This window comes from Hemitrygon akajei, unplaced genomic scaffold (genome assembly GCF_048418815.1).
Source record: "Hemitrygon akajei unplaced genomic scaffold, sHemAka1.3 Scf000039, whole genome shotgun sequence".
Classification (NCBI taxonomy): domain Eukaryota; kingdom Metazoa; phylum Chordata; class Chondrichthyes; order Myliobatiformes; family Dasyatidae; genus Hemitrygon; species Hemitrygon akajei.
In genome coordinates this window covers 5742775-5814863 of record NW_027331925.1, presented here as the reverse complement: position 1 = coordinate 5814863, position 72089 = coordinate 5742775, and the positions used below count along the sequence as shown (strand labels likewise).

The 72089-nt window shown below is 43.1% G+C and overlaps 2 protein-coding genes across 2 annotated transcripts in view; both read left to right on the top strand.

Annotated features, from left to right (window-relative positions):
- Positions 1 to 1231, top strand: part of LOC140720264 (zinc-binding protein A33-like) — a 16480-nt gene extending 15249 nt beyond the window's left edge. Inside the window, exon 6 of the mRNA XM_073035135.1 lies at positions 1172 to 1231. Within this exon, the coding sequence (XP_072891236.1) occupies positions 1172 to 1231 (60 nt within the window). The remainder of the gene's footprint in view (positions 1 to 1171) is intronic.
- An 18980-nt stretch (positions 1232 to 20211) lies between these two features.
- On the top strand, positions 20212 to 36850 carry LOC140720280 (uncharacterized). Its single transcript, XM_073035149.1, has 2 exons — positions 20212 to 20245; positions 33488 to 36850. The coding sequence occupies exon 2, from the start codon at positions 34495 to 34497 to the stop codon at positions 36520 to 36522; it is 2028 nt and encodes a 675-aa protein (XP_072891250.1). The 5' UTR covers positions 20212 to 20245; positions 33488 to 34494; the 3' UTR covers positions 36523 to 36850.
- The last annotated feature ends 35239 nt before the right edge of the window (positions 36851 to 72089 follow it).

Here is a 72089-nt window from a genome sequence, read left to right as displayed (position 1 = left end):
AGCCTCACGAGATGGCGGAGATCTTAAACAGTTTTTTTGCATCAGTATTTACTCAGGAAACTGGCATAGTGCATATGGAAGAAAGGGAAACAAGCAGTAGTGTCATGGAACATTTGTAGATTAAAGGGGAGGAGGTGCTTGCTGCCTTACAGCGCATAAAGGTAGATAAATCCCCCGGGCCTGACTTGATATTTCCTCGGACCTTGAGAGAGACTAGAGTAGAAATTGCAGGGGCCCTGACAGAAATATTTAAAATGTCCTCAGCCACGGGTGCAGTGCCGGTGGATTGGAGGGTAGCTCTTGTTATTCCGTTGTTTAAAAAAGGCTCCAATAGTAAACCAGGTAATTACAGGCCAGTGAGCCTGACATCAGTAGTATGTAAATTATTGTAAGATGTTCAGAGAGATCGGATTTACAAGTATTTGGACAGCCAAGTGCTGATTAAGGATAGAATCTTGAAGAGTTTTCGAGGAGGTTACCAACAAAGTAGGTGAAGGAAAGGCTGTGGATGTTGTCTACATGAACTTTAGTAAGGCCTTTGACAAGGCCCCACATGGGAGGTTAGTTCAGAAAGTTCAGACATGAGGTATCCATGGAGAGGTTGGAGAGATTGAAAGAGTGCAGAGATTTACTAGGATGTTGCCAGGTCTTCAGGAGTTGAGTTACAGGGAAAGATTGAACAGGTTAGGACTTTATTCCTTGAAGCGTAGAAGAATGAGGGGAGATTTGATAGAGGTTTACAAAATTACGGGGGGTATAGACAGAAAATGCAAGTAGGTTCTTTCCATTTAGATTAGGACAGATAAATACGAGAGGACATGGCTTTAGGGTGAAAGGGGAAAGGTTTAGGGGGAACATGAGGAGGAACTTCTTCACTCAGAGAGTATTGGGAGTGTGGAACGAGCTGCCATCTGACGTGGTAAATGCAGGCTCACTCTTAAGTTTTAAGAATAAATTGGATAGATACATGGATGGGAGAGGTTTGGAGGGTTACGGACTGGGTGCAGGTCAATGGGACGAGCGGAATAAAGTTTCCGCACAGACTAGAAGCGCCAAATGGCCTGTTTTCTGTGCTGTGGTGTTCTATGGTTCTAGTGAGTGAAATAAACACGAGATGAGAATTATCGATCGATTAATTTTAACTCGTTCACCGCATCCGTCAACCGAACAGAAACACCGGGGATACAGCAGCAGCCGTGGGCGGCCGGTCCTGAGCTCCCCCGGGTCCTAAAGTCCACCCGTAATGAGACAGGTTAAATGGGACAAGTGGGGGCGGTGCTGACCGGAAAAGACAGTGAAGATTGTTCATTAAGTTCATCTGCCATTTCTTTGTCCCCCATTACTACTTCAGCAGCATCATTTTCCAGTGGTCCCGTATCAACTCTCATCTCCCTTTCACTCTTCATGTAACTGAAAACTAAACTTTTCCTATCCTGATTTATATTATTGGCCAGTTTGCCCTCATATTTCGTCTTGACCATTCTTGTGGCTTTTTTCGTTGCCTTTTGTTGGATTTTAAGAGCATCCCAATAATCCAACATCCCACTCACCTTTGCTACCCTATATGTCATTTCCTTAGGTTTAACACAATTATTACATGCTTTTTCCAGCTCAAACTATGAATTGATTTAAAGTCAGTCCCATAATTTAATAGTTTTTATCTGAAAACTATCTACCCTCGCAAAGGTTGTACTGAAGACTGCATTTGATTTTTCTTCAGCCTTGTACGCTTCACATTGAAATAGTATGTGTTTCGACAGTTTCATTATGACAAAATGTACACAACACAGAATTAAGTTTTCCAATTAGTTACAAGGCATAATTAAGCATAGTGTGGACATTTCTAAGTCGAGTCAATATCATTCCTTGCCTTGTTTTAAGCCCTTCTTCTATAAACCCAACGGGTTTATGTATTCTGTAAAGGTGTCTGTCCTTATGTCCATTATCCTACGTCTTGCCATAAGCCCCCAATTCTTAACACTACCAGCCCTTTAGCTTCTAATTTGCTAAGTGGAAGGTCTATATCCACAGCTTAACATTTAACAGCTTTTGGTGCTACACAGTCAACATCATCATTTCCCTCAACAGTGTGATGTGCAGGGCCCATAATGTGCAGACATATAAATCAAACTTTATATATGAAATACCGTTTGACAAGTTTCCAACAGTCAATCTGACCTACTGCCAGAATGACCTGTTTAAGACTCATCAAAACCGAAATGTATTCTGAGCAAATTATGAGGTCCAATTTCCTCTACCCACTGTAAGCCTATACTGTTGGGAAAGAATTCTGCTTCCTATGCTGATAAATGGCTATAAGTCATTTCTTTATCATTACCTGCAATTCAGGCACACAAAAACAGCCACACCAACATCCCCAGTTAACTTATCTTTTGATTCATCTGTAAAAATGATTACTGTATGATAATAACTTTCATTAATATACTGATGAACCAACAGACTCTCAGGCAGAACCGAATCCAATCGTGTAACCTAAAATCAACTGAAGTCATTGGAAAAAACAAGATGGAGTTACAGAGAAAGCTACAGTGGGACATATTGTATCATCAAATACACCCATATTCCCAGCATGGTAAGAACCCAGCCACCCAAAACAAAAAACACTCTTCTTGTGATGTCCCCAACCGTCCTCCAGCACACCTTTAATAGGATGATCATTTCTTTGCCCCCACAAATTAATCCAGTATGTTGACATCAACTTGAGCCTCTGTTACTTTGAGGGCAATTGTCCCATTGCACTCAGTAAAGCCAAAACAGGAGACAACATTACCGCACCAGAACACAATCTTAAAGTCTGTAATTGTATCACAAACAAACATTTTTAATTTAAAGATGAAGCTGATCCATAGGCCACAAAGACATAATCAAGAACAGATGAAATTAAACAAATATAATTGGTCAACAAAGATTTTCATGTTGCACCCAAGAATACCCACATAGATGTCTGAGGAGATTTAAAGCTCCTTTACATTTATCAATTATTTTACCGATAGGTGCTTTCACGTCAGCTTATTATCCATCCACATAATGAGAAATCTTACCACTGACACTTCCTCAAGATATTAATCATATAATTTAAAATCAAGTGCAAGTCTATTAATGCTGTTTGTAAACCATGCAGTGTGTTAACGACTGAAAGCTTAAAATCCTCATCAATCTGCCCACTGTTTTACCTATTCACTGTAAATTGAAAATTGCAATTAATACCTCTAATCTATAAAGCTGCGTCATCTGTATATTGTGATTTACCCAGGGTATCCCATTTTCCCATCTCAGAGAAAATATCATTAATCATAATATTAAATAATGAAGGGCTACAAATACTGCCTTGTGGGATCCCATTCTCCATCTCATAGAAACACAAACATAACATGCCGACCGGTACTTGCACAGTCTGTCCAAATAAAAAACCCAGAAAAATAATACAATGTCCCCCTCACTCCTAATTTAATCAAAAGTCCTTTCTTCCATATCATTTCCCTTTTCAGTATCAAGAAATACTGCTATTACAACATCTTTATTTAATTGTGCTTTCCGAATATCATCTTCCAAACCTAAAACTGAATCTAATGTCATTTCACCCTTCCAAAATCCACTCTAATAGATAGATAGATAGATAGATACTTTATTCATCCCCATGGGGAAATTCAACATTTTTTCCAATGTCCCATACACTTGTTGTAGCAAAAACTCATTACATACAATACTTAACTCAGTAATAATATGATATGCATCTGAAACACTAACTCAAAAAGCATTAATAATAGCTTTAAAAAAGTTCTTAAGTCCTGGCAGTTGAATTGTAAAGCCTAATGGCATTGGGGAGTAATGACCTCTTCATCCTGTCTGAGGAGCATTGCATCGACAGTAACCTGTCGCTGAAACTGCTTCTCTGTCTCTGGATGGTGCTATGTAGAGGATGTTCAGGGTTTTCCATAATTGACCGTAGCCTACTCAGCGCCCTTCGCTCAGCTACCGATGTTAAACTCTCCAGTACTTTGCCCACGACAGAGCCCGCCTTCCTTATCAGCTTATTAAGACGTGAGGCGTCCTTCTTCTTAATGCTTCCTCCCCAACACGCCACCACAAAGAAGAGGGCGCTCTCAACAACTGACCTATAGAACATCATCAGCATCTCACTGCAGACATTGAATGACGCCAACCTTCTAAGGAAGTACAGTCGACTCTGTGCCTTCCTGCACAAGGCATCTGTGTTGGCAGTCCAGTCTAGCTTCTCGTCCAACTGTACTCCCAGATACTTGTAGGTCTTAACCTGCTCCACACATTCTCCATTAATGATCACTGGCTCCATATGAGGCCTAGATCTCCTAAAGTCCACCACCATCTCCTTGGTCTTGGTGACATTGAGACGCAGGTAGTTTGAGTTGCACCATATCACAAAGTCCTGTATCAGTTTCCTATACTCCTCCTCCTGTCCATTCCTGACACACCCCACTATGGCCGTGTCATCAGCGAACTTCTGCACATGGCAGGACTCCGAGTTATATTGGAAGTCAGATGTGTACAGGGTGAACAGGACCGGAGAGAGTACGGTTCCCTGTGGCGCTCCTGTGCTGCTGACCACTGTATCAGACCTACAGTCTCCCAACCGCACATACTGAGGTCTATCTGTCAAGTAGTCCACTATCCAATCCACCATGTGAGAGTCTACTCCCATCTCCGTTAGTTTGTGCTTTAAGATCTTGGGTTGGATGGTGTTAAAGGCACTAGAGAAGTCAAGGAATGTAATCCTCACAGCACAACTGACCCCAGAATAAAACACTTCATCACCACTCTTTCTAAAATATAACTCAAGCGCTTGATTACCATACATTCCATAAGTTTGCATAAATGAGACATTCACGATATAGGCCCTGAACTAGAAGGATCAAATGGGGATCTGCCAGGTTTCAGAATTGGCACTACTATTTCCATTTTCCATGAGGAAAGTAGATGCACAATTCAAACATTTAATATTTTCACAAAAGCGAATTTTATACAATTACAATTTCAAATATCATTCTTTCCTAGGGACACCTGTCCTGCATTATTAATAGACTTCTTAAATTCATACAAAGAAATCTCTCCATCAGTGATACTATCATTGCTATAGCTGACTTCCAGCACATCAGGGTATTCACTGAAAAACATATCCCTACATTGTTTAACTTCTTCACTTAAATTATCCTGATTATGAATCTCAGCAAATGACCCAGCCAGTAACACAACCTTCCCTGTTTCAGTAACAATCATTTTGCCCTCATTAATCAACACTGGAATATTATGATCCCCACAAATCCCATTTTCTAAATCATGTCCCAAACAATTCCAAGTTTATATCCCTTCCAATATTATCTCCATATAACCTCCAGTAAATCACCTCCTTCCTCACCACGGCCTTTGCCCTTTTATTGTTAATAATGTAACACGGAGACTGATGCACCATCACATAAAAACTCACATTTCTCCCAATTTGCTTCCTGTCCCGTTATAAATCCAAATCCAAATCATAAAGACAGGAAGGCTGACTGACGTTCACATAAACTAATCACCCTCTGAGTTCCCATTTGAGCGGTATGCACTACAGCCAATGACAGCAGAAGTCAGTGTTAAGTCTGAGCTACGATAGGCTGGAGGAAATCGGCCCATGATCAGCCCCTCCTCTTCCGCTCCATCGCCATGGCGGAGATCAGCGCTTAGCTTCTGTCGGTGTCGCCGGCCTCGGCGCCCACAAGGACGGGTGTGATTCCCCTTCGCGCCTCGGTGGGTCTGTTTCGGTGACGTCTGTGGTGGCTGACGGAACATGCTTTGACAGGGAGCGAGCGAGGAAAATGACTACAACTCCCAGAAGGCCCCACTGATGACGTTGTGGTGGTGTTGACGGGTAAGGTATAAAAGCAAAATGGAGGAAAATGTAATGCATTACTTTTTCTGTACTGTGTCGTGCCTTCAATAAAAAAATTAAATTAAAAGAGAGATTCCAGCGAGAAATAGATAGAACACAGAGCAATACAGCACAGTACAGGCCCTTCGGCCCACAATGTTGTGTCGATCCTTAAACTCTGCCTCCCTAAGCTTAAATTCCTCCATATACCTGTCTGGTAGACTCTTAAACTTCACTAGTGTATCTGCCTCCACCACTGACTCGGGCAGTGCATTCCAGGCACCAACCACTCTCTGAGTATAAAATCTTCCTCTAATATCCCCCTTGAACTTCCCTCCCTACCTTAAAGCCATGTCCTGTTGTATTGAGCAGTGGTGCCCTGGGGAAGAGGCGCTGGCTATTTATCTATTCCCCTTAATATCAACTATATCTCTATCATTTGTCCTCTCATCCTCCTTCTCTCCAGAGAGTAAAGCCCTAGCTCCCATAATCTCTGATCATAATCCATACCCTCTAAACCAGGCATCATTCTGGTAAATCTCCTCTGTACCCTTTCCAATGCTTCCACATCCTTCCTATAGTGAGGCGACCAGAACTGGACAGAGTACTCCTTGTGTGGCCCAACCAGAGTTTTATAGAGCTGCATCATTACATCGCGACTCTTAAACTCTATCCCTCGACTTATGAAAGCTAACACCCCATAAGCTTTCTTAAATAATCTGTCTACCTGTGAGGCAAATTTCAGGGATCTGTGGTCATGTAGCCCCAGATCCCTCTGCTCCTCCACACTTCGAAGTATCCTGCCATTTACTTTGTACTCTGCCTTGGAGTTTGTCCTTCCAAAGTGTACCACCTCACACTTCTCCAGGTTGAACTCTATCTGCCACTTCTCAGCCCACTCCTGCATCCTATCAATGTCTCTCTGCAATCTTTGAAAATCCTCTGCACTATCCACAACACCACCAACCTTTGTGCCTTCTGCAATCTTGCCAACCCATCCTTCTATCCCCACATCCAGGTCGTTAATAAAAATCTCGAAAAGTAGGGGTCCCAGAACTGATCCTTGTGGGACACCACTAGTCACAACCCTCCAATCCAAATGTACTCCCTCCACCACAAATCTCTGCTTTCAGCAGGCAAGCCAATTCTGAATCCACCTGGTCAAACATCCCTGGATCCCATGCCTTCTGACTTTCTGATTAAGCCTACCGTGTGGAACCTTATCAAATGCATTACTAAAATCCATGTATATTACATCCACTGCACTACCCTCATCTATATGCCTGGTCACCTCCTAAAAGAACTCCATCAGGCTTGTTAGACATGATCTGCCCTTCAGAAAGCCACGCTGACTGTCACTGATCAGACCATGATTCTCTAAATGCCAATAGATCCTATCTTTGTGAATCTTTTCCAACAGCTTTCCCACCACAGATGTAAGGCTCAATGGTCTATAATTATCCAGACTATCCCTACTACCCTTTTTGAACAAGGGGACAACATTTGCCTCCCTCCAATCCTCCGGTACCATTCCCGTGGACAATGAGGACATAATGATCCTGGCCAGAGGCTGAGCAATCTATTTCTCGCCTCGGATGCAGAACTGGGAAGTGGCAGATGGAGTTCAACACAGATGAAGAGGTTCATTTCTGCAGGTCAAATTTAAACGCAGAATATAATATTAATGGTAAGACTCTTGGCAGTGTGGAGGGTCAGAGAGATCTTGGGGTCCATGTCCATACGATACTCAAAGCTGCTGTGGAAGTTGTCAGTGTTGTTAGGAAAATGTCTGGTGTGATGGCCTTCATCAACCGTGGGATTGAGTTCAAGAGCTGTGAGGTGATGTTGAAGCTATATTTCTCCTAACCTGTACATAAGTAATTGTAATAAGATGATGAGAGGCTTTGACCATGTGGATAACCAGAGGCATTTTCCCAGGCTTGAAGTGACTAACACGAGGGGACGTAGTTTTAAGCGGCTTGGAAGTCGGTACCGAGGGAATGTCAGGGGTAAGTTTCTTACACAGAGAGTGGTGGGTGCATGGAATGGGCTGCTGGCAACGGTGGTGGAGGTGGATACAATAGGATATTTTAAGAGGCTCTTAGATAGGTTCATGGAGCTTAGAAACATAGAGGGATATACGATCAGGAAATCCTAGGCAGTCTCTAGAGTAGGTTACATGGTCGGTACAACATTGTGGGCTGAAGAGCCTGTAATGTGCTGTAGATTTCTGTGTTCTGTGTCAAAGACAGGCAGAGGGATTAGTTTAAATGGACAGGAGGACAGCATGGAAAGGTTGGGCCGAAGGGCCTGTGTTAGTGCCGTAAGGGAGGGGTTCTGTCCCAACCATCGACTCTATTCCCCTCAACAGATGCTGCCTGACCTGACAACGTTCTTGAAAAGTTACATTCAGTTCCGCTTAGCATTCTGTACAAAGGATGTTTTGTGCTGGAAGAGTGCAGAGGAGATTCATTATGATTGAGGGGGCTTGTGTTCATAAGTCCATAAGGCATAGGAACAGAATTAGGCCATTCAGCCCATTGAGTCAGCCACATTTCCATCATGGCTGATCCCAGATCGCACTCAATTCCAGATATCTGACCTCCTGTCATATCCTTTGAAGCCCTGACCGATCAGGAAACGATCAACTTCTGCCTTGAATATACCCACACACTCGGCCTCCACCGCAGTCTGTGGCAGAGCATTCCACAGATCCAATACACCTTGGCTAATAAAAAAAATAAGCTGCTTAACTCTGTTTGAAAAGGTGGCCCCTCGACTTTGTGGCTGTGCCCCACCACAGGAAATACCTGCTCCACATCCACCTTATCCAGTCCTTTCAACATTCGGTAGGTTTCAATGAGATGCCCCCGCATTTTTCTGAGTTCCAGTGAGCACAGGGTCAAAGCTGCCAAGTGCTCCTCATATTTTAACCCCTTCATTCCCAAAATCATCTTTCTGAACTTCCTCTGGACTCTCTCCAATGACAACACATCCTGTCTGAGATGTGGGGCCCAACACTGTTGACAATACTCCAAGTGCGGCCTGACGAGTGTCTTACAAAGCCTCAGCATTATCTCTTTGCTGTTATATTCATGGGGCGAGATTGGACTGTGATGATCTACAGGGGGAACTTGGAATCCGAGTTCATAACTCCCAGATAGTGGATCCATTGTCAGGCAGTTATGTTGCAGTTGTATAAATCTCTAGTTTAACCACATCTGGAGAATTGCATTCGAATACAGGAATAATGCGGAGGTTTTGGATGGTGAGTGGAAGAGACTTAACAGGATGCTGCCTGGATAAAGTGAGACCGGACAATCTCGGGGAATTTTCTCCGGAGTGGCAGAGGCTGAGGGAGGTCTGACAGACGTTTACAGGAATGTGAGAGACACAGACAGAGTGGACAGCGGGATTTTTTCTGTTAAGGAGGAAATCTCTAATGCGAAAGGGCATGTACTTCAGGAGAAAGGGGGAACACATCCTCATTGGTCCTTTTTGCACTATTGAAGTATTTTGTAATTTAGTGCATTTTGTACCTTTTCTCTGCATAGCTGCTGTTGAAAAACAAAACAATTAGAAAAGACAATGATGTTAAAAACCTGACTCAGGATGTTTAAAAGAGATTTGCATTTCAAGTTAGTTTTTCATTCCCATAGTGGTGGGTGTCTGGAGTGAATATCGGGTAGTGGTGGAGGCAGATGCGAAAGAGGCTATTAGATACCACGTGAATGTGAGGAGAATGGAGGGATGTGTTCCTTGTGTAGGCAAAAGGGATTGGTTTAGTAAGGCATGAAGTGACCAGTTCAATTGGTTCAGAACAACACAGTGAGCAGAAGGGCCTGTTCAAGGACAAGTACAGCAAGCAGAGCAGGTAAACTGGATAAAGTGATCCCACTCAGAGAACAGACTGTGACGTCAGTGGATATATGCCGGCATCACAGTTCTCTCACCAAAGATACTTCACTGCTGGATAAAATGAAGTTTGTGATGTTTATAACCGATGTGGTGAATTGTACTGCTCAGACATCTCATCCTACTGAGGAAATTAAAATTATTGTGAAAGCTGCAGAAAGGTATCTCGGTGTAACTGGTGTTATGTGGGAAGCTGTAAATGAAGTTTTGTTGGCTGGGGTATCTGCATCCCAGTCTACTTGGGAACATACATAATAGGATTAAAATATTGCAATGAAATGCGAGAACTCTGATTTATAATGGTCAAGACTTTAAGAAGTTTATTTCTGATTTTCAGATTCTTCCGATGTCATATCTGTTTGGGAAACCTGCACATTTTAGGTTTTTATTCCTGTGCAAGATTATATTGTCGTTAGGCTTGACAGGTAAGTTGGTAGAGGGGTGATGTTGCCAGTTTTATAAGGAAAGGGGCAGGGTATAGAGTTGTGAATGGGAGTAAAATGTATGACGCACTTGTAGTAGAAATTCTTGATTCAACAGGTATGTATATAATTTTCTTGTGTGCAAATATTAACGTTTTGAATCATATTTGGAGGTTTGGCCATGCACTTTGCTCATGGAAAATGGTTGTTGTAGTACCCATTCTAATACCTGGAGCTCCCTGTCTGATCCTCCTTGTTATAGGTCAATATCATTGACGTCTCATTTATGTAAAGTTCTGGAATGTATGGTAATCAAGCATTTGAATTATATTTTCTATAAAAGAGGTGATCTCACATTTTATCAGATGGGAATTCAGAAGGGTTAAATAACATTTGAATCAGTTTTGGGTTTGGAAGATCATATTAGGAAAGTACCATTAAATAAAGACGCTGTAATGGCATTATTTTTTGATATTGAAGGATGGACTTTTGATTAATTTTTGGAAATGCAATTGAGGGGGTTATTGTGCAAATTTTTCTGACTGTTTTTATTTGGACGAGACGTAAAGGTATGGGTGGGCAAGTATGACATTGGATCAATTTTTATGTTTGGAAGATGATATTAGGAAAGCACAGTTAAATATAGATGTTGTAACAGCAGTACTTTTACTATTCAAAAAGGCAGATGGTATTTATAGAAGGAAAGAATTTTTAAGAAATTGTGGAAATGAGGATGGAGGGGGTGATTTTCGAACTTTCCCTGAGATTTTTTTTTAATTGGACGTATTGTGTCAGTATGAGTGTGCAAGTTATAGTCAGGTCGTTATGAGATAGAGATTTGGATCCCACGTGGCAGTATTTATTCCTGCATATTATAAGTAATGATACTTTTTCTGAAATAGGTTTTGGAGTGTGTTAATCACTAGGTGCAGATGATGGTTTATGGATTAGAGATAGAAATTTTGTTTTTGCTGTCCTTGTATAAAGGATGTATTCTGTTATGTACATGTGGGTATCTTGTACTTGTGACAGTGGTGTTGAAGATATGCTGGACCTAAGGTAGTGGTCATGTGACGGTGGAGTGACGTCATTTTCCCGCCAGTAGAGGTCATGTGACAGTTTATTTTTTACGGGGTATAAAAGGAGGACCCCTCCCTGTGAGGAGGGTCAGTTCGTGGCTGTATTTGCCACTTTGATTCCATGCCACTGCGTGGTCCAATATTATGACACAGTTTGGTTGAAAGGTGGAGTTTTATTTAATGCCTAAAGTTTAAAAGGTCATTGCCGGAAGTTTCTTTATAATACTGCCAGTTAAAAATCAGTGGAGAGTAAAGATTGGAGTTCGGGAGCTAAAAGATTGAGGAAAGTCGATTTCAACGGTGAAACAGGTTCGACCGTGTTTGATCCTCATTTGGAAGGAATTCGTTGGCTGTGCCCGTGTTAACCCCTGCAAATAATAGCAAAAAGGGTTGGGTGACTGGAAATGATCTGGTCAAGCTCCTTAAAAGGTGTCGGTGGTAAGATTTCCAGGCATGTGGATGGATAATAAGCTGACATGGAAGCACCCGATCAGAAAATAATTGATAAATATAAAGAAACATTAAATATTCTCGGTTATCTCTGTGGGTATTCTGAGGTGTTACATGAAAATATTTGTTGACCAGTCTCGTTTGTTTAATTGGATCTGTTCTTGATTATAGTTGTGGTTTATAGATCAGCTTCAGCTTCAACTTTATAATGTTTGGGTGTGATACAAGCACAGGCTTTGAGATTGTGTTGTGGTGCAGTCAGGTCATCCCCTGTTTCAGCTTTACTGGTTTAAATTGTGTAGTTTAAATTTAATGTTAACATACTGGATTAATTTAAGGGGGAAGAAATGATTAATCTGTTCAAGGTGTGTTGGAGGACTGTTGGGAACTTCACAAGAAGAGTGTTTTTAGTTTTGTGTGCCTGGGTTTTTATCACGCTGGGAATATGGGTTGGTGCAGTATATATTGAGGAAGTTACTGAGATAGTTTAACCACTTTTACAGAAGGATGAAAATGTAATTGAACTGGGAATGTTGGTGTTGCTGTGTTATTGCGTGAATTATAGGTAATGATAAAGAAACGACCTACCATCCATTTATCAGGATCTACAGCAGAACTGGTCGCCATCATTTCGTGCTTACAGTGGGTGCAGGGAATCTGTCCGTGTAAAGTTGTCATTTGTTCAGATTCCCTTTCGGTTTTCAAAAGTCTCAAAACAGGTCATGCTCACAGCAAGTCAGATTTACTCATCAAACATTATTTCACATACAAAGGATTGAACTCGGGGTTTGAGGGACTACAGAAGGACTTAGACAGCTTCGGAGACTGAGCAATGAAGTGGCAGATGGAACACACTGTCGGGAAATGTACGCTGATGCTCTTTGGTCTCAGAAATAAAAGGGTTGGTTATTTTCTAAATGGAGAAAAATGCAGAAACTGAGATGCAAAGGGAAGTGGGAGTCCGTGTGCAGGGTGAGTTTGCAGGAGTGGGGAAAGCAAATGTGATGTCACTATTCATTAGAAGAGGATGAGAATATAAAGACACAGATGTAATGCTGAGTCTTTATTATGCATTGGTGAGGCCTCACCTGGAGTATTGAAGCAGTGTTGGGCCCTTATCCTGGAAAGATGTGCTGAAACTGGAAAGGGTTCAATGGCTCATGAAAATGATTCCAGGATTAAACGGCTTGTAATGTGAAGAGCGTCTGATGGCTCTGGGCCAGTTTTCACTGGAATTCAGAAGACTGACGGGTAACCTAATTGAATGTTGAAAGACCCTGACAGAGTGGATGTGGAGAGGATGTTTTCTTTGGTGGGCGGGTCTAAGACCAGAGAACGTAGCCTCGGAATAGAGGGTTCTCCTTTTGGAACCGAAATGAGGAGGAATTTCTGTGGCAGAGAGGACTGAATCTGTGGAAATTGTTGCCCCAGGCAGCTACAGAGGCCAAGTCATTATGTATATTTAAGACAGAGGTTGATAAGACCCTTGATCGGTCAGGGCATGAAGGGATACGGGGCGGTGTGGAGGGGGTGCGGCAGGAGACTGCGAAAGAGGGGTAAAATGGATCAGCCATGATGAAATGACGGAGCAGGCGTGATCGGCAAAATGGTCCTGTGGGGTCTAATACAAGAATGATGAACTCCTCTGAAGTTATCCGGGGTCCTGGTGAGAGAGTACACAGGTCTGCTCCCCTCTCAGAGTCAGTCTGTGGGATAAAAGGAATGAAGAGGTTTCCCAGATTGATTCTGGGGTTGTGCTGGTGTCCTCAGAGAGATTACACTGACTGGGCCTGTCTCAAAATGAGAGAAATAAGAGGTGGTCAGACTGAGACAGACACAGTCTCATAGGGTACTGACAGGGTCGGGGCAGGAATGATGTTTCCCCTGGCTGGGGTGTGGAACCAGGGGTCACAGACTCAAAATCCGAGGCCAGCTCATCTAGATGAGGGGAATTTTTCTCACCCAGAGTGTGGTGAATCTTTGGAATTTTCTCCATGAATTCAAAGACAAATTTCGGGGCCCAGCGATTATGGGAACGTTGCAGGAAAGTGGAGCTGATGTCAAAGATCGGGCGTAATCGCAGGAAAGGACAGAACAAGCGTAAAGGGCCGAAAAGCCACACCTACTCCTGTTTCTTATTTTCTAAAGCACGGGTTTACCTTTGCGCTTTGTTCTCCTTTGTCCTTCAGCTATTCGGATTGCACAGATCCATCGGCAGCCGCTGCGGGGCAGATCCCGTCTCCCAGCAGGAAGGGACGGGTCTGGGAGACAACTCCAGACAACAGGCCCCGATCCTCGGCGGGGAAAGGCCGGGCGCCCTCCGTGTAGCTGAAACATCTCAGGGTCTCTTCACCTCTGCTATCGGAAGGATTCAAATCCCCGGCCGGTGTTCAGCCTTTACCCGAGATACAACTCGCGATCTGCCGCCTCTCCCCGGATCCACTCGCTCCCGGTTCCATGTTCGGCCCGCTCTGAGCTCAAAGTCCCGCCCACCTACACTCCTCCGCCAATCAGAACATGCGTATCCCAGAGCTCAGCGTCCCGCCCACCTACACTCCTCCGCCAATGAGAACATGCTTCTCCCAGAGCTCAGCGTCCCGCCCACCTACACTAGTCCGCCAATGAGAACATGCTTCTCCCAGAGCTCAGCGTCCCGCCCACCTACACTCCTCCGCCAACGAGAACATACGTGTCCCAGCGCTCAGCGTGCCGCCCACCTGCACGCCCCCGCCAATGAGAACATGCGTCTCCCAATTCTGTTCACTGATTGGCTGAGAGTGTGTCTGATGACGCTTTCGTGAGCTGGAGATATCAGTCTCCGTTTGTTTCCAGAATACTCAGAAAATCCATAGAATGGTGACTATAACAGCATCTGTGAAATATCAACCAGAAGACAGCAAACTGTGCAAATGCAAATATAAATAAATAGCAATAAATTACGGGAGATGAAATAACAAGATATAAATTCGCTAAAGTGCGATCATTGGTTGTGGGAGCATCTCAATGGATGGACAAGGCAGTGTAATTATCCTCTGTTGTTCACGATCCTGATCACTGGGGAAGGGATCTGTCCCTGGGGAAGGCAGCCGCTGTCCCTGAACCTGGTGGTGCGAGTTCTGAGGTTCTTGTACGGTCCATGTGATTGCAGCAGAGAGACAAGAGCTTGGACATCGATGTCACCACCACCGTCAGTCAGCTGGAGTGGGTGGGTCAGAGTAATTGGAAAGTCTCCGGGATTAGCCATGTAACATCACGGGCTCTTTGTGGCGCTGTGGAACATGGCCACTGATCTGGGCAGGAATCTTTCTGCATGGACTGAACACTGCACGGCACTTCCAATGAAAGGAAATTCCATCAGCGCCGCACCGACTGCGATCCGCGTGGGAGTGTTTCAGATACTGTGCAACCGCGCACACGGGCAGCACAGCGACAACAGGGAGTAACACCAATGAGAGAATGAAATTGTGGTACGTCATAGTCTGACGTTTACGGTCAGTCCAGAGGCCACAAATCCTACAGATCCGCGACGCTCTTGGTAAAGAAATTCCTCTCATCTCCTCTCTAAAACGACGTCGCTCTATTCTGAGCCTCTGTCCTCTGGGTCACCACAGGAAACATCCTCTCCACATCGATTCCATCGAGACATTTCAACACCTGATAGGTTTTCAATGAGGTCCCCCTCATTCTTCGGAATTCCAGTGAGTGGAGGCCCAGAGTTATCAAATGCCTCTGATGTGACAAATCGTTCATTCCCGGAATCATTTTTGTGAGCAACACACACAAAATGGCGGAGGTACTCAGCAGGCCAGGCAGCATCTATGGAGAAAAAGAACAGTCGACCTTTTGGGTCGAAACCCTTCGGCAGGACTGGAGATTTAAAAGAATCTCAGAGTAGATTTAAAAGGTCGGAGGAGCGGGGAGTGAAACAGCGTGATTGGTGAAATCGGGAGGGGCGCTGAGATTATTGGTGAAGGCATTAGAAGAAAAATCGGGAGTGGAACACCAGAGGGAGGCAAGGAGGTAACATGAGAGAGGGAAAAGGAATGGGAAATGGTGAATGAGGGACATCACCGGAACTTTGAGAAATCGTTGTTCATGCCACCAGGTTGCAGTCTGTCCAAACGGAATATAAGGCGTTGTTTCTCCAGTGTAAGTGTGGCGTGATTATGACAGTGGGGGAGGCCATGGATTGACGTATCAGAATGAGAATGGAAAGTGGAAATCAGGTCATCTTTTACTCGCTTAGCTATTCATAGTAACAGAATTTTTGAGCGGGGTGCCCAAACTTTTGCATGCCGCTGTAGGTAGGGAGAGACTGAACCGTGGGGGATTGGGGATAAGACAGAGTCGGGGTATGCTATGTGTTCATTGGGGAGGAACAAGCTGGAACAATGGGTCTACCTGGACACGGGGGTTTAGGATTTTGCGGAGGAGGCAGAAACAGGAGCTTCGGGGTCCGGGAAGTATTGTCAAGTCAAGTCAAGTCACTTTTATTGTCATTTCAACCATAACTGCTGTGTACAGTACATAGTAAAAATGAGACGCCGTTTTTCAGGACCATGGTGTTACTGTGTCATGTCACAAAAACTGGACTGAACTATGTAAAAAAACAACACAGAGAGAAAAAAGAAACAACTACACTAGACTACAGACCTACCCAGGACTGTATAAAGTGCACAGAAACAGTGCAGGCATTACAATAAATAATAAACAGGACTGTAGGGCAAGGTGTCAGTCCAGGCTCTGGCTATTGAGGAGTCTGATAGCTTGGGGGAAGAAACTGTTACATAGTCTGGTCGTGAGTGCCTGAATGCTTCGGAGCCTTTTCCCAGACAGCAGGAAGGATAAGAGTTTGTATGAGGGGTGCGTAGGGTCCTTCATAATGCTATTTGCTTTGCGGATGCAGCGTGTAGTATAAATGTCCGTAATGGCGGGAAGAGAGACACAGATAATCTTCTCAGCTGACCTCACTATCCGCTGCAGGGTCTTGCGATCCGAGATGGTGCAATTTCCGAACCAGGCAGTGATGCAGCTGCTCAGGATGCTCTCAATACAACCCCTGTAGAATGTAATGAGGATGGGGGGTGGGAGATGGACTTACCTCAGCATCCGCAGAAAGTAGAGACGCTGCTGGGCTTTCTTTGCTATGGAGCTGGTGTTGAGAGACCTGGTGAGATTCTCCGTCAGGTGCACACAAAGAAATTTGGTGCTCTTAAAGATCTCTACCGAAGAGCCGTCGATGTTCAGCAGGGAGTGGTCACTCCGTGCCCTCCTGAAGTCAACAACCATCTCTTTTGTTTTGTTCACATTCAGAGACAGGTTGTTGGCTCTGCACCTGTCCGTTAGCCGCTGCACTTCCTCTCTGTAAGCTGACTCGTCGTTCTTGCTGATGAGACCCACCACGGTCGTGTCATCGGTGAACTTGATTATGTGGTTTGAGCTGTGTGTTGCAGCACAGTCGTGGGTCAGCAAAGTGAACAGCAGTGGACTGAGCAAACAGCCCTGGGGAGCCCCCGTGCTCAGTGTGATGGTGTTGGAGATGCTGCCTCCCGATTCGGACTGACTGAGGTCTCCCAGTCAGGAAGTCTAGGATCCAGTTGCAGAGGGAGGTGTTCAGGCCCAGTAGGCTCAGCTACTGTATGAGGTTGGTGGTGGTGCTGGGAGATCCCCAGAGTCAAAATGGTTGGTGATGGTGTGGGAGACGATGTCCTGGTGTTCCTTACTGGGGTCCTGTTCGAGGGGTAAGTAAGAGGAGGTGTCGGAGAGTTGGCGATAGGCCTCAGCAAGGTAGGGGTCAGTCCGACAGATAACTACAACACCTCCGCTATCTGCGGGTTTGATGGTGAGGTTAGGATCAGCTCCCCTATCTGCGGGTTTGATGGTGAGGTTAGGATCAGTGCAACGGGAGTGCAGAGTCCAACGTTCGGAAGGAGTGAGGCTGGAATTGGAGAGAGGACTGTTAAAGTCCAGACGGTTAATGTCCCGTCAACAGACTTAGTGGGGTCCTGTTCAAATTCCTGTGGCTCCTTTGAGCCCCTTCCGAGGTCAGCACATCTTTTCTTGGATATGGGGCCGGAAACCGCTCACAATGCTCCAAGTGAGGCCTCTTTGTAAAGCCTCACCAATGCATCCTTGCTTTAACTCTCGAAGTGAATGCCAACATCACAGAAAACCTCCTCAACATCGACTCAACCTGCAAATTATCCTTCAGGGAAGCCTACACGAGGATTCAGAAGGCCCTTTAATTTTTAATGTTTTTTAAATATTTTTTCCAGTTACAAAACAGTCTGCCCTTTTATTTCTTCTACCAAAGTACACGACCATGCCGTCCCCGAAATTCAGTCCTTCATCCATTGATGTCTTCTGTAAATCTTTCTACAGGAAAGAAACAGCAATTTGTGTCCGGGAATTCTCAAACACAACACACCTCTGTCCGGATATTTAAGGAGTGACCAGATATTTCCATTGAAACACCGATATATCAGTTGTTGATCCTTGGGGATGAAGTAGTGTCTCATCTCAGCCGGAAACGTGACTGAAATATTTTCGATGTCACTCAGTGAAATCCACTGGAACCGGGCGCTGAGAACACAAGTAACAGAAGTAAGGCTGTTTACAAGAAGGGGATGAGCGGTCTCCATTTTCTAAGGAAGCCAAGATCCTTGAATGTGTCAGGCAGGATGCTGGAGATGTTTTACCAGTCTGTTGTAGCGACTGCAGTTTTCTTTGCCGCTTTACGTTGGGGGAGCAGCATCGATGCAAAATAAACTCATCAGAAAGGTTGGAACCGTCCTTGGCCACAACCGGGGCTCTTTGGAGTGAGTGGTGGAGAGGAGTGGTGTCACTAAACAAACGGACACCCATTACGGACAATCGGGCACATTCTCTCCATGAGCGACTGCACAGGCAGCGGAGCACCCTTTCGAACAGACTCACTCAGCACCGCTGTCACAAGGATCGTTACAGAAGCTCTTTCCTATCAGATGTAATAACCACATACAACAGTCCATCTGCTAACCGGCCACCCACAGCTCCAATCTCCTCATTAAATTTGCCGACAGCACCACATTGATTGGCCCAATCTCAAACAATAATGAGGTGGCCTGCAAGGAAGAAGTCATCTCTCTGAAACAATGGTGTCGAGAAAACAACCTCTCCTTCAATGTCGGAAAATCAAGGGAGCTGGTTGTGGATTACAGGAGGAATGGAGACGGGCTAACCCCTATTGACATCAATCGATCTGGGGTTGAGAAGGTAAACAGCTTTATGTTCCTCAGGATCCTCATCACCCAGGATCTCACGTGGTCTGTACACACAAGCTATGCGGTGGAAAAGGCACAACAGCGCCTCTTTCACCTCAGATGGTTGAGGAAGTTTGGTATGGGCCCCCAAATCCTAAGGACTTTCTACAGGGGCACAACTGAGAGCATCCGGACTGGCTGCATCACTGCCTGATATGGGAACTTTACCTACTTTAATCGAAGGATTCTGCAGAGAGTGGTGCGGACAGCCCAGCGCATCTGTAGTTGTGAACTTCCCATGATTCAGGAAATTTACAAAGACAGGTGTGTAAAAAGGGTCCGCAGGATCATGGGGCACCTGAGTCACTGTAATCATGATCTATTCCAGCTGCTACCATCGGGGCAACGCCACCGCAACAGAAAATCCAGGATCAACAGGCTCCGGGACAGCTTCTTCCACCAGGAATCAGACTGCTTAACTCACGCTGATTTGAGTGCATTTCTATGTTACCTTGACTGTTCTGTTTATTATAAATTACTATGAAATACTACGATTGCACATTGCACATTTAGACGGAGGCATAACGTAAACAGTTTTACTCCACATGTATGGGAAGGATGTAAAAATAAAGTCAATTCAATACATCTTTCTGCGACAGATCATAGTTCAATAGTCTCTGCAATATTGTTTCATACATTATTATTGCACATTGGTACAGTAATATTGTGTGTGTTATTATTCTCTATTTTTAGTAAAGCCTTCACACTGCTAAGTGCGATTTTAAATATTGCTGCTGTAACGAAAGAATTTCCCACTCGGGATCAATAAAGTATTTATTATTATTATTATTATTATTATTATTATTATTATTATTATTATTATTATTATTATTATCCAGCCCTATATCTCTTTCAGCGACTTCACCGCTCTTGACTTTACGCCTCCCCCTTTCCCGTTTTCACCTATCACCTCATGTCGCCCCACAATCTGACTCCCTCCCTTCCTTTCCAGTTCTGAAGAAGGGTCTCGGTCTGAAACGGCGACTGTTCACTCCTCTCCATAGTCGCCGCCTGCCCCCCTGAGTTCCTCCAGCATCTTGTCTGTGTTGCTTTGGGTTTCCGTATCTGCAGATTCTCGCCTGATAAATCATTGCGCATGCGTGGTCGGCGCCACCAATCCCGAGTATCGCGCATGCGCTGAGTGGCCCGGAGGCCGAAAACGAGCGGACAAAGGTAAGAGCGGGTTCGGGGCGGGTTCTAATTCACCGGCGTCTGAAACGCGACCGAAGGACAATTACTGTGATTTCCAGCAACACTGGTGCTGCACCCCACGGCGGTCCTGGTCCTCTTCCCTCTCTCTCAGCCCCACGATCCGTACCCGGCCCCAAAGCATGCTTACCGGCGCATGCGCATTCTCGGGCCTTTCGATGCGGCCAGGGAGGTTTCTCTCTCCCTCTCCCTCTTCCTCCCCCTCTCTCTCCCCTCTCCCTCTCCCTCTCCATCTCCATCTCCCCCTCTCCGTCCCCCTCTCTCTCCCCCTCCCTCTCCCCCTCCCTCTCTTGTTTTACAGCGGTTGGAACCCAGCTTAAAGGTGCATTACCGTCACTTTCTGCTCCGGAGTATGCGATGGACTCACATTCTAATTCCCTTCATCCAATCGAACACATACACATAACCTAACCTACACTTTATCCTCCCCATCCTAGTACCCTATTTCTGTTTATCCATCATATCCTATAAAAAACCCCTGTACCCCTTAAGAAAGCTAAAAATACCCTGACCTGTGTTCTCTCACCCATGCCCAGCAACCCTTTTAATGTGAATTCCTGCACTCCCAGTTCCCTTAGATTAATTCTCATCATCTCTCTCTGTATCCCATACTTCCTGCAACTCAGAACTACATGCTCTACTGACTTCTGTTCCTGACATTCCTCACACAGTCCTGCCTGGTGTTTCCCTATCAATTTCAGTGTTTGGTTTAGTGCACAGTGCCCCAGCCTTAACCTAGTCCACACAATTTCCTCTCTTCTGTATCTACTTCCTACCCTAGTACCTGCAACACTTTTTTGTATTTGATATAAATGCCTCCCTTTCCCCTCCCTGTCCCATCTTTCTTGCCACATTTGGTTAATTTTTTCCCCAGATTACACACTTAACCTCTGCTTTACTAATGCTAATGTGCATTTCTATATTTTCTTTCTTTATTGCCCTCTTTGCCAACTCATCCGCCCTTTCATTGCCCTTCACCCCTACATGAGCTGGAACGCATAGAAATTTAACCTGACCTCCCTGATTTGCAACTCTTGTCACTGACTGAAGGACTTCATGAAGTACATCTTGCCGGCTGTTTGAGTGAGAAGGCCTTAAACTTGCTAGTACTGAAGATGAATCTGAGCATATCAACGCTTTGACTAGTTTAGTTTTCTCCACCCAACGCAACGCAACCAACACTGCCATCATCTCCACTGTATACACCGCTAACTTATCAGATGCTCTTCTGCTGATTGCAATTGCTTTTGCCGGTATTGCCACCCCAAACCCTGTCACTCCTGTCTCAGGTTCCTTAGCACCATCTGTATAGACCTGAGTATAATCACTATACTTTTCCATCACATAACAGTTAAATGCACTTACCAAATCAGTTTTATACTTTCCTTTCCTTTTTACCTCTAACAAATTTTCTGAACTATGTATCTTTACAAATGACTTGGCCATGATCTCAGCCTTATCCCTGCTGGAGACCGCTGTTTCCTCCTCAGACATCATTACTGGATACTCCCAGTCCCTTCTATCTCCCCCCATCCTCTTAATCATTCCCCATACCTCTCCCACGGGCGTTGTTCTTCCTATTTTGTTGCAAAAACTCCTCCAACTTGCCCTTTTAGCTTGACGTATAGTTCTTCTCACCACTGCCTGTGCCTTCTTATATTGAATCAAATGCTGCATATTATGGGTTCTTTTAACTAGCCTGATTGCTCTATTTCTGTTTTTATACAGCCTGACAACATTCCTCTGACCACCATGGCACTATTTTTCTATTCATCCTATTTTTACTCCTGGGTATAGATCCTTCTGCTGCCATAATAATTGCTGAAGTCACCTGACTGTTTAATTCATCTATATCTCCAGAAATGTCAATCTTTGTCAATGCTTCTTCACTTAACTTCTGGAACTTACCCCAATCTGCTTTTCCAAACACCCACTTTGGGACTCCCCCACCTGGTCTTATTTCAACTCTTTTACCCACTGAACATAAAACTGGGTAGTGATCACTGCCTACTGTTGAAGCAGTCCAAACTCCCCAGTTACTGATGCCAGCCAAGACATTAGACACTAACATAATCTCTAATACCGACTCAATTCCTGTTGTTATGTTTATCCTTGTTCCTCTACCATCACTCATACATACCAAATCCCTTTCTTCCATCAAATCTTTAATTACCGTTCCATTTGAATCTGTAATCAGATCCCCCCATATTGTACTGTGAGCATTGAAATCTGAACACTACACTACTTTATGTCTATTTTGTCCTTGTATCCTTAGTAGGCTGTCCAAATCCAACCTTTTACATGGATTGTAGTAGTTAATTATAACCACTCCCTCCCCTCTCTCCCACATTTCCACCACTATGATTGTCTCCTTTTTCCAGTACTCTGTACAGTATAGCTTGTTTGATTAACATAGCACAACCTCCTCCTCCCCCTAGATTTCTATCTTTCCTTATCATTGTATACCCATATACCACAAAGTCTAAAGCTGGTTTCAACCAAGTTTCCTGAATACCCACTACATCCGGTTTTACAACCATTTCCTTAATAAATTCCTTAAATTCCTGGCCATTGGCCAGTAAACTCCTTGCATTCCATTGTAAAAGAATCACCATAATGAGTACTAACCAACCTATGACACTTCTTGGCTTGACTGATTAGTGAGGTTCTCCCTCACTTCTTCTCATGTCAGTCCTGCTAACCCTAAATGGTTTACTGCTGCTTTGACCACCAGCTGAATTTTGTCACTTTTTGACTTTACCTCTGCCGTACTAATAATGACTCCTGCAATGAATGTTATTACAGCTTTTTTTTCCACATAAATCCTGTCATTTACTCTTCGCTGCATCTCTTGCATCCCTATTGCTCTCTGATCATTAGGAGCATTATTCTGTTCTCTTGACATTCTTACAGCTTCTGCATAACGGATCTTTCTTTTCACTCTTATTTCTCGAATTTTATTCTCCCGTCTCATAACCTCACTCCCACTATACGCCACATTATGAGCTCCTCCACAATTACAGCATTTTGGTTGCACTCCTGTTCCGCACTTTCCATATTCATGATCATCCCCACATCTAGCACATCTCCTCTGCCTTTTACAGTTTTTAGCTATGTGTCCAAACCTTTGACAATTATAGCACCTCAATGGCTTTGGCACATACACCCTTACTGGGTAACTCATGAAACCCAGGAAAACTTTTCTTGGCACTCTTTCTTCTTCAAATTCAATCAATACTGTTTCACTTTCCTTTTTCATTCCCTCCTTTGTTGTTTTCAGTCTTAGAACATGAATTACTTTCCCCCCTTTGATATTCCTGTTCAACTCCTCCATGTTTATACTCATTGGTACCCCGTGATCACTCTTTTACAACCGCCATTTCATACTCCCACCCTCCCTGTATATTCCATCTTGCATTTTCCTATCTTTTTTAGCTTGAGTGCTTTCTTAAGTTGTTCCTCATTCGCACATCTTACCAATAGATTGCCATCATTAAGAACTTTTGCAAATACTATTTCCCCTATCTTATTTGCCAGAGTTGTTGTTAGCACAAACGGGTTAATTTTCTTCATGTGTCCTTGCGCCTTCTCATTAAACCGAATTATGACAACACCTCCTCTCTGAACTTGTTCATCTTCCTCACTTTCAGAACTCTCTCCACTGTCATTTCTTATTCTTTTATTCCCTTTGTCTCGGTTTTCATTCATCCATCCCCTATCTCCTTATTCCCTTTATTTCTCCCTTCACAATAATCCATTTCTCCCCAGCTGCCTACCTCTGATCCCAAATCCCTATCCCGCTCCTTCTCCACTCTCTTTCCCTCAGCCCCTCCTCTCACCTTGTCTGCCATTACCAGACCCAGGCAACCCCCTCCCAGCAATTCCCGCTCCTTCCCCACTCTCCCTCAACAAGTTCCAAACCACATTCACACATGCACCACCACCTTCCAAACTCTCAGCCCAGCCCACAACCAACCCAACAACACCGGGAGGTTTCTCTTCATGAGGGTTTCTGGGTAAAGAGGCAGCCATGGGTGGTATTGCCGGTGTTGTTCCGTTCAGTCGAAGGAAGTGCGAGCGGATGTATCTCCAAACATTGCCGAGCTCCACTATATAAATCCGAGGATTATGAATCCGAACGAAAATATAATTCCCAGTTAAGCTCGGTTGAAGAGTTTACCTTCCAGTCAGTGAAAATGTCAATTAGTGCTGTATGGAAATAAAACCTTCCGGCAGATTTAGTTCTCTCTGGGTCAATAACGATATGAAACACCTTTACCTCGATGACGTGACTTCTGGCTTTCAGATCACAAAGGTGCCGCACTCCAATGAGAATAACCACTGCCCTCCACGATATATTCATTGGCATTGCCATCGATGGGTTCATCACTGTCAATCAGCAGGTGGGGGGGTGATCCAAGTAATTAGTAAATCTCCAGGATCGTACATGCAGTAACCAGTGATCTTTGTAGTATTGTGGAACATGCCCAGAACTTGAAATAATCCCAAAGGAGAGAAACAAATTGAGCCAAGTCACAGGTTGATTGAAGTCAGAAACAGCCCATTCTCATAAAGACAGGGATATAGTCATATAATTTGATGGTCAGTCAGAATGTCTGATCCGTGCCTTGTTAGAAGATGAGTGCATATGGAAACATAGAAATCTACAATATAATACAGGCCCTTCGGCCCACAGTGTTGTGCCGTCCATGTAACCTATTCTAGAAACTGCCTCATATTTCCCAACTGCATTGCACTCTGTGTATTCTAAGCTCCATGAAATTATCTGAGTCTCTCAAAAGACTGTATGGTATCTGCCTGTACTGTCATTGCTGGCTGTGTATTCCATACACCTGCTACTCTCTGTGTGGGAAGCCTACCTCTGACATCCCCATCGACCCTACTTCCAGGCACCTTAAAACAATGCTCCTTGTGTTTCCCAATTAGATAGATAGATAGATAGATAGATACTTTATTCATTCCCATGGGGAAATTCAACATTTTTTCCAATGTCCCATACACTTGTTGTAGCAAAACTAATTACATACAATACTTAACTCAGTAAAAATATGATATGCATCTAAATCACTCTCTCCAAAAGCATTAATAATAGCTTTTAAAAAGTTCTTAAGTAGTTTACTTAAATACATTAAATACAATCAATCCCGGCACTTTAACATATCTTACTCCTGGCGGTTGAATTGTAAAGCCTAATGGCATTGGGGAGTATTGACCTCTTCATCCTGTCTGAGGAGCATTGCATCGATAGCAACCTGTCGCTGAAACTGCTTCTCTGTCTCTGGATGGTGCTATGTAGAGGATGTTCAGGGTTTTCCATAATTGACCGTAGCCTACTCAGCGCCCTTCGCTCAGCTACCGATGTTATACTCTCCAGTACTTTGCCCACGACAGAGCCCGCCTTCCTTACCAGCTTATTAAGACGTGAGGCGTCCCTCTTCTTAATGCTGCCTCCCCAACACGCCACCACAAAGAAGAGGGCGCTCTCCACAACTGACCTATAGAACATCTTCAGCATCTCACTGCAGACATTGAATGACACCAACCTTCTAAGGAAGTACAGTCCACTCTGTGCCTTCCTGCACAAGGCACAATTCAGCCCCAGGAAAAAGCCTCTGACTGTCCACATGATCAATGCCTCTCATCATCTTATACACATCTATCAGGTCACCTCTCATCCTCCGTCACTCTAAAGTTCACTCAACCTATTCTCTTTCTTTCTTTTTAAATCTTCTTATTAATTTAAAGAAAACCATGTGAAATATGAATACAAAATGTTTGAGAGTACATAATTAATAGTTTAAATAGACAATCAGATATGTAATAATCAATATATGCCTCCCAAACATAGTATTAATGTAAAAGAATCGAAAAAGAGAAAAAAAACCCCCAAAAAACTAAAAGAAAACTTTAAAAAAAACTAACTAACATGGGCAATTGCATAATGTTAAGTACATACAGTAGTGCTGATAACTCCGAACCTCCATCCAAATAATTAAGGATAATAACAGTAAGGTTTAGGATCAGACCATTTAACTCATATGAAAATGTTGAATAAATGGTCTCCAAGTTTCCTCAAATTTAACTTAAGAATCAAAAACCACGCTTCTAATTTTTTCTAAACTCAAACAAGAAGTAGTTTGAGAAAACCACTGAAATACAGTTGGAGGGTTAATTTCTTTCCAATTCAGTAAAATAGATCTTCTAGCCATTAATGTAACAAATGCAATCATTCGTTGAGATGAAGCGGATAGACAATTATTATCTATCATTGGTAAACCAAAAATTGCAGTAAAAGGATGCGGTTGGAAATTGATATTTAAAACTCTTGAAATAATATTAAAAATATCTTTCCAATAATTATGTAAACAAGGACAAGACCAAAACATATGAGTCAATGAAGCAACATCAGAATGACATCTGTCACAGGTTGAATTAACATAAGAATAAAATCGAGCAAGTTTATCTTTAGACATGTGAGCTCTATGTACAACCTTAAATTGTATTAGGGCATGTTTAGCACAAATAGAGGACGAATTTACCAATGATAAATTTTTTTCCCATTGCTCAGTAGATATAGGACAATGCAATTCCTCTTGCCATTCCTTCTTAATTTTTTTGATACATCTGGCTGTACACTCATAATCATATTATAAATGATAGCTACTAAACCCTTTTGACAAGGATTGAGGGCTAAAATTCTTTCTGTAATGTTCAATGGACATTCTTTCGAAAAAGACTTTAATTCATTATACAGAAAATTTCTGACTTGCAAATATCTAAAAAAAATGGGTTTTAGGTAAATTATATTTATTAGATAGCTGTTCAAAGGACATAATGTTATCATCCAAAAACAGATCACGAAAACATGTTATACCTTTTGTTTTCCATAAAAGAAAAGCTTGATCTATAGATGGAGGTCGAAAGAAGTAGTTAGATGTTTTAGGACATGACAGCATAAACTTATTCAAGCCAAGAAATTTACGAAATTGAAACCAAATTCGTAATGGATACTTGACTATGGGATTAGTTATCTGTTCATTCATTTTGAATAACGAAAAAGGAAGTGAAGATCCTAAGATTGAGATCAGTGAAAAATCTTGCACAGATTTACATTCCAAATTTACCCATTGTGGGCAAGCAGCTGTAGTCGATTCTGGTATCCAGAATATTAAATACCGTATATTAACTGCCCAATAGTAAAATCTTAAGTTTGGTAGAGCCAAGCCGCCCTCGTTCTTAGGCTTCTGTAAATATTTTTTGCCTAGTCTAGGATTTTTGTTCTGCCACAAATAAGAAGATATTTTAGAGTCAACCATATCAAAAAAAGATTTAGGAATAAAAATTGGTAATGCTTGAAATAAATATAAAAATTTAGGTAGTATCATCATCTTAATGGCATTAACTCTGCCTACCAAAGACAAACATAGAGGAGACCACCTATTAGCAAGTTGCTTAATTTGATCGATTAAAGGTAGAAAATTAATTTTAAATAAATCATTATGTTTTTTAGTAATTTTAATACCTAAATAAGTAAAATAATCTGTAACAATTCTATATGGTACATGATTATAAATTGGAACATGCATATTTAATGGAAATAGTTCACTCTTATTAAAATTCAATTTATAACCAGAAAAGTTACTAAATTGAGCGAGCAAAGAAGAAATAGCAGGAATAGATCTTTCAGGGTCATATATATTTAATAACAAGTCATCCGCATATAATGATACCATATACGTCATCTCCCCACGGGTAATACTGAAAATATTGGGTGATTCACGAATAGGTATAGCCAAGGGTTCTAAAGCAATGTCAAATAATAAAGGACTTAAAGGACAACCTTGCCTTGTACCACGAAATAGCTGAAAAAAAGGGGATCTTTGATTATTGGTAAAAACCAAAGCTAAGGGTTTATGGTATATTAATTTAATGCATGATATAAATTTTGAACTAAAATTAAAATGTTGCATTGTATTAAATAAATTTGGCCATTCGACTCTATCAAATGCTTTTTCGGCATCTAAAGAAATGACACATTCTGGTATTTTAGATGAAGAGGTATAAATAATATTAATTAATTTTCTAATATTAAAAGATGAATAGCGATTTTTAATAAATCCAGTCTGATCTTCAGAAATAATTCGAGGTAATATATTTTCTAATCTAATAGCCCAAATTTTACTAAAAACCTTAAAATCCGTATTCAACAAGGATATAGGCCGATAGGATGATGCGCATTCAGTAGGGTCTTTATCTTTTTTAAGAATTAAAGAAATAGAAGCTTCATAAAAAGATTGTGGTAGTTTGCCTATACTTAATGCATCTTTAAAAATTTTACAAAGCCAAGGAGAAAGTATGGAAGAAAAAGATTTTAAAAATTCTGTAGAAAAACCATCTGGACCAGAAGCTTTACCCGAATTCATTGAAAAAATACCCTTTTCTATTTCAGACTCCGTAATAGGTGTATCCAAATATACACTATCCTCAACAGTTACTTTTGGAATATTCAATTTCCTTAAAAATTCATTTATTATAGAAGAGTCCTTAGTACATTCTGATTGATATAAGGGATTATAAAAATCTTGAAAGGCTTTAGTTTTCTCTTTGTGATCGCTCATCAAAGTACCATCTTGTTTACGAATCCTAGTAATCTGTCGTTTATCCGAAGCAATTTTCAATTGGTTAGCTAGTAATTTACCAGACTTATCTCCATATATATAGAATTGAGCTTTTGATTTAATTAACTGACTTTCAATCGAGGAGCATAATAGTAAGCTATGCTCCATTTGAAGTTCCACTCTTTCTTTATAAAGTTCTTTGCTAGGGGTCATTGAATAAATCTTGTCAATTGCTTTGATTTTATCAACTAGTGTTAATATTTTAGAATTAGTTCGTTTCCTAACTCCAGCAGAATATGAAATAATCTGTCCACGAATATATGCCTTAAAAGTATCTAAAGTTCCACTAGAGATCTCTGCTGCAGAATTTGTTGAGAAAAACAAATCAATTTGCTGTTTAATAAAGTTGACAAAGTCAGAATCCTGCAATAAAACAGGATTAAACCTCCAACCTTTAGTATTAATATATGAATCCGTCATCTTAATAGATAACTTCAAAGGTGCATGATCAGATATGGTAATAGAGTCATATTTACAATCCATAACATCTGTAAGTAAATGGTGATCAATGAAAAAGTAATCAATTCTTGAGTAATTATGGTAAACATGGGAAAAGTATGAAAACTCTTTGTCATTAGGGTGTAAAAGACACCAAATTTCACAAATAGCTGAATCAATCATAAAAGAGTTAATGAGAGAAGCCGATTTATTCGGAAGAGTTTGGGTGGGCTTGGATCTGTCCATCAAAGGGTTTAAACAACAGTTAAAATCCCCACCCATTATCAATCTATATTGATTCAAATTAGGAAAGGATGTAAATAAACATTTAAAAAATTCAAGACAATCAGTATTTGGAGCATAAACATGAACTAAAACAACTTTTTGATTAAAAAGTAGACCAGTAATAAGCAAAAATCTACCTTGCGGATCTGAAGTTGTTTCATGATGTATAAAAGAAGTTGATGAATGTATAAAAATGGAAACACCTCTTTCTTTGGCTTGTGAATTTGAGTGATACTGTTGGCCCTTCCAAAACCTAAACAACCGTTGACTATCCACCTTCCTTACATGAGTCTCTTGTACAAAAATAACATTAGCATTCATTCTATGGAATACTTTGACTGTTTTTTTCCATTTGATCGGATGATTTAAACCATTAGTATTCCAAGAAACAAAGTTAATAGTCCTATCCATATTGACAATATTTATTACAGTTAACACATAAGTTTGAAAAAGAAGTGAGCTCATGAACCCGGAAGAAGGAAGTAAGTTCAGAGAGAAACCGGAAGTCACGGCACTGCGACCATTTTTGTAGTTTCATATAAGCCCATGAAATAAAACTAAGCAGAAAGCAAGCAAAAAGAAAAGAAAAAAGAAAAATCCCCCTCCCTCCACCCTCGAAACCCCAGGAAAAAAGCCAAAAAGAGGCAAGCAAGCAATCTAATACTAAAATTACCCCCGTGTCTCAAGACGGCAACTCAGACACAACAAAGTTTAAAAAAAAATACAAACAACCCACATTATAAGAGAGGGTTGGTGTAACAAAAGTTAAAATATAAAATTAGTATTATAAATGTATATAAACAAAAGGGTTAAAAAAGAATTAAAATGATAAAACCCATAATTAATACTGGATTGGTATTTTAAATGAAAGTTTAAAACTTTCAAACACATCAAAACAGATATGACGTTCCAAGCACTAAAGTCTGTCGGGAAGAAGAAACGACATTTTATTTTTTAAAAAATCTTAATATTTAAATGTTAAGTATAAAAAAGCGTATATCAGCTTAAAAAGAAAAGCAAAAAGGAAAAAAAACCCTAATAAGTTATTTTCAACGCTAATAGATTAATAATATGGAAAAATAATAAAGTCAAAATAAACCCAGCAAAAAGAGCTTTAACCGTATATAAGAAATACATGTAAGCCATACCCAAAAAAAAACCAAACATCATTCTGTAACAGATCCAAATCTATAGGCTAAATTACATTAGTCAGCCCGATAGAATGTCATTGTTCCAGGAAACTTTGAGCATCCGCTGGAGATTTAAACAGCCGAAAAGTTCCGTCCTCAAGAGTGACTCTCAAGTGTGCTGGAAATAACAGCACTTGCTTGCAGCCTTTCTGGTGAAATTTCGACATAACCGATCTAAAAGCCATTCTTGCCCTTAAGACTTCAGGGCTATAATCTTTCAGAATGCGAAATTTAAACTCTTGATAGCTGATCATACCCTTTTTCCAAGCTGCCGGAATCAAACGTTCTTTGGTATGAGGGTAATGGATCCGGAGAATTACATGTCGTGGTTTCAAACTTGAATCAGACCGAAAACGGGAGACACGGTATGCCCGATCGATTACCGGGAGAGAGTCCAGTACCTTTGGACCCAAGACATCCATTAGAAATTTAGAGAAGAAAACGGTAAGATCACCGCTCTCAAATGTTTCCGGAATCCCAATTGACCGAAGATTTTGTCTTCGAGAGCGATTTTCCAAATCAGTAATTTTAACTTTATAACGATCCATCTGTTGAGAAGTCGAAGTTTGCTCTTCTTGTATTTTTTCAATTATACGATCTTTCTTGCGAGCGGCTTCTTCAAGAGCCAAAATACTTGCTTGTTGTTTTTGTGATTCCAGTGTAAGTGTCTGGAGCTTTTCTTCAACCAGCTTCAAATGCTCATCAAACCGAAAAAGTTTTACGGTTATTTTTCTCTCCAGTTCTTCAAATTTGTCTTCTATAAGCTTCACAATTGTTTCTAAAGTTATCGGTTCTTTCGTCTGTTTCGATTCTTTTGCTCTAGACATTTCAGCAAGTTGAGAATAATTCAAATAGTTAAAAAGAAAAATTCTGTATGTTTAGACCCCTTTAGAATAAGTATAAGAAGATCCTTTAAGGGGTGTTTGTAGGTTAAAAAGACGTAAAAGGTTTGGAGCAAAGCCTAGAAGTGGTTTACTCCATGAGCGCCATCTTGAGACGTCAACCTATTCTCATAAGGCATGTTCTCCAATCCATGCAACATCTTTGTAAATCTCCTCTGCACTCTTTCTATAGTATCCACATCCTTCCTGTAATGAGGTAATAGAATACTCTAAGTGGGGTATAAATCAGGTCTTATATAGCTGCAACATTACCTCACCACTCGTGAACTCAGTTCCATGGTTGATGAAAGCCTTCTTAACAACAATGTCAATCAACGCTGCAGCTTTAAGTGTAGAATTGACATGGACCGCAGGATCTCACTGATCCTCCACACTGCCAAGAGTCCTAACATAATATTGCATTCTGTCTTCAAATCTGATGTACCGAAATAAACCACAGCACACTTGTCTGGGCTGAACTCCATCTGCCAGTTCTGCATCCTATCGATGTCCTGCTGCAACCTCTGGAGAACTGTCCAGACTATTCACAACACCCTCAGCTTTTGTGTCATCAGCAAACTTACTGACTCACCCTTCTACTTCCTCATCAAGACCATTTATAAAAATCACAAAGAGAAGGAGTCTCAGAACACATCCCTGCGGAACACCACTGGTCACCGTCCTCCATGCAGAATACGAACCATCTGCAACCACCTTTTGGCTTCTGAGGGCAAGCCAATCCTGGATCCACAAAGCAAGGTGTACTTGGATCCTTGCGTCATTACTTTCTGAATGAGCCTTGCATGAGGAATCTTATCAAAAGTCTTACTGAAAGCCATGTACACTACACCCAATGCTCTACCTTCATCAGTGTGTTTTGTTACATCCTCAAAGAAATCAATCGGGTTCGTAAGGCACGATCTGCCCTAGACAGAGCCACGCTGACTATCCCACATCAGATGATGCTTCTCCAAATGCTCAGAAATGCTGCCTCTCAGGAGCTTCTCCAACAGCGTGCCCTCCTCTGAAGTAAGAACCACTGGTCTGTAATTTCCTGGCTTATCCGGCTTACCTGAAATGGGAACAATGTCTCCTCATCCTCTGGTACTTTTCCCCTCCCTACTGATGGTGCAAAGATCATTACCAGACATCCAGCATTTTCCTCCCTCACTTCCCACGGTAGCCTGGGGTATATCTCAAGATGAGTACCCCCAATTTGAGTTGAAATTGGTAAAATTGTGATGCCAGAGCTCTCATTCAGAGGAGAACATATCGAAGCGTGTAAAATTATGAAAAGAATAGATAAGATAGAGGTAGGAAAGTTGTTTCCACTGGTGGATGAGGCTAGAACTTGAGGACGTCGCCTCAAGATTTGGGGGAAATTGGGATGGAAATGAGGAACTATTTTTCCCAGAGGGTGGTGAACCTGTGGATTTCTCTGCTCAATGAAGGAGTAGACTACCTCAGTGAATATATTTAAGACCAGGTTTAATAGATTTTGGCATAGTAGGGGAATTAAGGGTTATGGGGAAAAGGCAGGTAGGTGGAGATGTCCATTGCCAGATCAGCCATGATCTTATTAAATGGTGGAGCAGGCTCGACGAGCCAGATGGCCGACTCCTGCTCCTATTTCTTATGTTCTTACCACAGACTATAATCTCTCCTGAAATACTGTCCTTCACCTATTGATGTCTTTTGCAAATATTTTTACAGGTTTGAAATGACAGAACACTTGTGCACGGGAATCTCAAACACAACAACACATCAGTTTTGCTGACTCTGGATATTTAAGGAGTGACCAAATATTTTCTTTGCGACACCAACACATCTGTTGTTGATCCACGGAGATGAAGAATTATCTCATACCAGCTGGTAATGTGTTCTGTCACTGAAATGAAGTTTTCTGTTGTAACTCAGTGAAATCCACTGGAACTGGGGTGCTGAGAACACATCAGCATTTGTTCACTGGAGATCAGTTCTTCAGCTGCTTTGATTGTACAAGGGATTCAAACATCTGACTTTCTGAATTGACAGAGAATTGATCGCAGTGAGATATCATTCTCCTTCTCTCAGTGTGGGAGGGGATTCACTCACAGCCTACCCACAGACACGCCAGTGAGTTCACAGTGGGGAGAGGCCATTCACCTGCTCTGTGTGAGGGAGGGGAACTACTCAGTCATCCAGTCTGAAGATACATCAGCAAGTTCACACCTTAGTGAGATGCTCCACCTGTTCTGACTGTGGGAAGCAATTCGTTCCATTGTCGATGCTGAAGGTATATCCTAAAGTTCACCAGTGAGAGAACATTGACCTGCTCGGATGGTGGGAAGACATTCACACGCTCAACCAGACCACAGTGACACCAATCAGTTCACACCGGTTAGAAGCCATTCACCTGCTCTGAATAGGGGAACGGGTTCACTCAATCATCTCAACTAAATGAACAGCAGCGAGTTCACACCGAGAAGAGGCCATTCACCTGCTCAGATTGTGGGAAGGGATTCACTCACTCGTCCACACTACATAGACACCAGCGAGTTCACACCGAGAAGAGGCCATTCACCTGCTCAGACTGTGGGTAGAGATTCACTCACTCATCCACACTACATAGACACCAGCGAGTTCACACTGGGGAGAGGCCGTTCACCTGCTCAGACTGTGGGAAGGCATTCACTCAGTCAAATCACCAGCTGCAACATCAGTTAGTTCACACTAGGGAGATGCCATTCACAAGCTCAGACTGTGGGAAGGGATTCACCCAGTCATCTCAACTGAAGTCACATCAGCGAGTCCACACTGGGGAGAAGCCGTTCACTTGCTCTGAATGTGGGAAAGGATTTGCTCGGTCATCTGAACTGAAGGTACATCAGCGAGTTCACACTGGGGAGAGGCCATTCACCTGCTCAGACTGTGGGAAGGGATTCACTCACTCGTCCAACCTACACAGACACCAGCGAGTTCACACTGGGGAGAAGCCATTTATCTGCTCTGAATGTGGGAAGGTATTTGCTCAGTCATCTGAACTGAAGTCCCATCAGCGAGTCCACACTGGGGAGAAGCCGTTCACTTGCTCAGAATGTGGAAAAAGATTCATTCGGTCATCTGTACTGAAGTTACATCAGCGAGTTCACACTCGGGAGATGCCGTTCACCTGCTCAGACTGTGGGAAGGGATTCACTCACTCGTCCAACCTACAGAGACATCAGCGAGTCCACACTGGGGAGAAGCCATTCACCTGCTCTGAATGTGGGAAAGGATTCGCTCAGTCTTCTGAACTGAAGTCACATCAGCGAGTCCACACTGGGGAGAAGCCGTTCACCTGCTCAGAATGTGGGAAAGGATTTGTTCGGTCATTTGAACTGAAGTTACATCAGCGAGTTCACACTAGTGAGAGGCCGTTCACCTGCTCTGACTGTGGGAAGGGATTCACTCACTCGTCCAACCTACACAGACACCAGCGAGTTCACACTGGAGAGAAGCCATTCACCTGCTCTGAATGTGGGAAACGATTCGCCCAGTCATCTCAACTGAAGTTACATCAGAGAGTCCACACTGGAGAGAAGCCATTCATATGCTCTGAATGTGGGAAGGGATTTGCTCAGTCATCTGAACTGAAGGTACATCAGCGAGTTCACACTGGTGAGAGGCCGTTCAGCTGCTCAGAATGTGGGAAAGGATTCATTCGTTCATCTCAACTCCTGAGACACCAGCAAATTCACACTGGGGAGAAACCATTCATCTGCTCAGAATGTGGGAAGGGATTCACCGATTCAGTTCATCTGAAAGAACATCAGTTTGTTCACACTGTGGAGAGGCCGTTCACCTGCTCAGACTGTGGGAAAGGATTCACTCGGCGTTTTAGTCTATTAACGCACCAGTTAGATCACAGTGAGGAGAAACCATTCACATGCTCTGAATGTGGGAAAGGATTCACCCAGTCATCTCAACTGAAGGAGCATCAGCGAGTGCACACTGGGGAGAAGCCGTTTGTCTGCTCTGAATGTGGGAAGGGATTCGCTCAGTCATCTCAACTGAAGTTACATCAGCGAGTTCATACTGGTGAGAGGCCGTACACCTGCTCTGAGTGTGGAAAAAGATCCATTCGTTCATCTCAGCTCTTGAGACACCAGCGAATTCACACTGGGGAGAAACCATTCATCTGCTCAGAATGTGGGAAGGGATTCACTGATTCAGTTCATCTGAAAGAACATCAGTTTGTTCACACTGTGGAGAGGCCGTTCACCTGCTCAGACTGTGGGAAAGGATTCACTCGGCATTTTAGTCTATTAACGCACCAGTTAGATCACAGTGAGGAGAAACCATTCACATGCTCTGAATGTGGGAAAGGATTCACCCAGTCATCTCAACTGAAGGAGCATCGGCGAATCCACACTGGGGAGAAGCCGTTCGTCTGCTCTGAATGTGGGAAAGGATTCACTCAGTCATCTCAACTGAAGTCACATCAGCGAGTTCACACTGGCGAGAGGCCATTCATCTGCTCAGAATGTGGGAAAGGATTCAGTCGTTCTTCTCAGCTCTTGAGATACCTGCGAATTCACACTGGGGAGAAGCCATTCATCTGCTCAGAATGTGGGAAGGGATTCACCGATTCAGCTCAGCTGAAAGAACATCAGCTTGTTCACACTGGGGAGAGGCCGTTCACCTGCTCTGAATGTGGGAAAGGATTCAGTCGTTCATCTCAGCTCTCGAGACATCAGCAAACTCACACTGGGGAGAAACCATTCTGAGGAAATGCGGATATATAAAAAATCATTTTGAACCCAAGTAACCTCTAGCTAAAAGAATAATTGGGACTGAACAGGAATTTTTGAACTAAAGTAAACTCTGTCTTCAGCAGTTAAGAAAGTAAACGGCTTATACTGGTTTCCTTTTAATTGTCAGAGGGACATTGAGAATTTGATAATGTATATTGTACCCGTGTTTGAGTAAGAACTCATCGATAAGGACAGCAACGAACATCTGCCTGGAATGAAGTCAGGACCTTGCAAAGGGAATAGCTGATAAGGACTGGACTGTATATCCATCTATATTCAAACCTTGAGTTAGTGCACTTTGTTACCTAAGACATTAAGTTTTGCACCAACAGACTTGGTGAGTGTACCAGTTCTAATAGCAGCTTGCAACAGTGATGTATGGGACTTACTATGTATGAATATACTGCTGTAACCTGACTGAGAGAGTCCACTTGTCAGATGGTTGGCAGCACTGACATGCCTTCCCTTTGATAACTGGGTCTCAAACTCTTGCAAGAGAATCCAATAAACTGTGGTGCCGAGAGGAAACTGGTCTCCCGAGTTTTATTCAGATTCGACTTTAACATTGGGCGTCACGAACAGGATCCCAATACAGAGAGTGCGAAGCAGACAGACTGAGTAAGCGGCCGGACCACTCCGGGGACAGCGGAGACCGACCGGGCGCCCAACGGGTATTTCACCTTTTGTCGCTCTCCGGTAGTTCCTTTGGAGGCACGGTTCCTCGCCGAGGGCTACTTGCATACCTTGACGGGATCAGGAAAGTATCTGTCGGAAGACTTGTAGAAGCTTGGCAAATTTTATTAATTGAGTAGGAGTCGGATCCTGGTAAATATATTAATTGAGCAGAAGAAGGTACCAGGTAAATTTTACTAACTGGGCAGGAGACAGACGTGCTGGGTAAATTTATCAATTCAGCAGGCGGTGCCTGCTGGGTGAATTTATCTGATTGTTAATCGAGCAGGAGGCTTTGTGCCGGGTAAATTACTTAGAGGGCATGGAATCGAGTGATACGAGTGGGCCGAGAGCAGCCCTACACAATGCGTGTGAGAGTTTTCCAGACAAGGAAAAAGATTTGTGAATGTTGACTGCAGCGCAGAATAAAAAGATTGGGGGGGTGCGAAATGTGGCCACTGAGCGGGAGACTGCAATATCACCTCTTGAGAACAAGCAGTAAATTTGATATGGAAGATGAACTGTGGGAAGAAGTGGAAATTGTTGAAAAGGCAATGGAAGTATAAGGCCGATGCAAAGTGGAACAGTACATGATGAGCAAGTTGGAGGGATAATGCGTGTGACAAAGGGAGAGAGGTATGTGCTGCAGAAGACACTAAAGACGGAGTGTGAATGGGTGAATGGGCGCCGAAAGCGAGAGCAGGAAAAACAACGTCAGCAAACCAAGGCCGGCCTAGATAGGAGAGAAGGGCAGGAACATCAGTCTAAAGTTCGAACTGACAGGGAAACAAGGCGTCCCGAACCCATGTCTGGGATACCGATCCTGTTTGAGAACGGTGACCGTGATGAGGAGTGGGCACCCACCGTACTCCCCCCACCTTACCAGGGGCCGAGTGCACACAGTGCTCCCGAACCCCAATCCTCCCAGTACTCAGATACGGTGACCACTCGGGTAAAGCAGCGGCAGCGGGGAAGGGGAGGCTGTCTATACCCTCAGATCCAGAAAGGGAATACCGAGGATTATTCCGAGACAGGGAGGGAAGAATCCACTGAAACCCCAGAGTTAATGGCTCCACAGAGACAATTGCCCACCCGAATGCTGCCTAATCCAGGAGCAGCGGAGGAGGGACAGCTCTCAGTGATTCCTGTGTACGCATCCTGGAAGCCTCAAGAAATGATAGTGATCATGAATCCGGCCCCAGATAGAAAAGAAAACCCAGCACAGATTGCTCGGTATGTCCGCAGTACTATACAAATGTATAATGTGACCCCGCAAGGTTCATTCGGTCTCTGCTGCATGATTCTCTCAGCTGATGAGGGGCGGGAATGGAAGGCAGAAGGCAGATACCAAACCTATCAAGAGTTACAGGTGGGAATCCATGATGAGAATGAACAGACAGACCAGATTATTCAAGCCTTGGAGAGGGCTCTCCAACAACCTGTAAACATCACTAAAGTACTTGAATCCAAACGTAACCCTGGGGAATTGGGACCAGACTATCGGAGAGATTTGTGGCCCGCCAAGCACTCTCGCAGGTGACCAAACCTCTAATAATAGCACAGAACGCACATGGAATTCCAGGGGGACCCAGTGTGAGGTTTCATTTACAGCCACCACCAGTCTGGGGTGCAATCTAGCAGAGTGAGACTTGCTCTGTCCATTGCAAGTGGAGATTCTATACACGGACTAGCGAACAACCGACAGCTTCCCCAGTTACCGAATCCCCCTCCAGTGGTGGGCACTGAATCTGGACTCCACTTCGTCTGAACCCTCTCTGCCGGAGGCAAACCCTCATTTGACCCCTACGTGGTGCTCAACTGAGGAAAGCCGATATTATGCACCCCTCGAGGGACAGAAGTTCAAAGTCACCGTGACTGGAGAGGCTAAAGGAAAAGAGAGCAGTGCATTACTGGCCGAAGTTCCAGGTTTCCTTTGGTGACAGACAGGATTGGTGCTTCCCCATACCACCATTAGGGTTTGCCCTGGGTTCAAGCTAAAGAGCGTGGGTTTCTTGCCTATGCCCTGATGAAACAAGCCTTTAGCACCAAGGGAGACTGGCCGGACTTGGCTGCGGGCCAACTCCGATACGGGAAGGAGTTGAAGGTGAAGACCGGAGATCTGGTGAGACACTCTTTTAATATTGACCAAACCCAAGATGTTGTACCGCATCTCCGGACAATTTCAGGCCATGAAGTCGGCCGCACCAAGTTCACCCCCCCCCCCCCCACTGTTTGGATCACCGTGAAAGAAGAACAGACTCTCCCAGCCCTTCCGCAATACCCCCTCAAGCCCGAGGCAACGTTTTATGAGGATGGAAGGTCTCTGGTAATCCAGTGAGGAAACGATGTCCTGGCTATGTGATAATGACAGACAGTGACGTAGGCCTCTTTCCCAGAAGGCTGAGCTGCTCACTCTGACTCGTGCCTGTATCCTAGCAACAGATTTAAATGAGAACTTTTACACAGACTCCCGTTATGCACAGACTACGGAGCTTTGAGGGATTCCTGACTTGTTTTGGCTACCCCATTTTAATGTACCTTTGCAAACAACTTACTCAGCACTCTACAGCTACCTCGAGTTTTGGCTATTATGGAATGTGCAGCCCATACTGGGGTATCTGATGAGATATCTATTGGCAATGCCAGGGCTGATGCAGCAGCTAGACAGACAGCCTCCAATCTCACACGTTTCGACACCTCGGGAACCCAGCAAGCTCCTATTAGACAAAATCGAAGGACGGGGATGCCAGACATGGGGGAGATACGTACGTTTCAGGAGGACGACCCTAAAGGAGAGCGCGAACTATGGTCCCACATGGTTTGCCACCTTGAACCTCGGACCAATGTATGGGTGACCTCTGCAGGTCAGGTCTGTGTTCTTACCTATTTTGATAGATGATGTACATAATTGTACACGCCTGGGCAAGGAGGGAATGGTTGAATGGTTAATACATTATTACAATCTTGCCGGCACCCTGATTTCCAGAAAGCAGCTGCAAAGCGTGCACACGCCCAGCTAATCCACAGCCACTTCCAGGACAGCGGCGACACGAGGCGCATGTGGAAGGGCATCCAGGACATCACCAATTACAGGACAACATCACCTGCAGACCAGCTAGCAGATGTTCTCACTGACATCTTCAACATCTCCCTGAGCAGCGCCACCGTTCCAACGTGCTTCAAGGCCGCCACCATCGTCCCCGTGCCGAAGAAGTCTTCAGTGTCCTGCCTGAATGACTACCGTCCCGTTGCACGCACATCCATCATCATGAAGTGTTTCGAGAGGCTCGTCATGAGGCATATCAAGACCCTGCTGCCCCCCTCACTGGACCCCCTGCAGTTTGCGTACCGTCCCAACCGCTCAACAGATGCTGCCATTGCTACCTCCCTCCACCTGGCCCTAACCCACCTGGACAAAAAAGACACATGCGTTCGGATGCTGTTCATAGACATCAGTTCAGCATTCAACACAATCATCCCTCAGAAACTGATTGGAAAGCTGAGCCTACTGGGCCTGAACACCTCCCTCTGCAACTGGATCCTAGACTTCCTGACTGGGAGACCTCAGTCAGTCCGCATCGGGAACAGCATCTCCAACATCATCACACTGAGCACGGGGGCTCCCCAGGGCTGCGTGCTCAGTCCACTGCTGTTCACTCTGCTGACCCACGTCTGAGCCGCAACACACAGCTCGAACCATATCATCAAGTTCGCCGATGACACAACCGTGGTGGGTCTCATCAGCAAGAACGACGAGTCAGCTTACAGAGAGGAGGTGCAGCGGCTAACGGACTGGTGCAGAGCCAACAACCTGTCTCTTAATGTGAACAAAAACAAAAGAGATGGTTGTTGACTTCAGGAGGGCACGGAGCGACCACTCCCCACTGAACATCGACGGCTCCTCGGTAGAGATCGCTAAGAGCAGCAAATTTCTTGGTGTTCACCTGACGGAGAATCTCACCGGATCCCTCAACACCGGCTCCATAGCAAAGAAAACCTGGCAACATCTCTACTTCTGCGAAGGCTGAGTAAAGTCCATCTCCCACCCCCATCCTCATCACATTCTACAGGGGTTGTATTGAGAGCATCCTGAGCAGCTGCATCACTGCCTGGTTCGGAAATTGCACCATCTCGGATCGCAAGACCCTGCAGCGGATAGTGAGATCAGCTGAGAGGATCATCGGGGTCTCTCTTCCCGCCATCACGGACGTTTACACTACATGATGAATCCACAAAGCAAACAGCATTATGAACGACCCCTTGTATGCACCCTTCATACAAACTCTTTTCCCTCCTGCCGTCTGGGAAAAGGCTCCGAAGCATTCGGGCTCTCACGACCAGATGATATAACAGTTTCTTCCCCCAAGCCATCAGTCTCCACAACACCCGAAGCCTGGACTGACACCTTACTGCCCTATTGTCCTGTTTATTATTTAATGTAATGCCTGCACTGTTTTTGTGCACTTTATGCAGTCCTGTGAAGGTATGTAGTCTAGTGTAGCTTTCTTTGTGTTGTCTTTTACGTAGTTCAGTCTAGTTTTTGTACTGTGTCGTGTAACACCATGGTCCTGAAAAACGTTGCTCATTTTAATTATGTACTGTACCAGCAGTTATGGTCGAAATGACAGTAAAACTGACTTGACTTGACTTGAAGAGCGAGCCAAAGCATGTTTAATTTGTAAAAGGATGAATGTTGGAAAACAAGTGCCTTGTGTTTCCGGATCTACCCCCTTGTCTGGCGGGCCTTTTTTCTTGTTTACAGCTTGGTTTTATAGAATTTCCTAGAGTACATTGTTATCAGTATTGCTTAGTGACAGTAGATGCATTTAGCAGATGAATTGAAGCTGTTCCTACAACTAATAATACCACTATGACTGTTGTGAAAATATTTCTAAAATAAATAATTCCTCGCTGTGGACTTCCAGAAATGATAAACTCGGTCAATGGGCCACATTTTGTAGCCAAAATAAATGCGGAAGTCTGTAAAGAACTTGCTATAAAATAGCAGTTCCACTGCACCTGCCTTCCGAAAGCAGCCGGCATAGTGGAACCAGCCAATAGTACCGTGAATGATCAGCTGGCCAAACTTACACCAGAAACTGGACTGACCTGGTTGAAGGTTTTACCCTCAGCCCTAGGTTGCCGACATCATGCCCCACGATGTGACGTCATTGATCTATGTTCCCACCTTTGTCTGTTGAAGTTGTACTGATGAAGCTAGAATTTGTCTGTAAGTAAAGCCTGTGATTTAGTGTACACTCTTATCTAATTAATTAAGTTTTGCTGTAACTGATTTGGTGGGAATATCCATGGAACCGACTGTTCTTTGTTCCGCCAGTTCTATAAATTGTCATGTTTCTGAGTGTTAGACAGAAAGCTCGTTGCGAGCTGCCGGGGAGAGAGAGAGAGAGATACTCAGTCTTCCTGATGATCGGCTCCGAGTCCTTTCTCGCCGGCTGAGTTCGAACAAATAAACGGGTGAAAGATTAAATAAAGACTTGTTTGTGGTGTAGTTATATGGTCTGGTAAATTTCAGTTTACACTCACATCCAAGACTTCCATCCGGACCATCGGGAAAAGCCTGGAGGATCGCCTGGAGGCTCCCGGTGTGTGGGGGGGGGGGGGGTCGGTACTATCATGGACCCGTCTGGCAATTCCCCATCTTGCTATTACCTCCTTAATTGGGCATTAATCCCCTCGTCTGATTTCCGATCATTCTCAGTTCCACTAATTACAGAACACATGGTTCACATTAGCGAAAATAGGGTAAAACTCGGGCGTCACTGCCATGCTTTGCCAGTTTGTTGGTCGACTCTAGTGTGAGTAAACCTCGTTTCCTGATTCCTTAGGACTGTCAGTTCTAAGCTCCGCATCATTTCCTGGATACTCTACGTAAACACTGTCTCCGTGTAAAGACTCTGCTGGATACCGGTTTCCCGGTCGTGACGGTGCTAACGCCTCACAAATCTGCCTCCGCGCCTCTGTCCTGCGCTAGGGTTCATCCTCAGCCTCGTCCTTGCAACCATAGCAGGGAGATGAAATAAACAACAACACTAAAATAAACACAATAACAACGTTACCCAAGGAGCTGATTATTGGTTTCAGGAGGAGGAAACCAGAGGTTCAGACAGCAGACTACATCGGAGGTGAAGAAAGTCAGGAACTTTCTGTGCATCTGGTTTTCGGTGCGGTGTATTTGGTAGAATCAAGAGCTTCGATGAGATCAGTCACTTCTCCTACCCCCGAGAATACAACGTTATTTAGCGATGCTTGATTGTACAGAGAAGCTTCACTCACCAACGTAATTTCTGATAAGAACTCCACGGAGTCAGACTGCAAAACATGTCCATTTACAGGTGTTATGAGTGCTGAACAGACCTGATGGAAATGGGGTGCAGAGTTAACCTTTTGAGAACTATGAACTATTGCTATTGCTATGCTGCTATTGAGAGAGAGATGAAGCACAGAGGCAGGAACATCTGCTACAGATAAGAGAGAGACACAGTTGATTTATGTATTATGGCTTCTTCCTGGATTGTTTACCTTTCTCTACAAGGGCGTTACTTTGCTCGTCAACGTTCCTAAGGAGACAGCAGGTGTGGCCTGATTTGATGGACATGGTCATTTTGAGTTGACGGATGGCTGATACCCCGTCAATGGGGATAAAAGACAGGTGTGGGGAGACACCCTCAGACACACCAGTGGACACTGACCGAGTGTTGTGCACCCACAGGAAGGTGGGGGCTTCGAGGACCGAATCAGGAGATCGGTCAACAAAGCTCACAGGGTGATGGCAGGGCCGGTGGGGACTTGTGTGTGTGTGTCCACTCATGTCCATTCATAACCGAATGACCACAACGGTATAACGAAATCAGAACACATCAGAAGGTTTGCTGGCTGCAGCTGGTCAATCTCTCTCGCTCTCTCTCTCTCTCTCTCCAACGATTGCAGCAAAACCATAACTACCTCTGCACACATGGACTGAACTGAACTTTATATTCTTCTATGACAATTCATTTACCCCTAGACATTGATAGAGCTTGTTTATTATTGTTGATTATTATTCCTACACTTCTATGTTTATTATTGCTAACCTGTTTTATATGTATATTTGCATTTTTGATACTGTATTGTATAGTTTACTAATAAACACCTTTAGTTTTTTGGTACCACCAGACTCCAACGGATCCTTCTATTTCTGCTAGTCTGTAAACCCAGTTACGGGGTACGTAACACAGGTCAAATGAGAGTTTCGTTTACCAGGCACTTTAAACCAGTTTTCAAAAAGAGCCGCATGCTTCCTCAGCGAAACAACATTACAAATATTACTTTCACCAATAGAATCAAACCAATTGGGAATAAAGCTGTAGTGATAGCCATTAAATGTTCTTTATTTGATAAGCCATTCAATCCTGGAACCATTTTAGTAACCGCCTTTGAACCCTCTCCAGTTTCAGCACATCCTTCCAAAGATAAGCGGCTCTTATCTTAGAATTACCATGGTTCTAGATTGGGTGTAAGCACCAAACCTCAGTGGAAGACAAACCTGCTTGCATTTACACGCCGCAGCTGCATAACACCCAATTGAAGTCAGCTGCTAAGCATGTCCATTTATGGGTCAGACGATAGTATCGTTATTAAACTTCCGTTTACGTAAGGGACAACGCTTTTCCAGAACGGAAAGGCATTCTAAAAGCACCAATGCAATGGATGTTACAATCATCCTAGCTCACTTTAACCGTCACGGGCTTTCCATGTTCTCGACATATTGCTCAGGTTCTCAACGAGAAAGTCCACTCGTGTGCTAGAAACCGCTAATCTGTGAATTGTAATGGACCTGTAGCAATGGAAGAAAAATCACACCAGCATCACGTGGGTGGTTGGAATTTTTCAATGCAGTCTCTGCTCACGTGAAGATCTCATTAGCGAGTCTTCATTCGTTGGCACATCTGCCCAAGTTAATTGAGTTAATTTTGCTGAACGAACCGGTAATGTCAGGTTATTAACGTTCTCTCACCAGGCTACATGAAAATATGGTTAACTTCCCGGAAATCTGAATGATATCAGCATTTATTTGAACTCCCAACAAACTTTACAATCGGACATGCGATTTACCTACAGAGCCGACCACTTAATATGAGCAGATGTTGGAGTCCATACGTCAATTGCTCCCTGAATTTCCTCTGTGTCAGAGTGTAGATACACGTGTTGGTGCAGGTGGAGAGAAACTGCAACATCAACCCAAACTGTTGCAGGATATATGTCGGGGTGTTCAAATATCTGTCAGTGTAAGAATAATTCTGAACTTGCCAGTTCATAGTATATACAATATAGGGGATCCACAACAATATGAAATTGGCTGACAGAGTGAACAATAAAATTATTGACTTTCTCCGGTTCTCCACCTCTGGATCATTCTTTTTCTCTCTGCTGTTCCTGAGCCCCCGGCGAACTCTGTTTGCCGCGATAATATGACTGACTGTTAAAGCATTAAAAAGTAGAATCAAACCGATCGGCAATAAAGGTGTAGTGATAGTGTTAAACAACTGGTATGCTTTCCATGTTGGTAAAGTTCGGTATTCCACTCTCGTAATGCATCGCCAGGTTATGTTGTCAATGATATTGTAACGTTCTACCACAAAGTAGAATGGAACACTTTTCGCACAACTTCCTAAACACACAATTACGATCACAATAGTCGCCGTCCTCTCGGTGCAGTATCGTTCCCGCAGCTTTTGACTGCAGATTGCAATACAGCGATCGAACGTGAAAGCCACCGTGAGCTAAACAGAACAGTCCATGGTTGCGAGCCTCAGGACAAGAGTCATGGCGCAAACCGGGAAAGGCAAAGTAAGGGAATACATATAAATATTATTTATATCACCGAGTACAACAGCAATAATAACACACATTAAATCAGCTGCTGCCATTGCCAACAGGTAACGGGAGATGCATTTAGAGAGTCCGCAGTTTCCCAGAGACAGGATCACAATCGCCACTAAATTAACTGCAAGAAACCAAAGACGAGTTAGGTTCATGCGCAAAATCCCTGAAATTTTTACTTGATATAGGTGCAAATAAATGTGTTGTATCGGATTGAGTGAGCCTCAGACATCTGATCGTATGCGGGATCAGGCGGCCCTCGATTCCGAGAGTGGAAATATTGTTCGCACAGGCTCCATCACTGTCCTACGATTGGATGATAACGACGCAACCGAGTAACAGTTGAACCGCAGCTTTGCAGTTGACAGCAGGTTTTCCAATCGCCTGCTTATCGACCCCCTGATCTAGACAGACCCATGATTATAGCTGAGAATGTTGAAGGTTTTATATATTGCGGCCATAAAATGCGCTCGTGGAAGCTGCTTCTTCGGAGATAACATTTTGGAGAGGAGCGACGGCAGAGCTAAATTGATTCTTTGATTTACAGTTGGCAAATAATGTTCAATTTGTACATTGGGACCGAGACGCAATAGAAAAAAATGGCATTCCCACGTTGTGAGATGGATGTAAGAAATACAATATATCATATTTTATCTAAATTAAAACCCGCCTAAGGAAGAAGGACGCAGAAAAACAGGTATATGGAGGAATTTAAGGTGGAGGCGGGTTATATCGGAGGCAGCGTTTAAGGGCCGGCACAACATTGTTGGCCGAAGAACCTGTCTGTGCTGTGCTGTTCAATGTTCTATGTTCTAAAACGGAGAAGTTTTGCACGTTATTCTGGCAATTTCAAAGACAAATAAACAGAAAAAAATATACATATCAGAGATTTAAAAAAAAAACCCCGCGACGCCGAAAAGCCAGGGTCTCGCAGAGAGAGCTGTAACGATGATTAAGATTTTGTTTTGATGTTAGTAATCGTGGGAGTCTCAATGTTGATGCAGAATCAGATTCAGAACAATACCTGATGGGGACACTGGAAGTTGGAGTAAGGTAAAATGCTAGAACTGTAGCAATATTAACACTCAATCACTTGTTAATATTGACCAAATGATCGGATACCAGAATAGAGTAACACTTCGAGAGAAAAATGAAAGAATAAATTAAAATACATATTTAAACCCAAATACGTTTCAAACACTCATCAGATGAGGCACCACGCACGTACAGCAGTAACCAAATCCAGTTACTTACCAGGGATACCAGTCGCTGCTAGTACAGGATAGTAAATACTCGCGATGTAGTAAATTGCTGGATATCCCATTTTCTGTTTGAATTGGTGATCAGTTGAAAATAGTCCAACTGCCGATATCTACTGTTGTTTGCTTTGCAAGTTCTTATAGAGGAGAGGAACGGGCACTCTGACAATTAATCATCCCACGTGGTCAGTCACATCAGTGACAGTACACTGAACAAACACTTCAGAATTGTTTTCATTTGTATCAATTTCGTCATCGTGCAATTAAAATCGCTTCCTCGGTGGAATCACAAAATAACAACTATGTTTAATTTTGTTTATTCACACCTTCAAACGAGAACGTTGTACATTCTTTCTCCATGACACATAATTGGTGCGTTTCACATAAAATAATCCTTAGTCTCAATACTTTTACAACGTGCACTATCACTCTCAAATAATTATCAGTAGTAAGAATAGGCGAAATGAATTAAGATTCTGAGATTAAGGGAGGACAGTTAATTTGATTTTTGAATTCAATAATCTTTTCCTGGAAGGGGAGTGCTCACAACTGCTTTCAGATCGGTTTGGTGCAAAAGCAGTGGTCGGTCTGGATGATAAACAACTTGGTAAACGATTACATTAGTTATGTATCTCGAAGGTCATCAGGCCTAAACACGGGAAGTGGGGGGTGAGGAGACGAACTGGAAATATAAGGATGTAGTTAAAGGAAAAGAGAGAATAAGAAAAGTTACGAAGGACAACAGAATTAAAGGGGCAGAAAGCTCAGGAAGGGATCAGAGAGTATGGCCAAGTGGAGTAGGGGTCGGTGTGAGAAGTGAGGGGAGTAATGGATAAACAGTAATATATATGAATGTACGAATGTGAGAAATAAAGTGGATGAGCTTGAGGCTCGGTTGGAAATTGGCAAATAGGAATAACAGAGACAAGGCTGCAAGAGGACCAGGGCTGGGAAATGAATATTCAAGGGTATACGTCCTATCGAAAGGTGGGCAGAGGGGGAGGGGTGGCTCTGCTGATGAGGAATGAAATTCAGTCCCTTGCGAGGGGTGACAGAGAATCAGGAGATGTAGAGTCAGTATGGATAGAACTGAGAAATTGTAAGGGCAAAAGGACCCTAATGGCAGTTATCTACAGGCCCCCAAATAGTAGCCTGGATATAGGGTGCAAGTTGAATCAAGAGCTAAAAGTAGCATGTCGCAAAGGTAATACTACGGTTCTAATGTCAACTATGGAGCCTTGAGGGAGGAGTTGGCCAAAGTTAACTGGAAGGATACCCTGGCAGGGATGACAATGGAACAACAATGGCAGCTATTTCTGGGAATAATACGGAAGGTGCAGGATCAGTTCATTCCAAAGAGGAAGAAAGATTCTAAGGGGAGTAAGGGGCGAACGTGGCTGACAATGGAAGTCAAGGACAGTAGAAAATTAAAAGAGAGGAAGTATAACATAGCAAAGATGAGTGGGAAGCCAGAAAATTGGGAAACTTTTAAAGAGCAACAGACGATAACCAAAAAGGCAATGCAGGTAGCAAAGATGAGGTACGAAGGTAAGCTAGCCAAGAATATAAAGAGGATAGTAAAAGCTTCTTTAGGTATATGAAGAGGAAAAAAAAATACAAAGTTGGGACCTTGAAGACAGAAATGGGTGAATATATGCTGGGGAACAAGGAAATGGCAGACGGGTTGAACAGGTACTTTGGATCTGTCTTCACTAGGGTAGACACAGACAGTTCTAACAGCGGTCAGAGGACCTAGGGTAACGGAGGTACTGAAGGAAATACAGATTGGGCAGAAAATGGTGTTGGGGACACTGATGGGACTGAAGACTGATAAATCCCCAGGGCCTGGTGGTACTTCAGTTCCCAGGGTACTTAAAGAGATGGCTCTGGAAATCGTGGTCGCATGGGTAATCATTTCCCAATGTTCTATAGATTTAGGATCAGTTCCTGAGGATTGGAGGGTAGTTAATTTTATCCTAGTTTTTAAGAAAGGAGAGACAGGGAAAACAAGGAATTATAGACCAGTTAGCCTGACATCTGTGGTGGGGAAGATACAGGAGTCAATTATAAAAGATGAAATAGCGGTACATTTGGATAGCAGTGGCAGGATCGGTCCGAGTTAGCATGGATTTACGAAGGGGAAATCCTGCTTGACTAATCTTGTGGAATTATTTGAAGATGTAATTATGAAAATGGACAAAGGAGAGCCAGTGGATGTAGTGTACCTGGACTTTCAGAAAGCCTTTGATGAGGTCCCACATAAGACATTAGTGGGGAAAATTAGAACACATGGTATTGGGGGCAGGGTACTGACATGGATAGAAAATTGGTTGTCAGACAGGAAACAAAGAGTGGGGATTAAAGGGTCCTTTTCAGAATGGCAGGCAGTGATAGTGGGGTGCCGCAAGGCTCGATGCTGGGACTGCAGTCTTATACATTATACATTACAGTGTGCATTAACGATTTAGATGAAGGGATTAAAGGTAACATTAGCAAATTTGCAGATGATACAAAGCTGGGCGGCAGAGTGAAATATGAGGAGGGTGTCAGTCGGATGCAGGGTGACTTGGACAAGTTGGGTGAGTGGGCAGATGCATGACAGATGCAGTTTAATGTGGATTAATGTGAGGTTATCCACTTTGGTGGCAAGAACAGGAAGGCAGATTACTATCTGAATGGTGTCAAGTTAGGAAAAGGGTAAGTACAAGGAGATCTATGTGTCCTTGCTCATCAGTCACTGACAGTAAGCATGCAGGTACAGCAGGCAGTGAAGAAAGCTAACGGCATGTTGACTTTCATAACAAGGGGAGTTGAGTATAAGTGCAAAGATTTCCTTCTGCAGTTGTGGAGGGCCCTGTTCAGACCCCACCTGGAGTATTGTGTTCAGTTTTGTTCTCCAAATATGAGGAAGGACGTTCTTGCTATTGAGGGAGTGCAGCGTATGTTCACGAGGTTAATTCCCGGGACGGCACAACTGTCATATGTTGAATGATTGGAGCGACTGGGCTTGTATACACAATTTAGAAGTATGCGAGGGGATCTGATTGACACATATAAGATTATTAAGGGATTGGACACGCTAGAGGCGGGAAACATGTTGCTGATGTTGGGGGAGTCCAAAACCAGAAGCCACAGTTTAAGAATAATGAGTAGGCTATTTAGAACGGAGTTGAGGAAAAACTTTTCACCCAGAGAGTTGTGGATCTGTGGAATGCTGTGCTTCAGAAGACAGTGGAGGCCAATGCTTTCAAGAAAGAGTTAGATAGAGCTCTTAAATATAGCGGAGTCAAGGGATATGGGGAGAAAGCAGGAACAGGGTACTGATTGTGAATGATCAGCCATGATCACAGTGGATGGCGGTGTTGGCTCGAAGGGCCGAATGGCTTACTACTGCACTTATTGTCTAATGTCTAAACCGATATGGGGGTAGCAGTGTCATCTGTGATTAATGTAAGGAGACTGTTTCACAAAACTCTCCGTAAAAGTAGATTTATTCCATACCATTTTTCCTACAGAACTGCACTGTTTAACAAGAAGTACTCGTATTTCTCCCAATAACATATCGATCCACTACATCTCTCTCCATTAACATCTCTTCCAGGTGTGTTATTTTCATACAATGTTCACTTAATCTTTTTTCTTTCATCATTTTGCAAGTTTTACGAGGCTCAGAGTGTCCAATGTTGGGACGAAAATGACGTCCAACAGCGGTGATTTATCCACAGGTGGTGCATTCTCAATATTTCCGTTAGTGGATTTAACCCAGGCAACCTATTCATATTCTATACCTTCACAGTTTGTTCCGGATCTATTATGACCCGGCCCGAGAATCCCCTCATAACAAGTGTTTGTAGCAAATTTTGAGCTACAAGTCTATTTAGAATGTATAAATCGCCTGTCTGACATTAATAGGTCACTTTAGAAAAAGTAATCAAATGTCGGCTTAAAGTGGCGTTTAGGGTATTGTTACTGCTGTCAAATGTCAAAATGGGTCAAATTTGACCCGAACAGTATGTAAGGGTTAAGACACTTTGCGGTAAAGTGAAAAGAGTTGATATCCGCTGGAAATAACAATAACTTATACTCGCGCTTTCCGTGTTTGTGAGAAGACCCCTGCCTTCAATATATCTCTGATAAATCATTTCGCAACTGTTTTTGTTGTCGCCAGTCGCACGTTGTTTTATTGTAGAATCTGTTTCTGATAAATATTTTGTTTGGGAACTCACACGCTTTCCCACGTGAAACACCTGCACGGCCAGTCATGGTGTCCAGTGAAAGAAGGATTACCATATATAGTGTCTATGTCGCAGCTTGTATCTTTAGAAAATAATGGGTCTCTACAGCAACAACAACATGACAGCTCCTTCGGTGAACTTGCCATTTGACTTTGGACAAGAAGGACTTTCCGTCTCATGTCAGCCAGTGAGAAATCTTGTTTGATATCGGTCAGTATTTGTCTTTAATATCAACAATACAGCAAGTCAAACGGTTCAGTTTTCACTCTGCTGGAATAACTTTTCAATTCTTTGTGATTAATTTAACGGCGATTGCGATCCTGTCTCTGGGAATATGTGGAATTTGGAAATCTATCCCCTGTACCAGGTAGAAATGGCAAAAAGAGATCTCATACTAGTTGTCAACGATTGTGTACAGGAATTGCATCTATTATTATGTTAATTTATTGCAGATCACTCATATTTGCGGTCAGGCTCTTGTACCGAATGTTGTAAACAGGGACGCTGTCATTTGACTAACAGTGGGTTTCTCTTTCAATTTCTCTTGTTACATACCCCGTGGGTGACTGTCTTATGATCATGATGTAATTGAGTATCCGGTGAGCATGATTTAACGGTCTTGTGATGATGGGGTGATGTAAGTTCCCGCCAGTGAGAGGTCACATGATGTAATTTTCCCGCCAGTGAGAGGTCATGTGATGGCCTGTTTCAACAGGTATAAAACGGGAAAGCTTTGCTGTGACGCAGGTCAGTTCGTGGTTTAATTCGTCAGTGACTTCGTTATGCTGCGTATGTCTGATGACGCAGTTTTGTTTTAAAGTGGAGTTTTAATTTATGTCTTAAGTCTCAAAGGGTATTGCCGGCAATTTCGCCACAACGCTGCTAGTTTTTGTCCAGTCAGAGTGAAGATTTATCGAACTGCGAGAACCCGAAGGATCGAGTAAAGTTGGTGTCGTCGGCAGTTTACTACAGGATCAACCTTATTGAATCCTCGTTCAGAAGGTAGTAACCTGCATCCGAGATAATCCCTGCTGTAAAAGCAGAAAGGGTTGGGTGCAACGTTATTCGCCAAAGAAAAAGATCAGTTCATTTAAACCGTTTTTATTTCCTTCGTCGTAAATCCTTCGGGCAAGGCATTTTTCGGCGGGGATCAGCAGTGAAATCATTTGGACTTTTGGCATTTACCACTTTTAAGAACTGTGTTCGCATTTATCGCTTTAAGAACTGTACGAGTTGCCATATAGCAGTTAACTTCCGGTTAAGTTAGTCGTTTATTTAGTTTTCATTTGTTGTAGAGCTGTGTTTAAATAAATATTTCTTTGTTTATGAAAACCTTGTCTGATTTCTATATTCATTGTTGCCATATCATAACACTATCACAATTTGTTGACAAACTCTGCGGTACGATACTGCACCAAGAGAACAGCCTTTGTAGTTATAATGATTATGTCGTTCGCTCTATCAGGCAAATTCAAAGACCCTAGTTAGTATCTTCTATCGTTTGCCATTTACCAAACAACAGCTTGCTTTACCTTGCAAATGATAAGTTTGTGGGCTAATATAGACGGGGTGCAAAAAACAGCTGAAGAATGTAATGAAGTATATATGTTTATTAAGGGGCTGCTGTGCGGATAACGAGCGACGCGAGTTGCAGGTTGGCAGAGTATGGGAGCAAATGTTGTGAAGCATTAGTGCATTTGCCAGATCTGCCATTTATCCATTGAATCATAGATTTATGGGATTACAAAGACTGGAATATGTATTTAGCCCAACTGGTCTTTATAGTCAAGGCCCCTACCTACGCTTATATCATGCCCGCTTGTCAGCCATATCCAGATACACCTAGTCCATCCATGTAACTATCCGAATGTCTGTTAATCATTTCAGTTTTACTTATCTCTACCTGTCTGTCAGTTCGTTTCATAATTTCAACAATGTTTCTTCAAAATCCTTTCTTCGTTAGCATGTTAAATCGTAGTGTTGACATGTTTCCGGGCATCGCTGTAAGCTGAACGCTCCATATTTCCTGTCCCTTTCCATGGTAAACAGATTAATTCATGGAGGCATCTGCTTGATCACTGGATCCAGTTACATCCGCCGGAGGTTGCAAATTTAGTTTAGTATGGATGGGAAATTGGGGCAAACAACTAAGTATTGGTGATATTATTTCTGCGTTGGTAGAAGTTTATTAATGGAAGGATTTGGCAGCTTCAGTGAGGGTGCAGGGGGATACACCAGGATACTGCCTGGACTTAAGGTAATGCCCTTTGAATGTAAGTTAACCGAGCCAAAACTTTACTCTTCGGAGATAAGGAGGATGAGGTGTGAATTGACAGAGGTATACTAGATGATGAGAGGCATTGATAGAATATGTGACTAGATGCTTTTTTTTCCCATCACCGAAATGGCTAATATAAGAAGGCATTATTTTAAAGTGATTGGAAGTAAGCATTTCGGTGGGTGTCAGAGGACAGCAGTTTATACAGAGTGCTGGGTGCGTGCAACACCCTGCTCGGGGCGGTAATAGAACTAGATGTGTTAGGAGCATTTATCAAAATCTCCACATGCAAATAGATGATAGCAAAGTGGATGTCTACGCTGGAGTGATCTGTTACTGTGTAATGACTATTCTAAGATTTTCAGTTGTTTGCGAAGTTTCTGAAGGAAGTAAAATAGGAGCATGGATTCTTCTGCATTTTAAATCTGTGTTTTCAGTTTCATTCGCCCAGGTGGAATCCATGACAACGTGTTGGAAATGTGAAGGTCTCTCTCCTGGATGTGAGTCTAACAAATTCAGTGAGAATAGAGCATTGGACAAATTAATGATTAGTGTTCATTTAAGTCACGAATTTACATGTGGTATTTTGGGAGACAGATCGGTATAATTCGGGAGCAATCTGAAAAATTGCCTTTCCACACTGCGTTTCTATAGAATGTTAAAATAAGTTGCACAAGATTTCTAGTACACTGATTCTGAATTTCGAGTTAATATAGAAAATTGCATCACGTAAGGACTGTGACTGTCTTCTAAAATGCTAATGAGCAGATACGATTCTTGTCATTCATGTGTTTAAGTATGCTGAATTATTGTACAGACGCATAGTTATAATAAAATAATGGAATTCATAAAAAGTAATTGCTGACGTCAGTTACGTAAGTCTGTTTACAGTTTCAGAGACACAGAGACGATAAGATTCCAAATGCAGAATGCGAGCTCTTTTTTCACTTTCCACTCTGTTTTTTTTTTTAAATTTTATAAATTACTCAAAGTTGATTCCACCCTGATCTTTAAAAAAACTCAGAGAGCGAAAAGTCGGATATTGAAATGGTTGTTCGGAATGAGTTGGGACAAATTACGTTTCAGCTGCTGAGAAAATTGCCCGTGACACCCCACGTTCTGAGGATCGAGGATCTGGGTCTTCTGTTCGGCGGACATGAAGAGAGAAGACGCCGAGGTGGAGTCATGATCCGACGAAGGCCGTGGAGATAGAGAGAGAATCAGCGAAGGAGAAACCGTGATCTCCAACGAGTGCACATTAGACTGTTTCATTAAAATGGGACCTTTCTGTTTTTTCGCTTTCTCCTCATTAACTCTGTAGTCGAATTAAGAATTATAAAGCTAAACTTTATGCGCTGTGTTGTCTGTCATTTCGTGGTACTGATTTGTTCCAGGGTAACAAATGTCGCAGCGTCCACAAAAAACGGGGGTTTTCGAGGTGGACTCGCACCTCCGTCTCACCCGCTTGGCAGGGCCAGAGATTGTCTTCCCTTGACTTACGAGGCCAACGGAACCTAATGGTTACCATTGTGGGGGCTGGTCCGGGATTTGGGAAGCTCTGTGATGCTGCATTGAACCAATGCATTGTGTGTTTAATTCTGTGCTAAACTATGGCCAAGTAAAGTGATGACGATGCGGGGGTGTGGATGCTGCCGGGGTTGAGCGGTGGTGTGAATCCATGGGGTTACTGGCAATGAATGCGTGCTTATCGAGTGGGATAGATATTCGTACTCCTGGTGAGTTGTTATTTCCAGTTTTAAGTACAGTTAAACTGTGGGGAAAGTTACGATTGTGGGATGGAGATTTGATAAAATAATGGGCACAGACTTCGTTCTAGTTCAGACCAGCGCTGACATAAAGGCTGTGGAACTGCCTGGTGATATTGGGGCCCCAAGAGAGGAGGCGGGGGCGTGGACTGTCCGCACTTCCGTGAAAAGGAGAGTGTGAAAGAGCGGGTCGAATCGCAAGTCCAGACTCCCGCAGCCGGGGGCGGGGACTTCAAAGACAGGGTTCTCTTGTTCCTACGAAGCGAGGCAGGGGGCAGTGTGGTTTGGAAAGTCTATATAGCTCCCAAGCGAGCAGTATGTTGGGTTAACTCCCTGGTAAATAAATGGAAAAATTGCCCAGGTTCAAGGTCCCAGCTGTGATATGCTCCCTCTGTTCTCAGGAACGAAGCCCATCGCTGAAGGGGAAAAGAAGTATGAGACTTGGGCGGAACAGCCCACTCAGTTGTTAGATGAGTGGCATTCCTCTGATAATGTAAACCGACAGTGATTGGGTGAATGTTTGAGCGGGTGGGCTGCTGACCAATTGAGGGCCTTAAAACTCACAATCCCGCCGTCACTCCGGCAGCCTAAATGCAAGCACTAGAAAAGGAGCTCCTTGCGACGGAAAGCCCAGTGGCGCTCATGATTGGGTTTCGGAGCGTGTGTCAGGAGGAGGGGGAGAAGCTTTCCGCCTATAGCTTCTTTTTCGGCTGAAAGGGCAGCTAAATTGCCTGTGGCACAGAGAGGTCATTCAGACGGTTGAATTGAATCATTTGAGAATGGAGCAGATAGCGAAAGGCGCCCAGTCCCAGAACCTGATCGCTTGGGGTCTTCGCCTGTCGCTTAAGACGCGCCCCACATTTGTTCAGCTGATCGGAGAAGTACAAGAGGAAGAGAATGCGTAGGAGGCCCGGGACGTCACCGTCAGCAGGGTACGGTCCTCGCTAATGGTGCCCTTCGTTGAACTGACCGAAAGGATTGGTAGAGGAGATTGTCGCAGAGTTGAGAACTGAGCTGCCCTGGTGCGGCCCACTGATAGAGTTGATAGGGAGACGGAATCTCGAATGTGCATGTTGGGGTGTCATCTCCCCAATTGGGGTGCACACTTTTAAGACGGTGTCGTCGATGAAATAGTGGTTTGAGGGATGAGAACAGATGCAGTGATATGTCCGCCGATATAGAGGTGTACACAAATTGGGGTTGCTCATTGATTTAGGGGTGTGTAGGGAGGTTTACGGATTTCGCTGTTCTCACACTGCTGTAGTGGCTGCGGATTTGGAGTTGTGACGTGTATATTTTGGTGGAGACAGCCATTTCGTGCGAAGGTTTGTGGATGTGCTTTGACTTTGGAGTGCACACGGACTTGCGGAGGAACGCGTATTCGGGGGTCTCGACGGATTTGGTGTTGCACACGATTTTGTGGGTCCATTCGGATCTGGGGTGTCGGTGGATTTGTGGCTGTAACGACTATCAAATTTGTGTCATTTATATATGATACTGGTGTATCTGCAGATTCTGAAGTAAGTCGAATCTCAAGGCTGTAACATTGCGGCACAGATTCTGGGAGCTCTTGCTCAGGGATAATATGATGTGGAGATGTCAGAGTGTTCGAAGTGGTGCTGGTTGTGGTTTGAGATGGGGAGGTAGGGAGAAGGGAAGAGGGCAATCCAACGGATAGTCAACAGAATAGAGGAAAAGAGTGATCCTCAGATAAATATCTTTGGATCAAGAGGAGGTAGATGTTGGCCAGAGATAATGTCAAACTACAAATCAGCGAGTTCAAATTCGTCAAGAACAGTGGTTCAGACAGTCTAATCGTCTTTGTTTCTGCCGCATGCTTGGGTATGCAGGCTGCTATTTTGTGAAGACTCTCTATTCTTCATTTTGTGAGCTTGACATGCTGGGTTCGTTGAATGTTTTAAAGGAGACATAATTATACTAGTAATCAGAAGGACTGGGGATCATTTCCAAATAAGAAGTTATTTGTAAGATGTTTTTGATTGGATATAACATACATATTTGTGAATGTTGGGGTTGGGGCCTGCCCGGAGTGCTTCGAGCTCATTGCTGATTGAAAACAAAGAGCCATAAATTATCCACTGTCACTTGACGGGAAGAGGGCAATAAAAAGATGCTGGCTTGGAGCAGAACCAATAACAAGGTATTAAGGGCAGCCAAATGACCTGTGGTCAATGACACAGGAATGCGATATTTGAATTGATAAGGAATGGATATAAAAGTCGACACTTCGTGTGTGCTAGTAACATTAACTTCGAAGAATAACCATCACGGATATAAACGTGAGCAACCCTGTGTGAAATACATGGTGACTGAATCGGGGCAAGGAGGAACTCCTTTGCCCGGGTCATACCTTTGCTATTATTTGACTTTACAGGAGAGTCAGGGATATTAGCCGGTGTGCACACAAGGTATTTAGTGAATGAATTCACGTTAATGATAGTTTACCCAATAAATAATTCCGGACATTGTCCGTGGTGTAGTGGAAAAAGAACCTAAAATATGAAAAGAGGTGCAGCTTGTGTTCAATGATGTAGATAATGAAACACACTAGGGAACATAAAAATATCGAGTCTCCATCACTTACAGCTTTACACAGCTGCTTCTTTTTCTGATCTCGCATACCGCCAAGAACAGAATAAATAAGTATAATTTTTAAAATATCGCGCACGGAAGTAAACATACGTATAACGTAGTTAAACTCTGAAAAATATTGTGAATAGTGCTGCAAATAGACGTTCAGGTTGATGTTGTTCCGAGCAAGCTGTGCACAACAAAGAGAATTATTGCGCATCACAAATCAGATTAATTACAGTCAGAAATAGATGTTGTTAACCCGTTGTAGTGCAGTACAGGCAGAAATACGGGATACACCACATGTTGGTATATAATGAAAATGGGACACATTATTATTAAAGGTTTTGACATAATTTGATTTGTTGCTCTGATAGGAGTAAACATTCCAACGAAGATTTCTCTGCAGCTGGGGAAGGATGTGAAACACAGACTTGATGAATCTGCCCAAAATCTCCACTAGTCACATTCAGACTCTTCTCTCTGACCTCCTGGAGAACCTCTTCCTGGATTGGAGCTGCAAGACAGCGGACACGAACAGACACATTGAGTGTGAAGCGGGAACGTCAGAACGGTTATGGGCTCTTGTATTCAATATGCAAAATGGTCTGTACTTTCAAAGCACGTCACTGACCACTCTGATGTCGTCATTGCTTCTCTGGATCTCAGCTCACTGAACTGAGATGATGATATCACTGCAGACCAAGCTGCCGAAGTCATTACTATTCCACGCGCACCGTTGACCATGATGATAATGTAACCTCTGGAGTCTTCACACTGACCACAGTGGTAACGTTACAGCGTGTCCTGGTCATTCCCATGGCACCCATATTTGAAATTCCTCCTCTGCGTGGAATTCAATTTGGTCACGCTTCTCCTATCCGAAGCTTGTACTCTGGGTGTGGCCACCTCTTCAGATGTTTCTTTTCAAATCTTATTAATATTATTATTATTATTCAAAAATAACACAGGTACATTGAAGTAACAACACTCACAATGCCTCAAAACAAATTATCTTAAAGATTGAACACTTTTGTGAATTAAAAAACCCTACTAAGCAAGAAAAGTGAGAGAAAAGAAACCCATTGGGGGTACAACCTCGGAGCTACGCGTCATACAGAAAGCTTCTAAAAATAAACATCAAACCGCCAACAAGAAAGAAAGATATATCAAAACACAATTAGATAGTGGAGGAAATCTATCAGTCAACTAAAATGATAATAACGAACAAATGAACCCCATCTCTTCTCAAAATCAAATAAAGGTTCAAAGGTTCGACTTCTAATTTTCTCCAAACTAAGACACAGCATCACTTGAGAGAACCATTGTGACAAAGTAGGAGCTGATATGTCCTTCCATTTCAATAAGATGACCCTTCTAGCTATCAATATAACAGACGCAATAACATGTTGGTCAGACACAGAAATACCATGGATATTTTGAGGAATTATTCCAAAAACCACAGTCAATTTATTAGGCTGTAAGTTGATTCTGAGTGCTTTAAAATTGTCGACAAGACTGACTTCCAATACTATTTTAATATAGAACATGACCAGAACATATGTGTCAGTGTAGCTATCTCAGTTTTACATCTATTACAATACTTGTCAACATTGGAAAATATTTTAGTAAGTCTCTCCTTCGACAAATGGTAACGATGTACAATTTTAATTTGAATCAGTGAATGACTAGCACAGATCGAAGAAGAGTTAACCAGCTTCAGATTCCGTGTCCAATCCTCCCATATCAACGTCAAACTGAGTTCCTTCTCCCAATCTTGTTTAATCTTAAGTAAAGGACGCTTATCCCATTGTAATAATAAATTATAAATTCTTCCAATAGAACCTTTCATCGAAGGGTTCTTATTCATAATAGTCTCGAATAAGTCAACCTCCAATATGTAAGGAAAATTACTTAAATATTTTTGAATTTTTGAAACAATATCTCTTGAAGGTATTGTAAAAAAGTATGAATATGAGAGAGAACATTTATCGACTAATTGTTCAAAAACATCATTCTGCCTTCTTTAAATAAATCTAAAGACGAAGTAATACCTTTATTTTTCCAAAAGTTAAAAAAAAATTGGATCGTTCCAGGAAGCTTTAAAAAAGTGATTACGATAAATTATACTACAAAGTTCAAATGTTTTAAGATGAAAAAAATTGTGGAACTGGAGCCAATTTTGCAAAGAGTGCTTAACCGCAGGATATAGGTTTTAAATTAGCAACTTTAGCCAATTGTATAGGTTGAGCAACTCCTAATAACGGAGTTAAATAAAACTGTTTCGCAGCTCTCAGTTCCAGGTTTACCTAAATTGGCCGATCATTCCTATCACCCTGATATAAGCAAAAGGATATATATCGCAAATTAACAGCCCAATAATAAATTCTTAGATTAGGCAAAGCGAGACCTCTGCCCCTTTTCAACTTTTGTAAATGACATTTACTAATTCTTGGTCTTTTATTATCCCAAATAAAAGATAGAATAATAGAACAAATCCTATCAAAATCCCCTCATAGCTGAAAAAAGGAGACCTAAAGTTATTAGTGACAACAGTGGCAATAGGAGCTTTATATATCATTTTAATCCAATTATTAAAATGAGTACCAAAACCAAATGTTTCTAAGACATTAAGTAACTATTTCCATTCAACTCGATTAAATTCTTTTTCAGCATCCAAACATACAACGCATTGTGGAGTTTTAGAATCGGGCGAATATATAATGTTAAATAGTCTCCGAACATTTGTAAAGAATAACGACTCTTTATAAAGCCTGTTTGATCTTTAAAAATGATTTTACCCAAAACACTCTCCAACGGATTGGCCATTATCTTTGACAGAATCTTAGCATCAACATTCAATAATGAAATAGGTCTGTATGAGGCACAGTCAGTAGGATCTTTATCCTTTTTGAGGATTAAAGAAATAGAAGCCTCATAAAAAGTAGAGGGTAAATCACTTTTCACAAAAGAATCTTTAAGCATCTCCAACATATATGGGAAAGCAATTTTCCAATTTTTTATAATATTCTACAGGATAACCATAAAGTCCCGGAGCCTTACCAGATTGCATTGAAAAAATAGCTTTATGAATTTCGGATTCAGTAATTTGGGCATCCTAATGACCAAATGGTCTTCCTAGTGAACCTTACCTCTGCTGGTGGTCACACATCTCCTATCCGAAGCTTGTAGTCTGGGTGTGGCCATCTCTTCAGATGTTTCATTGATAGTATCCTCAGGCTCCCGAATGATCTTGAGTACATTCAACTCCCTGAACCTGTCGTCAGACGCAGTGATTGGGTGCACTTCATGCAAATAATCATGACGGAAACTGTTAGATATCCAGAATTCCCACATCTGACAGGAGGAGCATCCCATCTGCTCTGCACTAAAATACACCACTGTGGGTCAGGAAGGAATTAACATATGCAAAAAAAAACATCAAACGTGAATGGGTCAATGACAGTGTAAGTAGAGTGATCAATTGTCTGTGTTTTTGCCATGAGGTCGAAGGAATAGAGGCTGCCATTTTGTGAAGCTGCTCTGTAACCCCCATTTTGTGAACTGATTGATGAACTGATTGCTATGGGATAATCTAATCAGATCAACTGAACACAAGAACTTTCTGGTGTTCCCATTCTAAGCCTGAAATCACTCTCACATAAACCATGCATTATGTACACTGTCAGGTTTGCAGAAGTTACCTCGTTATCTCTGAACCTGAAGTCACTCTGAGATAAGGTGTGTATTATGTACAGTAGCAGGTTTGCAGAAGTAATCTCGTTATCTCTGAACCTAAAGTCACTCTGAGATAAGGTGTGTATTATGTACAGTGGCAGGGCTGCAGAAGGAATCTCGATATTTCTGCCGAGTGTCTGAACCAGAGCTGAAGAGATCAAAAGAAGTCACCTTTGGCAAGACGTGGTGTAGCCTTTGGACTGCATCCAGTGGAAATCTGTCAATCAACAACCTGATGAACTTCAGCCAACAAGAATTACATGCATCCTCTGAACTGATAAGAGTTTCTTATCAGAGTTTCTTAACAAGAGTTTCAAATGCAAAGGTGTGATAACTCCTGAGACTAACCCTCACAAGGAAGAACCTCCATGGAAGGGACTGGGGAAGAAATGATTGATCATTTGGACAAAATGGGATCCCCTGTTTCAATGTTGTGAATTTGAGAAGTGGTCAGGGTGTGTATTAGTACAGAGGGAACAGTGGAATTCATGTTTTAAGTTTTTGGCCTGAGATCAACATAGTTACTTAGTTGCTTGAGCAGGAAAAATAAAGTGCGAGCTGTGATTAATTACGAGTTGCCTGGTGAGTTTCCAAACTGATCTCAGTTGATGAACGGTGAACATACTTCGGCGCCCTGGGATGCACTCGAAAAGAAAGAAAAGTGGTCTCGGACCCTGGTGTCGAGTTGAACCACACAGTAGTTTAGGATATTAAAATGTTAAAGGGAAAGGACAGGAAGAACCCAGGGATTCAGAGGATTTCAGAGATTACTTTCATGGTTAATTATGAAGGAAATGGTCAGATTATGAAGAGTGGTTAGGAAAGTTTGCGAGTCGAGGGTCAGGGACTCTGAAGGAAGAATTGTGGAAAATAGTGAAAATAAATTCAAGAAATTATAAGGGATTTTAAATGTTATAATGTGATTTTTGTTGCATGATCTAATTGAAGTGAAGAGAGAAAAAAATGAAACTGACAGAGGAATTGTGTGAGTGTAGGGAAGATTTAGAAATTCTGAAGGAGCAGGATCAAGTGAATTTGATCCACATGAGTCAGTTTCAGGCTCAATGTGAAGCGTTAACAAGAGAAAATGAGAAAATTGAAGAGGAGTATAAACCGGCGGATACAGAATTAGAGAAAGGAAAAGTCAGGGACGGGATTTACGGCTGTTCTGAATGTCATGAAGAAATCGGCAGCTGAGCGGAAAGGCTGCGCTGATCACAAGTGTTTAAAACAGATGGAAAATCTGCAAAGTGAACTCTCAGCTCGGAGAGGAGTGATATGTGCGAGGACTGACGATGATGGTGATGCAGATTGGGGTGATTTAGCGTATGAAGAGAGGATTGTATCACACACCGGGTTGCTCTCTTCAGTCATCTGATGAGGTAATCGTAGCCTTTGACCAGGGGCAGGTATGGTCAGGTAATGCCCAACCTTCACAGAGTGTTTCAACCCTTAACCACTACACTGTCCAGCTGGTGGATCTGAAGTGAGGGCCAAGTCACTGCCCATCTGTTCCTGACCTCCAGCGCAAACCCTCTCTCCAGCTCCATACCCAGTCAGGGGCTCTTTCTGCTTCCTCCCCCATCCTGCCAGCTGCTTGCTTCTTGCTCTTTTCATCAAGGCCCAGCACAGACAGCAGCCTCCATGCTGGCCGTGCCGGGAACCCACTACAGTCGGTCTCCATGAGGAACAGCCACGTCTACCATCCTCTGTCCCTGCACTCCGGGACTAACTGTAAAAAACAGGATTATTGGGGAAGTGGCCCGCCTCCCAGCAGGTTTTCCCGAGAGTGGGTGGAACCTTCAACACTCAGTGCCCCAATGGCGCCTGTAGTAATGGACGGACTGCAGGACACACCGGAGCCGGGTGTGTGAAGCGTGTGTGACACGGTATTCTGTCCCTTTGACGTGGCCCAACTGAGTGCTGGAGTGGTAAATGAGTGATGATTCTCGGAAACTTTCCCAGTGCATTCAGCAGACAGGATAACTCACGGTTTATATGAAACGGAGGAGGGAAGCTAACCCTTCTCTGTCTAACTTCAGCTTTCCCTTCAGCCCTGCCGGAGGAACAGGTACCCGCCCAGGGGACACTGGGTGATTTACAGAAGGCACCATTAGAAGCTGCTGGACTAATAGAGGTGACAGTGGAGGTTTTGCATAACTGCAGACAGTGGAAAGGGAGGAACCTTCTATATCTGTCACGAGGTTGTGGCCGGTTTACTCGAGTGTTTTGGGTCCTACTTTGGATCCGCAGAATTTGACTCCGTGACAGAGTAGGAACTGGCCGAGGAACTTGGTATCGCACAGTACCGAGGGGAGCAGAAGGGTGTGTGAAATGATTGATCCATTCAATTCCCACACATGCTGAAGCATGGGCTCTCAGAGGGATGATGTGAACGAGGGAAAAGGGATTGAGGGAGAAAGGTACAGAGGAGGGTAAGGGGAAACAGGGTTCTAAAACGACCCTATCACAGAACACGGTTTGCAGTGGCAGAATGAATGGAGACGGGGTGCTGATCAGGATGAGGTGCCACCGAGCTCAACTGCGCCGCCTAATGACTAGGTAGTCGAACACGCGGTTGGAATACCGTACTTCCAACTGTTCCAACTGTACCGTTCCCACTGTTATGAATCCCCAAAGAAATGACGCAATTCCGGACGGGAAGTTTATTTTGCCATTGATTGCCCACAACCCAAGTGGGTTGGGACTTGTCAGGATGTAACAATGGCCCATTGCCCCTTGGAAGGTCAACAGCGTTATCTAAAATGCAATGCCCATGATGCTGATGAAAAGCCACGACTTGCATCCAGAGTTATCCCTAGGGGGAGTCCAAATTGTATGTGCGTTCACCACATGGTTGGAGCTGGACTCATTGTAGAAACTAAAGTAGGAATACAACGCGTAAAATTTCTTCGGAATGCAGGAAAGTCTCGAACCACCCTAAAAATGGCTATGTTCAATGCAACACATTGGGAAATACAAGATACGGTTATTATAAATGGATTGAATTGACATTCATAAGTGTGGAAGTTGAGTACCCTTTGAAATATATTCGAAACTTTGAGATTTTTTATGTATTAAATCTTGTAATGTCACAAATGGACTCTGAATTATACCAGTGTGCTTTGCTATATGCTAAGTGAGGATGTGGCAGGAGGCATGTTCATTGTGTAACAGGTAAGGTCTCTCCATTGCGAGGCCTTGAATAAAAGCGTTGCAGTCGCTAAGTAGAGGAGCTGACACCCAGAATAGCCTGAGGTGTGGAGATGGCTTTCTCCTTGTAAGTCATAAGCGCACTGCTGAACAGTTGAACTCTGTGTGTGTTTGTGTGTGTGCGTGTGTGTGTGTGTGTGTTTCTGTGTGTGAGCGGTGTGAGCGTGGGAGAGGAAAAGTTGTTCTGTGTTTGCTCAATCGATAATAAGAGAGAGTTCGAATGAATCTCGGGCTTCGAAAGACCAAAAATAAGGTGATCAAGGGAAATATTTTATTCTGACTTGAATTCGCTTTTGTGTTAAAAATGTATTATTGTGTCAGGGCCTCACGCAGCAGTAATCACCACCCCCCCCCCCCCCCTCACCCCAGTCTCTTTATAACGTGTGAAAATGGACTGGTTATTTTAAGTTTTGCAATTATTTTTGTGGCGCAAAACTGCTGCAGGGGACAACGTTTCTGTTCCGTTTTTATTTGTTTTTGTGCATTTGGTGCGGAAGAGGAGTTGTTGATCATGTTGCTGTTCTTCCTTATCTTGGTTTCGAGACTATCTGAAGAAGAATCACAGGATTGTGTACTGCATACATTTTCAGATAATACATGAAATGACATGAATGAAGAAATGAAAGAATGATACAAACATGGATTTTTGTGCTGTCTTGTCTCTCTCTCTCTCTCTCTCTCTCTCTCTCTCTCTCTCTCTCTCTGCGCACGCGCGCGCGTGTGTGTGTTTCTTTGTGTTTCCCTATTTGTTTTCCATGTAATTGATATTAAAGCCACACGAATTCCACACTGGAAATGTGCAATCCTGGTTTAGCAGATGGAAATCCGTACATCTGTATTCGGATATGAGATGCCTACATTCCAGGAGAAAATTACTCATTGGTGTACCGTTACGTTTGGGAATTTGGAATTGACAATTTTGTTTAAATTGGAATAATTTGAGAGCAATCCTAAAAGTTGTTCAACTAACAAGATACCGTTCTTTTATAGAACAGAAAAGATGTCAAAACTTTTGACATATTCTGAATTTGTGATTTCTTGGAAAATAGTTTTGATGAAATCAGTGTTTTGTCATGTAAATTGCAAACAGAAAAAAAAGGTAAAGAGTTTTCTGGTTGGCACCACATTAATACAGTACGTAGATGACCCCCTGTTGAAACCCCCGAAAGGAAACGTGATCAGGGCTCCATAAGCTAGCTACATAAGCCAGTTATGAAAGTTCAAAAAGTATCAAAGCAGAAATTAGTTTCTACAACCAGAAGTTATTTACCTAGGATGTACCCAGGACAGAAGGTCATCGATTAAGACTTCTGTTAAAGACGGATGCGAATGACTCACAGAGAACTGATACACTTTCTAAGAATGATATCTGATATTGCAGACAATGGATTTTCGATTGTGCAGGTATTGTTAGGCCCACCCTTGTGGTGTCAAAGGCGAGCGACCTACTCAGTTGGTCCTGATGACATCTCCCACTTTGGGTGAAATAATGTATTAGACATTATTTATGTGTTCTCACGATGGGCTGAAGCATTTGTTTGTGGAAAAAATGATGCAGCTACAGTGACAAAATGTTTGTTAAGGGAAGTAACCCGCGATCTGGAATCCCCTGGAAACTATCCAGTGACAACGGTACTCATTTCACTGGTAAAGTCATTCATGATGGATGCAAAGCCTAACAAGCGGGTCAAAATTTCCATTGTAGCTCCCATCCACAGTCAGAGGTACGAGTCGAAAATATGAACGGAATCATTAAGAATATACTTAGGAAGCTTTGTGAGGAAATGAGACTAAAGTGGAAATAGGAGCTGCATTTGGTTCTGATGACTACAGAAGCCACTGCCAATGGAACCATTGGGCTGTCCCCACATGAAATCACAACGGGACTGCCGTCTGATGCGCCATCAGGAATTAAACAAGTGCGTGTACACCACTTGGATGAGAGCATGTTCAATTATCGTATCGTCTTAAAAATCACTAAATATCATCAGCAGGTAAGAGAGGCCCAGCAAACTGTAGAGACCGTCAAATGCTACAACAGTGAACCGGTGACTACGTGGTGGTGCGGACATTTAAAAGGGAGATGTGTTTGGAGCCTCGGTTTGAAGTACCATTTCCGGTATTGCTGGTCACTAATCATGGTGAGAGAAAGGCCGTCGTGGATTCACGTCTCTCACTGCAAGAAGCTGCGTGACGACGGGAAAAAGATAAAACCACTGACAGACCGAATGGTGTCGGTTGGATTAGCTCTTGTCCTTTCCCTGACAGATGTGGTCGCCACAAACATTCAAGCTGCTGAGTCTGTATGGGTGTCCTGGCACATGTAGAAATGGATGTGTCCCGTTTAACTGTGATCTTCAATGAAATACAGATGAACTGTTACATTAACTGGTCCAGGTCCTCAGGCCAGGATATGTTTGGTTTCTAGTCAGGGCTGATGGGACTTAGAAACATAGACCCCTTTCATTCCCTTATCAGTATAGTCAGAATGTCACTTTGTCTGGATAAAGATATAAATTTGAAAACGAGTGTTGTAGAGAATGATTTGCCCCAACTCAACAATGTTAACCAAGGTTAAAAAGACTTGGTGATGTCCTCATAGAAACGTAGAAATATAGAAAAGCTACAGCACATTATAGGCCTTTCGGCCCATAATGCAATGCTGAACATGTAACTACTTTAGAAATTAAGTCCGGTTACCCATAGCCCTCTATTTTTCTAGCTCCGTGCAACTAACCATGAGTCTCTTAAAATACCCTATTGTATCCGTCTCCACCTCCATCGCCGGCAGCTAATTCCACGCACTCCACACACAAAAAAAAACTCACCCCTGACATCTCCTCTGTACCTTCTTCCAAGCACCTTAAAACTATGGCCTCTCCTGTTAGCCATTTCAACCCTGGGAAAAAGCCTCTGACTATCCACACGATCAATGTCTCTCATCACATTATGCACATCCATCAGGTTACCTCTCATCCTCCGTCGCTCTAAGGAGAAAAGGCCAGGTTCACTCAACCTATTCTCTAAGACATGCTCCTCAACCAAGACAACATCCTTGTGGATCTCCTCTGCGCCCTTTCTATAGTTTCCACATCATTCCTGTGGTGAGGTGAGCAAAGCGCTCCAAGTGGAGTCTGCCCAGGGTCCTATATAGCTGTACCGTTACCTCTCGGCTCCTGAACTCAATGCATTCTTAACCTCACAGGGAAGGTGACACTTGCCAAGGAAATCAGCAAGGCAGCTCCGGAGCTCATTAACATGGCAGCAGCATTGGAAAAGTTAGCAAATGAAATTACTTATACTCTCGAACAAACCCAACAAGCAATATCTAAATTGTTGGCGAAATCGGTGACGGTTCGTAAAGTGGCATTGCAAATCCGAATGGCTTGGACTTTGTTTTCATGGGGAAAGGGGCCACGTGTGTCCTGATTGGCCAAGACCGTTGCACGTACGCACATGATGAATCAGGAGAATATACTTCACGTAACAGATCACATCCGTGAGGGCACCGAGAAGCTGAAGGAAGAAGGAGACCATTTCCATCATTACAACTCCCAGGAAGCTGTCGGCCGTCTGGGAAGGTGGACTGCTGACCTGCATTATGGAAAGACTATTGGTATTATAATATTGGCAGCCACCATCTTGTAATTTTGTGTAGGACTAAGGAGAGGATATTGAAAATGGGAATCCTTTGATGCGGACTCGGAAAAGAAGATTGTGCTGACTCAAAGGCGGGATTGTGCAAAATATATTCGAAACTTTGTCATGTAATAGAATGGAACCTGTAAGATCCCACAGTTCTTTGCTATATGCTGAGTGTGTATTTGACAGGCACCATGTAATTTATCATTGTTCACTGTGTCACTGAGAGGAGGTTGATATGCACTGGAGCAGCCACCGGCAGAACAGATGACAGCCAAAGCACAGACTGACAATTTGTATTGACCAGCAAACTTCGTAAGCTGCAAAGCAGAAGCGATCTCTCGCCATGGAGAGTGGAGATGCTTCTCATTACAGCTCGCAGTAAGCATGTCTCTGAACACATCCACTCTGTGTTTCTGGTTCTTTCTTGACAGACCTGGAGAAATGCACACGACATACAGATGACAATGAACAACAGAGCCAGGTCCGGGTCTCAGTTGCTTCGGGGTTGCACACTGATTTGAGGTTTGAATGAGGGTTTGCCGGTCAGCAGAGATTTATGGGTGTACACGGATTTGCTGATATATGCAGAGTTGGGTGTGTTGGCGGATTTGGCGGTGAACACTGACTTTGAGGAGCTGTTGGATTTGGAGACGTGTCGAATCACAAGGTTGTTTTTTTTAAAAGATAAACGCGATATGAACTTTGATCTCTGTACTTGCTGTTTTTTAAAAAATGTAAGCAGTCCTTTTGCGAACTATTTGAAATGATTCTTGCGCTGGGATAATCTAATGTGCATGTTGGAAAATCAGTGGGTTCGGGTGCGCAGCGGATTCGGGGGTGCAGACGGATTTTATAATATGTACTGATTTAGGAGTGCTTTGGAGAATATGGTGGATGAACAGGGATTTGGGAATATGGACGGGAATGGGTGTTTTCCAGCTAATATTAGGATGCATGCGGATTGAGGGCACACATTAACTTAGCTGCACACGGATTTGGGGTGTGTGTCGGTGAGAATTTGAGTGTGTGCAGAGATTTGGGAATGTCGGCGGATTTCAGGGTGCATACGGATTTTGGGGGTTCGGTAGTTTTGGAGCACACATTGGGGGTGTGTATGCATTTCAGGGTTCTGAGGATTTGGAGGAGTGACGACTATCAGACTTGTTTTATTTAGAGATAATTTAATGATAAATGCATTTTGAACGTTGAAGCTTGTTCTTGCCATTTTCTAAGGTGGAGGCAGCCGGTTTGTGAACTATTTGAAATAATTTTGCTGAGATGATCCAATGTGCAATTGTGTCTGCTGATTTGTTGCTCTGACGAATCTCAATGTTGTTTCATTTGTACACAGATTAATCATGAATGCAATTTGAACTTTGACCTCTACTCTTGATTTTTATGGTTCAGGCAGCCATTTTGTGAAGTGTTTGTAATGAGAGTTCGAGAGCATGTGCAGTCTGCGAGGACAGACGGGAAGGGACTGAACCGGGAGGATAAATTGAACTCGAGGCCTATGGATACGTGTATAATCAGGCAGGGTCAGGGAGAGACAATGGGTCGATCCACACAGAGTCACAGAAACACGCTACACAGAACTGCACTTTCTTATCCGTCTCTCCAGCGCTCAGCCGTGTTCTTTAACACATACGTGGAGATATGATTGAAACATACTCAACCCCCTACTAGACTTTATGATCATGTATTAGGGTTAAGGGTGGGTCCTGGACGAAAACCGAAATGTTTTGACTGTGACTAAGTCATTGAAGATGCGGAGGGTTCTGTGAGGGTTCTGAAAGTGTTTATTCACCATCACAAGCAGATCTTTTCTTGGCGACCCCCTCGTTAGAGTCCCCCAAACACAAACTAATCCACGTGTTTATACTCTGGAGGAGAATGGTAACAGTAGGTGATTCAATACAATTTTACAAACTACAATGACATAATTTACTTCAATATTCTTTCTCTCCCAAATGGCTCCTTTAAACTACCTATTTAGAGTGGAAGCACATTTAATTGAAAAGACACCACTGAAGGTACAGTCACCGTTTGGGAAAAACTAATTCACACGAACAATCCAAACACTGCGCTAGTTAATTAATTTAATCGCAATCTGTCACCACGGGGATTGCACCTGCCTGAAGTACTTGGTTTGTAAATAATTTAAAAAGAGTTATTTTTAAATCTGTTGAACTGTGTCTCTGTGGAGTCGATTAATGGTATTTAAAACCCCAGGCATGTGCTGCCTTAACATTTCATTGCGAGAGATCACCTGTAACACAGAGGGTACAGGTCACTGGACAGAGAAAATGCCTGCTATGTTCGATAGGTACAGAAGTGTGGAGAAAATATTGTACGTGTTCATCGCCGTCATTGGAGTTCCTGGTGAGTGAGCAGAGCAATTCAAGTTTGGTATTTCTGTGTGTTAACCACGTTAATCTGTTTATGATCATTTGACAAGCTTCTAACTTGATGATCATAGTACAAATAACCGTCAGAGATATTGATCCTGTCAGTTCAACACTCTGATTTTTCATATTTAATGACAAGCGGAGCTAAACTCCTGTCTCTCATCTAGCTCACGGGATCGACTCGAACGTTGTTCTTGCCTTCAATGACACCTTGTCCGGAGTTGTCCCAGTGTGGGGACAGCCAGCTCTCCCGCAAGCTGTGACTGGGATGGGTTTACATTGTAAAGTTCACTGTTTCTGAGTTATTGACAAGAGAGAAACCCTGGTCCTGTGTTTCATGTCTCCCTGTGGAGTCTGTCACAGTCGGATCTCACTGCCTGTCGGTCAATAACTGGGTCTGATCACCTGAACCGGTGTCCACTGGTCTGCTGATGAGAGTTATCGAATTGAACTGCGCTGTGGAATTAATCCATTAACGGAGTCACTCAGCCTCAGGTTACTAAGTTGTTCCTGCTTTCCCTCTGAGACGCGTCGTAAATTGGGGCACCGCTTCGTCCTGTAGAAAAGTCTCGGCCCCAAATCAAAGTTTGTTCAATTCCATGTACGCTGCCGGACGTGCTGAGTCCCTCCAGTATGTTGTGTGTGTTGCTCCCCTCTGTATCCCTTTTCGGCCCTCAGCGAATGGAATCGGGATCAGCACCGATCGTTGTTGCTCATGCAGATCACTTTTATAGCCCACGATTGTCCACACATCGCCTAATCTCCACACTAAAGAAGGCAGGTCAGAGACAATGTGACCCGTGTCTGATGTTAGATTAGCAACCGTTCACGGACTCCACCACTTCTAATCT

What these genes read in the sequence shown, in the direction of transcription:
- LOC140720280 (XM_073035149.1), top strand. Translation starts at nt 34,495, where the DNA reads ATGCCATTCACAAGCTCAGACTGTGGGAAGGGATTCACCCAGTCATCT.